Source organism: Petaurus breviceps, unplaced genomic scaffold, assembly GCF_028583685.1.
Source record: "Petaurus breviceps papuanus isolate PSGF00001 unplaced genomic scaffold, PetGlider_PUasm1.0 90994, whole genome shotgun sequence".
NCBI classification, from domain to species: Eukaryota; Metazoa; Chordata; class Mammalia; order Diprotodontia; family Petauridae; genus Petaurus; species Petaurus breviceps.
Window position 1 is genome coordinate 3,990,342 of NW_027187393.1, and position 71,525 is coordinate 4,061,866.

Here is a 71,525-nt window from a genome sequence, read left to right on the forward strand (position 1 = left end):
ACTGCTCCCTAGGCCTCTTCTCTCTCTAAGATCTTTCCTTTGACAATTTTTTTTTTTCAGAATTTATTTATTTATTTTTAGTTTACAACATTCATTTCCATGAGATTTTGAGTTCCAAATTTTCTCCCCATCTCGGCCCTACCCCCCACCTCAAGATGGCAAGCATACTGATTACCCCTTCCCCTAGTGTGCCCTCTCATATACAGCCCCCCATCTCTCCCCTTACCCCCTTATCCCTTACTTTCTTGTAGGACAAGATGGATTTCTATACCCCATTGCCTATATATTTATTTCCCAGTTGCAAATAACAACAATATTTTAACATTCGTTTTTAAAACTTGACAATTTCTTTTACTCTCAAAGCTTCAACTAAGCACTGTGGCCCCTAGGCTAGTTATGACAGAGTTTACGGACCAAAAACTAGCAGAGGAAATCTGGACATATGAAGGGACAGGGAGTCAGTTAGTTCCTCATGATCAAGCTACCAATATGAGGGACAGTCATTAAGGGACTTCATTCAGTACTGATATGGAAGAGGGTAAGCTATCCAAACAGTACTAAGGGTTGAAATAGCTTTAAAAAATAATCCTGCGTGGGAGGTAAAGGCACCAAGTGTACTCACTCTTGTTCCCTCATTTTCTGTCTTTCATCTCATTCTATCCCTACCCCCTAAGCATTGGAAATTATTTACTTCAAAGCTTCAGGCAAGGTCAAGCAGCTCTGACTTCCAGGGCAAAGCATGACCACAGGAAAGGAATCATAGGATTCAGTTACCTCATGGTTGATGAAGGCATATACCTGTTGATCAATCATCAAACATCTAGTAATCATTTACTATGTGCTAGGTAGATGATAGGAATACAAAAACAAAAATAAAACAATCCCTGCCCTAAAGGACCTTACTTTCTATAGTGGGGTGGGGAGAAGATATGTACATATAAATATATACAAAGAAATTCAGGGACCACCAGCAGCTGGGAGGAGAAGCAGCAGGAAACACCTAATGTAGGAGATGGTACCATTAACCCCAGGGAGTATCTGGGTCCCCACCCTGTTCTGACCAGCAGTTTCTAACAACCCCAGCTCCTGGATAGAGATAATCTAAAGGTCACTTCTGCAGATTTGTTTCTTTTTTTTTTAGTGACTTGCCCAAGGTCACATGGCTAGTTTTGTGTTAAGTGTCTGAGGTCACATTTGGACTTGGGTCCTCCTGACTCCAGGGCCAGTGCTCTATCCACTGCACCACCTAGCCGCCCCACTCTTTTTTTTCTCTCTCTTTTTTCAACACTCCCTGAAGTTTGGCTATTCTATGTATCCCAACTATATGCCCCCTTTCTGTTTCCCACAACTATACCTTATAGGAATTCCTTTTTTCTCCTTAGGGGGGAGGGGGGAAGAGAAGCATCCCAGTATAAATATGACAGAGTTTTGCCCCAAATTGTAATTCCTTGACCCTGAATAAATGCATCTCTTTCTTTAATGATCACCTAGTTGGTCTGAATTTTCCTAGGGCCCCTACCCTCTTTTTGAGAGCAGTTAGAAAAATGTCTGGTCAGGGGCAGATAGGTGGTACAATGAAATAGAGCACCAGCCCTGGAGTCAGGAGGACCTGAGTTCAAATTTGACCTCAGACACTTAACACACTTACTAGCTGTGTGACCTTCGGCAAGTCACTTAACCCTAATTGCCTTGCCTTCTCCCCTCCAAAAAGAAAAACAAAACAAAACAAAATGTCTGGTCAGAACAGGATAGGGACCCATGGATTCCCAGGAGCCAGCAAAACTTAAGATAAAGCCCTGAGCTAAGGATTCTGGGAGGTGAGGAGAGTTCATACTCCAGGCACGGGAGCCAGTTTATACAAATTTGTGGAGACAGGAAATGAAATATTAAACAAGGAACAATAAGAAGGCCTCAAGTGCAAGAAGTGGAATGATATATAACAACCCTGGAAAGCTAGGCTACTTTTATGCACTCCTAGAACATGCCCTCTCCTTACAAGCTCTTTAATTCAAGAATTAATTAATCACCTATTATATGCAAGGTAAGACTGAAATCCTCTTTCTTCAAGGCCCAACTCAGTTCAATTTCTTCAAAGAAATCCTTCCAGCTGTGATTTCCCATTTCAGCTTCCCTATTGCACGTTGTCTGATCTCTCTTTTCCCCTATCACATACATTTGTCTATACAACAGATGCTTGGGAAGTGCTGTTTTTCATCCCAGTATTCCCAAATAAAACATGGCACCCTGCACACAGCAGGTACTTGATAAATGTTTGTTGAATCCAGTGGAATGTCATTGCGGACGGTGAAGCTCAGAGCCAGGGAATGGCCCGAGATCTCACCACCCTCAGAGGCATGTATCTGCACTCACGGCTCCCTGACCTGGTGGAGAAAGGTGGGGAAGAGCGAGGAAAGGGAGGGAGGGGAACAGGAGACAGGGAAGGAGCTGGAGAAAGACAGAATGTGGAAAGAAGGAAATAGAGGGAAGAGGGGGGCAAGGGGAGAGAAGAGAGGGAGAGGGGAAGCGGAGGGAGGGGAAAGAGGAGGGAGGGGGACAGGGAAAGGGAAAAAGAAGATGCAAGAGGGAATGGAGGGAGAAGGAGGGGAGGAAAAGCGGGGGCGGGGGGACAGAGAGCCGGGAGGGACGAGCTGGGAAAGGCGGAGGCTGGGGGGCTCAGTGCGTCCGGGGCGCCTCGGGAAGCCACCAGGGGGCGCAGTGCGGGCACTGGGCCCCGGGCACCGGCGGCCCTCCCCTCCGGCCTCCGCTCTGCGGCGCTCGCCCTCGCTCGCTCTCCGTCGCGCTCGCTCCCGCGCTCTTTCCTGTGCTCCCGCCCGCTTCGCTTCCGCTTTCTCGGGGAGCTGGGCCCAGCCCGAGCCCCACCGCTCCTGCTGCTTCGGGGAGCCTGGGGGGCTCCGGGCTGGCAGGATGTGGCTGAGCCCGGAGGAGGTGCTGGTGGCGAACGCGCTGTGGGTGACAGAGCGCGCCAACCCCTTCTTCCTGCTGCAGCGGCGCCGCGGCCACGGCAAGGGCGGCGGCCTCACGGGTGAGGGCCGGGGCAGCCGGACAGCGGAAGGGGAAGCCCCGGGCCGGGACGGGAGGGGGGTGGGGTCAGAGGGGCCTCCGGGGATGGGGGGAGGGGCGAGGACCTGAGGCCTAAAGGGGAGCTGGGAGGGGGCGGGGCCCGGGAACATCTGGCGACCCGCTGGGGCAGCTGGAAGGGAGAGGCTGGTGCTGGGTCCCTGGATCCTTCGGGAAAGGGGGCTGCCCCCTCTGTCCCCCGGCCCCAACAGAGTCGAGAGCTGCAAGCTTGCTTAGAGAGCGTGCTGTGCATCCTGCTGGTTATACTGATGGGGAAACTGAGCTCCGGAGAGGGAAGGCCACTTGCCCACGATCGCAAACAGGTCCTGGCAGCAGATAACCCCAAACCCAGGCCTCCAGACTCCTCACCCCGAGCTCTGTCTTGGCCACTGAGCCTTTAGTAAGGCCCAGGATTTCCTCTCCCCTCCTGGTCCTGGGATACATACAACTAGAGCCCCCCAGTCAGCAGGCTTGTTTTGTTTCCAGTTTGGTGACTGGGTTCCCCCCAGGACTTAGAGAGGAGTGGAGGTCACCGGGCTATCTGGGGTCCCAGGTACTTTCCCAAAGGAAATTTTTTGTAGTTGTCTGTCTCTTCCTCTCAGTCAGCTGTCACTTCTGTCTGAGGTCAAGGGTGTCCGCCAGTAACATCTGCCCCCTTGTGAATGCCTTAGCCTGGTAATGAGAATCAGGGGAGGAACTTGAACTTTCTTTGTGAAAATTCGGTGCTAGTCCCTGGAAATATTGAAGTGTTAGCTCCAGAATCTAGGCAAATTTCAAACCAGCTAATTGCATTCCACTACTTGAAATTCTCTCTACCGATTTGATCGACTTTAGCTCCTGCTGAACTTTTGGTACAAAATCATTTGATTGGGATGTTAGGCTGTGAATTTCCAGCTCCAGGGTAAAGGGATTGAGTTTTGTTGAACAGATTTCCAATGCCCTGTACTTTGGGGTACAGTGGGAAAGAAAGTTCGCCAGGCATCTCTACTCATCCTATTGTTGGTAATGACCTTGGACCTCACTTAGCTCTTTGCTTCTATCTCTCTTGAACAGTTTTTACTAATTTGTGTCTTTCTCATACAACTATATCTTATCCAAATTTTCCCCATACATAAGTGCCTAAGAAATTATTTGTTAAAGAATTAAACAGTGAAGTGACTGCTAATAGATATCTTAAAAGTACTTTGGGATCCTTTAGAAGTTAAGGTAATACAGCTAGGTCCCAGTCTCTGTGAATAATAAATCCAACGAAGTGATCACATTCAAATTCCATTGTATATTTTCACTGGACTGGAGCCAGTGGCCGTATTTTGCATATAATTATAGCTTTGAACATTCAAATTCAAGTGATATGAACACTTCACAGGATTCATCATTCATCCTGTGCCAATATTACAGAAAAAGGAAAGACTAGTCAATTGTAGATATAATGAATGAAGACTAGAGAGAAGAGATTGTGATTCTATAAAGTAGTTATATAGTGAGAAACAGTACATTTTTAACAATCCCACTTTTCCAGAGGTCAGACATCTAGAATTCTCAAACATGGAATATACACCCAACCAGAAATAAACAAAGACCTTCAGATCAACATCATATACTTTGTGCTTCTGAGGAACCATCTGGACCTTCCTCCTCCAATATCTTTATCCTGGATGCTTCCTGTCTATCTGTCATTATCACATTCCTGCATGACCTTTGTTGAAAGCCCAATTCAAATGGTACCTCCTTCCAGAAGTCTTCCTTCCTTAGTCATAATGACCTTTTAACATCTCATGGTATTTTGTTTTTCAACTCTTTGATGAATTTAGATTATATTACATATTTTAGATACATAATTTAGATCCTAGTACATAGGATCTAAAGGCACAGTTACCTGTGCCTTTTCCCCCATAATAAACTATGAAGGCAGAGATCATATTTTATCTAAACAATATCCCATACCCAGCAAAGTGCTCCTAGTGCTACAGGTTCTTTCTTCAAAGTATTGAACTAGTGATTAGATGATGTGAGAATAGCAGCTAGTGGGAGCACAAAGACTGGTAAAATGTAACAGTGAGAAGAGATAGCCAATAGCCAGGAAGAGACAAAAAGAGACAGCTCAACCCAGTCCAAAGCCATTTGGCATAGCAAAGGGCTCCATATACTTAAGTAGTCCTTGGAGGAATGATTTCATTACAGTTAGAGCATAGTCATTGGCATTCATAATGATAACCCTTAGTCATTGAGAAAAAAATTTATGCAAAATTATACATAAATTATTGCATACTCTTAACAGGTTGTGCTTAGTATTCTCTGTTTAAGAAGGCAAGGATATATTTCCTGCATTTTAGAACATTTCTATCCATAATGTTTAAAGTAAGGCAAGTTTGAACAATTAAAAGAATAAGATTTGGTAATCTAGGAAATGTATTTCTGTGGAAACCTAACCTTGGGTCCTAGGTAAATGCTAGAATAATAAATTATCACTACACTAATTTATGTTAGTCATGGTCAAGGAAAATGACTACTACCTTTATGAAGTAACTAGATTTTAAATAGATACTTACAGGAATATAACAAAAAGAAAAACTGGTCTCCTGACAGGGAAGCATGTTTCCTTTTTCTCAGCAGAAAAAAGGACTATAACTGGGAAATGAAATATTTGTCATCAGGTATCATCAATATGTTGACTTGTTTTGTTTGAATTGTACTTCTTCATTACAAGGAAAAGGTCTATAGTGATAGGAGGGGTAAAGAGGGTATACAGAACACAGAATAATTGGGAAATGATTTTGATGTCAGAAGGGGGAGAAGCATCAATAAAAATATGTGGTTGCTTTGGGAATTTTTTTTTGTATTTGGAAAAAAGTTTAAAGGAATAGGAGTCATTTAGGAAGATCTAGAAGGTGCCTTGTGTCTCCAAATAACTGAGAGTTGTACAGAATGAGAAACAGTGGGTGTCAGTCATTTGAGCTGTCCCCAAGTCAAATAAGTACTTATATGTGCCAGGCACTGTGCTAAACAGTAAGGATACAAAAAAAGGGGCAAAAACACAGTCCCTGCCCTCAGATAGTTCGCATTCTATTAGGGAGACAACATGCAAGTAACTATATACATACCAGATATAGATAGTATAAATGGAAGGGAGTCTCAGAGGGAAGGAACGAGTAACAGGAGCAACCAGGAAAGGCCTCCTGCGGAAGGTGGGATGTGAACTGAGTCTTGAGGGAAACCAGGAGACAGAGGTGAGGAGCAGGGCATTTCAGGCCTGGGGGACAGCTAGAGAAGAGATGGAGTTGGGAGATGAGGCATTATATGTGCAGAAGAGCAAGGAGGCCAGTATAGCTGGATCATAGTGGGTGTGGAGGGGGAGTAAAGTGTGAAACGACTGAAAAGGTTGAAAGGGTCCAGGAGGACCTTATCATTTTCTACAAAAGGAAGTTTTCCTGGCTCCAGGGGTTCAGTTACACTGAAATGAAACCTGAAAGAAGCTAAAGAATGGCCCTCTTTTGAGACTTTTAAACAGAAAATGACAGCTATTTGTCCTGATTTCCTGGGCCACGGGACAGGTAGTAATTAATGTCTATTTGTACAGCAGTTTGTAGTTCACAAAGTGCCTTAGTACACATGATCTCATTTGATCCTTCCTGTTCTTTCAGCCCATGAAATCAGGCCATCTGTAACAGCAGTTGATGTCGCTGAAGCAGGGACATATGCCAATTAAATCCCCAGCCACATTTCTCTCCTCCTAATTTCCCAGGTCTTCTTGTGGGAACGCTGGATGTTGTCTTGGATTCCAGTGCCAGAGTCGCCCCTTATCGGATTCTTCACCAGACTCAGGACTCTCAGGTCTATTGGGCAGTCGCCTGTGGTAGGTTCTTGTGCTTCTCCTTTTCTTGCCTCATCAGAACTTGCCTTGGGTGTAGCTCAGAGAAGGATCTGAACATTGACATGCCAAGTGTCTGAGTCTAGGGGCCAAAAAAATGGAGGGACAGTGACATTCTTTATCAGGGAAGTTGAACCCAGAGCTGCTCTCAACAAGAATTTCAGACATTTTGAGCTTCTGCTAGCAAGAATGTACCCTGGAACATGTGACTGTCTTGCTGTCTCAGCAAATGCAGGCACCCAGAGCCATCAGCTTCAGTAACCTCCTTGAGACTGTGATGCTGTCCAAGAGAAGTGGGCTTTGGTGTTTTTAAAGTTCTTGTTCTAACCACTTCCTTTCTTCGCTGCTGTTCCTTATGTTTTACTTTTGCCCTCCCATAGGGAATAACCCCAAGCCTTTCATGGAAAATGAGGTAGAGAACCTGTGGTTTAGGTATAGCATGTCTGGGCTTAGGTCTGATAGAGTCATGTATAACTGTGAAGCATTATGACTTCTTTCTCCAAAGGTAGTAACAGTCCAATAAGCTTGAAAACTCAAGGTATGGAATCAGGGCTCTGGCCCTTTTGACAGGGAAGGGTCCAAAAAAGAGACTAGGACTAGACGTTCCCCAAGGTCTAGAAAGGTGGTCTTGGTACAGTGTTCCTTAGGAACTAAATATCCTGGAAGCCAAGCTCATCTGCAGTCAGACATTTGGATCAGAAACCTCCACAGTATCCCAGAAGTCTGTCCATCAGTTGGGTGTTTGTAACTCAAGGAGTTTTTTTTCACCTGTAGAAACAGATGTAATGTGGTGGTTAGGTTTCCAGTTCAGTCCACAAAAGCCTCTTTACCCAGAAAGTCCACTGTGTTAATTGTCCTCTAGAACACACAGTGTATAAGAGTTCCTTTGGGAAAAAGACTTTGAGTTCTGACCTGATATGCCAGGGATATATCTTTCCCAGTCAGTGACAGAACTAACTCCCAACACACACAGACACTCTCACTCACTCTCTCTCTCTTTCCCTCTCTCCCCCTCTCCCCCCTCCCCCCCTTTTCCTCTTCTCTCTCCCTTTCTCTCTCCTCCCCCTCTCACTTCCACTGACCCAAATCTCTCTGGGACTTGCTCAGTCTGGCAGAGAATAAGGGATGGGACAGAACTCCCAAGGCAAGGCAAGAAGGAAGGTGTTAAAATAAGGCTTGTGTGTTAGCACTGACAGTGTTCCTTTGGAGCTTAGGTGAAAACTGGGGAGTGGAAATAGAAACTAAATATCTTGGAAGCAGTGCCAGCCAAACTCATCTGCATTAAGGCAGATGAAAGTTATATTGAAACCCTCTGATCCAGAGGAGATGGTAGGGACTGGGCCAAACCAGGCCCAATCTGTTCTCAAGCTGGCGGTTCCAGGTGAAATGTCTAGAAATCAAAAATTCAAGTAGTAATTCTAGGAGAGTGTAATTCAGATATAATCTAGATCCTCTTTCTGCTGAAGACTGTCTTATCATAAATGGTTTTTCTTAAACTCAAATAAACCTTCTTACTTTGGATGCCCTCTCCACTATGCAAATCACAGTCTGTATGTGCCTGCCCATCCTGTTTTCCCCTGTGTTCTCTACCCAGTATGCTGGAGGCCTTGCACATTGTCTCCTGAGTAATCTCAGGACATCATTCCCCTGTCATTCCTTGTGCTAGCTCATCTTCTCTTCCTATCAAACATATCTTTTGACATCTTTTACTCTATTCTGACCAGTTCAGCTGTCATTTCATCCTCTATTCTCCTAAGTCATCACTGCTACTTTGATTTTACTTTCTTCTCTTCAGAGTCTTGATCTTAAAGTTGACCAGTTAAACCATGAACCATCCTCTGTCCTTGAATCTGTTGCACACTTTTCTCACCATCATTCATACCAGCTAGTTGTCAACCCTGGGACCTCCACCTTCCCTGCTTCCACTCCCATGCTGCTAAAGGCTGCTGGAAAACAGCACCCAATAGCCATTTGAGTCCCCTATAAATTCTTACTATCAGGTCTCCACTGAGCTCTCACAGCTGTAAGGCAGATCTTCTATTCTTCCATAATTGACTTTCACTGTCCTTGCAGCAGCTGTTCCAAATCTTTTCATCTCTTTTCAAATCCCCTATGGTACTTCTTTCCCCCAGCTTCTACAGATGACTTCACTTTATGGAGAAAATTTGACCATTCCTTCATAACTTCCCTCTTCTCCCTTACCCTATACATCAAAAGCCTTCTACATCTTCATCCTCTCCTTTTTTCCCGCTCTCAGTTTTCCAGGTTATTTCCTCTACTTGTACCCTTGATCTCATCCCCTTCCACCTCTTTTGGGAGCTCCCTTCATTAATTGTTCCCCTTCTCTCTTCTTCAGTTTTTCCCTTTCCCACTGGATCCTTTCCTGTTGTCTTCAGATATACTAAGGTGTCCTACATGGTTTAAGAAGGTTGGGGGGATTCACCTTTAGCAATTCATTGTTCAGAGCCCATCCCTTAAATGTGTATTTCCTGGTCCGTGTCCTTGATGACAGGAACAATTTTGGTTTTGTCCTCAGAGTCTAGCATAGTATCTTGTACATAATGGGTGCTTAATAAATGTTCTTCTAATTGAATAGAATTTGATATACACTGTAGTCTGGCAGTTTCCCAGTCATCTGACAAATGGATTTCTTTTTTCCTATTATGATTAATGCTATGGATATTTATGTACAGAAGCCTTTTTTTTTCCTCCTGTCAATGGCATCTTTCGGATATAGCGCTTATAATAGAATCACTAAATCAGAGAACTTGGTAGTTCTTATTGTATAATGCCATTTTGTTTTCCAAAAAGATTGTATCATTTCATAATTTCACTAACAGAGTAAGAGTGTTCTCATTTTTCCACAGTCCTATAAGCATTACATTTTCTCTTTTAACCATCCTCAGTTTAATGGGTATTTCCTAAGGCTTCTTATCACTTTTATGTACAGAGTTCTGCCTTAACCTTTATGATGGGAAATGGTTCCTAATTTTCCTCCTCAAATGAACTTGAAAGATTAATGTGTTGATGTTTTGTTTTTACTTCCCCAAAACACCTAGGTTCTTCCCGTAAGGAGATCACAAAACATTGGGAATGGCTGGAAAATAACTTGCTACAGACATTGTCCATCTTTGAGAATGAAGAAGACATCACTACCTTTGTCAAGGGCAAGATACACGTAAGGAGCCCTTCGTGTGCTTGGGGACCTTACTGGTCCTAACTCCCACCTACTCTGCCACATCAGTAACAACAAGTCATATAGCTTCAGTGGCAAACCTCAGTCCTGGGGAGCTTGCCGTCTCTCAAGACAACCATTTCATTGTTGGGCAGCTTGATCGTTAGAAAGTTCAGTTGAAATCTGACTCTATGTGACATCTTTCTTATCTCTGCTTTTCTGATCTCCTTTATTTTTAACTTTCTCAGGATACTAGATGTGGAGTATGGATGCTTTTGACTGTGTTTTTTTTGAACAAATGATGAACTTTTGGTTATTAAGAAAACCTAGTAAAACTTTGCCATCCCTCTCATTTCTAGTTTTCCGTTGAATCATTGCATGTTTTATTCACTTCAGCCATATTTAGGAAGAAAAAAAGATGACTGAAATCTGCATTAGTCTACCTAATTATAACAAATGAGTATTCATTTAAACACAATATTTCTTTTTATTTTTTTTGTTATTATTATTATTTTTTGCCTTTCAGAGGGCAATTGGGGTTAAGTAACTTGCCCAAGGTTACAAGGCTAGTTTTTTTGTGTGGCTATTAAGTGTCTGAGGCCGGAAGCGAACTCGGGTCCTCCTGACTCTGGGACTGGTGATCACTGTGCCACCTAGCCGCCCTTAAACACAATATTTCTTTAAACTGTTATACATTGAGTAAGTTCAGACAACAGCTACAGCAGGACCAGGTAGGTGGGGAAACCCTGAAGCCAGAGAGGCTCAGTACAGCAGATTGACCTGGTGGTATCACTCAAGATTGGGGAGAGCCATCATATTCTATTCATCTAGACTTCATTCTTTATTCCCCAACCTTTGAAGCTCAAGGTGTGTAAAAAAGTGTTCTGATTCAAGTTGCTCAAGACTCTTCATTAGCTACCCTAGTATGCTAGCAGGCTCCCAGTTTTCATATTTTAGAACCAGCTTCTTAAAGTAGCAAGTAGCACTTTTGCTTGACAGGATTTTTACTTTTTCATGGTCCAGTTTTGTTGGATAAATGTGAATTGAAACCACTAGCCCATAATTCTTAGTGAGGCACAGTATTTTTCTTAGCTTTCTTCCCCTAGAAAAATCAGATTATATCCAACTGTCTTCCTTGTGACTAAGTACCTAGAGAAGGCCCCAAGGCAGCAGGGCATGCCTTGATCAGTTCACCCACAAAATCAGTAAACATTTAAGTTCTTCCTGTCTACAGAAAACTATTCAGGGAGCTATGAGGAGATTTAGAGTTTAAATATAAGCTAGCTTTCTGCTCTCATGGAACTTAAGCCTGGTGAGAGATATGAAATACATAGATAATTGCAATACAAAATAGTGCATAAGCTCATTAGAAAGGTACAAAAATGCTTTGTGGCAGCCAGGAGGAAATTTTCATTGCTGATCACTGAGGGAAGTTTTACTGGTAGAATGTGGCATTTGATTTGGGCTTTAAATGATAGCCAGGAATTTAATCAGTAACAAAAACGAGGACATTTCAGGCATAGGAAACAGCATGAGCAAAGGCTCTAAGGTGGGTAAATACAAAGCTGTTCAAGGGACGTAAAATAGTTTAATTTGGCTTGAAAATAGAGCATACAGCAGGAAATAGGAGAGGTTAGGCATTGCCAAACTGTACAGCGCCTTGAATTTAATGCAAAGGAATTTGAGCTTTATTTGGTGGATGCTAGAGACACAGAAGATTTTTGAGCAGTGACCTGGCCACTCTGTGCATGAGGAAGGTAGTTTTAGTAGTAGAATGAAGAAGGGGGAGAGTGGAGGAAAGAAGACCAACCAGGAGAACATTGTGATAATCCAGGCAGGTAATGATGAAGCTCAGTACCAGTGACAGTGGGAACAGAGAAGGAGAGAGGGAAATTTTCTAGAGATGAAGTCAACAGGATTTGATAACTAAGTAGATTGTGACAAGAGGGAAGAGTCAAAGATAGCACCCCAAAGTTTTGAAAACATGGTAATTTGGATGAATGATGTTACCACAGTTAGAAATAGTGAAGTCACAAGAGAAAGCCAGCTTAAAAGAAAAGATTACCCACTTGGTTTTAAACATGTGTTTTGAGCTGCTGGTGGGACATCCAGATGGATAGGCCCTCTAGACAGTCAAAGTATGGGTCTAGAGCTCAGGACTGGAGAGAAAGATTTTGGAATTATCTGCATAATTAATAGCCATGAAATTGATAATATCACTAAGGGAGGGATTGTAGAAAGAGGGCCAAAGATAGCATTTTGTAGAACACTCACTCACCTTAAGGGATGGAAGATCAGAAGACAAAGAAAATCTTTCTAATAGGTTGTCCCTTCTGCCTTTCCTTCTTAAAAATGGAAAATAGGAAGCAGTGGAGGAGACAGCAGGGTGATCCTGGTATTATTAGTAACAGTAAAAAGTATGTGTGTTCTGGGCTTCCAAGCAACCTGGAGACTATTAGCTCTTGATTGACTTTAGCTTGAATTATTAGTGTTATTTTGGTTTTGCTAACATCCTCTGTCTAATTCTTTCATTTGGTCAGTAAGCATCCTTCCTGCAGGCAGATCATTGCACTTAACTTTTCTTAATCGTAAATTCTAAATTTTTTAAATACCATTATTGTTTTAGGAACCTAAATGGTTCCTTTTGCCCTTTTCCTTATTTATTTTACATAGGAGTCCCCATCTCCATTCTCTGTTCTTCACTCCAGGGCATCATTGCTGAAGAAAACAAGAACCTACAGCCTCAGGGAGATGAGGATCCAGGAAAGTTCAAAGAGGCAGAGCTAAAGATGCGAAAACAGTTTGGAATGCCTGAAGTGGAGAAACTGGTTAATTACTATTCCTGCAGCTACTGGAAAGGACGGGTGCCCAGGCAGGGATGGTTGTACCTGACTGTCAACCACCTTTGTTTCTACTCCTTCCTTTTGGGCAAAGAAGGTAAGCTGTTGTGATCCAGAAGCCTGTTCTAGCCCAAACAAACCATACACCAGAGAGTAGGGATTCTGAGTTCTTCCCTTTCCAGGGTTTCAGTGACTCCATATTGTGAGCCATTCCTGAATCACACTGTCCCTTATTTCTTCTGTTGATTTTTTTTACTTTGTCTCTCAAAGCTGTTTGAATTGGTGTTTCTTTGTTTGCTGGTTCTCAGTAACCTTGGTGGTCCAGTGGGTGGATGTAACTGAGTTGGAGAAGAATGCCACCCTGCTATTCCCTGAGTGCATCAAAGTTAACACCAGGGACAAGGAGCTGTACTTCTCCATGTTCCTCAACATCAATGAGACCTTCAAGCTCATGGAGCAATTGGCCAATATTGCCATGCGGCAGCTGCTGGACAATGAAAGCTTCCTGGAGGACAGGTCTCTCCCCAAGCCTGTTAGGCCTCTAAAAAACATCTCAGCCTTAAAAAGGTATGTCTCTTTTCACTTAAGAGAAACAGAGAAATGATGCAAGGCAATTGGAGACATTGAGGTTCAGAGTAGTCACCATCCTAATCCAACTTATAGTTGTATATGGGACTCTTCCTATATTGGTCTGGATGAATGAATGAAAAAGCACCTTTGTGCCACATACTTTAGTAGGCACTGGGGGATATAAATACAAAAGCGAAACAGTCCCTACCTTCAAGGACTTTATATTCCAGTGAGGAATATAATGCATCTTAGGGAATAGAACTTTGGTCTAGGGAATTACAGGGATAACAACAGATCCATAAAACAGTCTGTTGTTACGCGCTTTGTAGAAGCAGTAGTAAAATTGATTTAATTACTGTTCCAGAGCAAGAAGTGGAAAGGTAGAGGATGAAGGAGCAGTATGTGTGGATATCAGGCAAATGGGACAAGATATACAAGGGTTGGCTGGATGGCATGGGATGCATGGTTTGAGGTCAGCAAGATATAGTAGGTTAGGTGAGTTTGCATTTACTAATTCACCAGTCAGGACCACTCAGCCCTGAAGCAGAGCTCCACAGAAACTCAGATTTTGCCACCCTCTCTAGTCCTTTTCCCACACTGAGCTACAGCTCTAAGGGAATAGGTGCCCCTGTTGCAGTTTGGAATGTGATGATATATGTAGATCTAAACCATGGACCTATGGGTTACAACTCATTGAAGATCTCTGGTTTTAGACTCCATGACTATAATAGGGCTTGTCAAAGTTTGAATCTTCCAAATTCTAGGAAAAAGCTAGCCTTTGGGATGCAGGACTATCTATCCATATTGATCTGCCAGGATAAATGTCCAAAATTCAGACGCTGTAAGAAAGGCAAGAGACACATTATCTTATTTAGGACTTTTTATTATCTTAATTAGGACTAGGGTCACCCTTCCTTTCATCCTTCATTCCCAAGGACAATGGGTCTCCTAAAAGAATAATTTTTAAAAATTACTTTTTAACCTCAAATAAGAGATTAAAGTTCCAATATTCTCACTTATACATATGAATTGTGTTTGTCCTGGTCAGGCAAATGGCAGTTTATCTTGCCCTCAGCTGCAGATGGATACAATATAGCTTTTACTAGATAATAGTATTTAAACTAAATGCACCATCATTGCTAACACTTTGCCTAATGTACTTTGGTTTCTCTCTTCTGCGTTCAGAGATCTGGATGCAAGGGCCAAAAATGAATGCTACCGGGCAACTTTCCGGTTGCCAAAGGATGAACGGCTGGATGGACACACTGACTGTACCTTATGGACCCCATTCAATAAGATGCATATCCCTGGCCAGATGTTCATCTCCAACAATTATATTTGCTTTGCCAGTAAAGAGGAAGAGGCTTGTTATCTCATAATACCGCTGAGAGAGGTAAAGAATTATTTCAGTTTGAGTCTTAATTTTCAGGGTCAAGAGTCACATTATTCTGGTGGCATCCAAGATGATGGAAAGAGCACCTTTTTAGGAATTGGGATACTTGAGTTCTCTCTCTGACTAACTACTTTGGCCATTACTTCACATCTTTGTGTTTCATCTATCAAATGCAGTTAAATATATCTATCCTTTATACTTCTAGGTGGCATTTGGATGTTCATGTAGGACAGTGGAAGAAAACATGTTGGGGGATGGGGAGAGCCTATAAAAAAAATCTTTCTTTGGAAATGGCAGGAGATAGTCTATTAATTGCTGTATGATGTTTGCTGTTAGCCATACTGTGTAGGAGGGAGCATCACTTGAGTCAGTGGATTAGATTATTTTTATGAGTTTCAGCAGTTCACAGTGTATTAAGGACTTTCTTTTCCATTTGGGTGAATACTCCACGACTTTCAGGAGGACCCATTGTGAAGGACAAGAACAGCTATTCTGTGTCTGAGAGGAGATTAGACCACAAAAAAGAGACACACCAATTAATCCTGGGGTCCTGAACTCTGTTTCAAGACATCACAGTGATTGAGAGTTTCAGAGCAAGATTTGGGATAATAACTCACATTGTAGGGCCCAAGACTTGCAAGCAGTTAATGTGTAGGAAATGCTTGGAGAGCCTTGACTGCAAGTTACTGTTTAAGTGCAAAATATTGTGACTCTTCATTTGTTGTTTAGTTGTTTCAGTCACGTCTGACTTTGTGACCTCTTTTGGGGGTTTTCTTGGCAAAGATACTGGAGGGGTTTGTCATTTCCTTCTCTACCCCCTCCTCCAGATGAGGAAGCTGAGGGAAACGGGGTTAAGTGACTTGCCCGAGGTCACACAGCTAATGTCTGTAGCCAAATTTGAACTCAGGTCTTCCTGTCTCCAGGCCTGGCACTCTTATCTACTGTGCCACTTAGCTGCCCCAGGAACTATTCATAAATAATGGCAGTAAGACTTAGCTATCATTTTATTCCAGTTTGTAGCCAAAAAAAAAAAGATAAATTCTGTTTAAAACATGTGTTAGACATGGGAATCCTTTGATTCTTTTGCAAATATAAATAAATGAGATTGGTTTCCACAAGCCTCAACATCAGTCAAAAGCATTTATTTATTTATTAGTTTGTTTGTCTATTTGTGTGCCAAGCATTACACTAAGTGCTAAAAATACAAAAGAAAAAAGATAAAAGAAGTTCTTACCCTCAAGGAACTTGTCTTCTGTTGAGAAAAACAACATATGCATAGAGATATCCAAAATAAACACTGAATATATAGAAAATTAGCTTAAAGGGAAAGGAATCAGCTACTGAGGGAACAGGGCAAGGCCTTCTATAGAAGGTAGCACTTGGGGGCAGCCGTGTGACCAAAAGAAGAAGAAGGTAGCACTTGAGCTTAGTCTTTTTTTAAAGGAACCAGGGATTCTAAGAGACAGAAATAAGGATGGAGAATATTTCAGGCATGAGGACCCATCTAGTTTCCTGTCTTAAGGTGTGGAAATATCACTGTGGCCACACCTTCATTGCCTCTGATACATAGTCTTCAATATGGTCTTCAAGGGGGAAATTCCATTGCAAGAAGACAGCTTCCAAATTCAGTCTGTTTTGAGAAGAGGAGAGACTCTGAAACTCCTAATTATGTGCATGTGCCCTTTAATAGTTACTTCTTGGGTGTGTTTGGCTTCTGTTGTAGCTCAAGGGAGAATAATGAAGCAAATGTCTCTTCTTTTGCAGGTGACAGTGGTTGAAAAAGCCGACAGCTCCAGTGTGTTGCCGAGCCCTCTGTCTATTAGTACCAAAAGTAAAATGACCTTTTTGTTTGCCAATCTAAAGGACCGAGATTTTTTGGTCCAGAGAATCTCTGATTTCCTTCAGAAAACATCAGCTAAGAAGCCATGTGCTTCAGAGAGCAGAGAGAAGACTGGAGTCACAGACCCACCACCAGGGGAGGTGAGATGAAAGCAAAATTTGACATGTATTAAATTTTTTTAGTTACAGAATAAAGTTTTTCTTTTCACTGTTCCTAATTGAAGAAGTGGGTAAGTTGAACTTTTCACTTTTTTCTCTCCTTAAAAATCATGCCTTAGTCAAGTTGCTTTTTAAACTGTATGTGGCCTTCATTTTTTTCTGAAGATGGCTGGCCCTTAGTCAAAAAAAAGGTTCTCCAGTCCTCACCTGTTGGTCAAATTCAGAATCATTGAAAGCCCTCCATCAAGGGGCCTCATTCTGAATCTATCTTTTATAATCTTCAACATATACTTTTTTTTTTCTTTTTGGAGGGGGAGGGCAGGGCAATTGGGGCTAAGTGACTTGCCCAAGGTCACATGGCTAGTTTCATGTAAAAAGTAAGAAGTGTAGAAGTTAAAGTGTCTGAGGCCGGATTTGAACTCAGGTTCTCCTGACTCCAGGGCTGGTGCTCTATTCCTGTGCCACCTAGCCGCCCCCAACATATACTTTCTGCTCTCAGTCCAGGATACTCTCCTGACTCTATTGTTTCTCTTTTGTTCGTGATAGTTTCTACACGTGAAGTTCTTTTCCTCTTTCTGCTATCAGTTGAATTGTGATGTAACTAGGAATTTTCAGTCCCCCCCCCGACAGGGAAAGCCCGTCGCTTCATGTTGATATGTGCATAGTGGCAAGATTTCCATGTTAACTACTTCTTGTCTAGACCCCTTAACAATGACTCTAATGCACGATCAGGTATAAACCTGTCATGCCTACTTTCTGAGGTTTTGCCTTTTACCTCAGAACATTACATTTTTTAAACACTATCTAAACAGAAAACATGACAAGACATTTTAAACAAAGATTTAAAGTACCTTTACCCAAATATTTATTTTAAAAAGGCCATCCTAGGGAGCAGAAGTAGCCTGAGCAAAGGAAAAAAGGCAGTCTGCTTGGTGTGTTCAGGGAAGAGTGAGGGGACCAGCCTAAATCTATCAGGAGGTTCTTCTGAGGGATAACAGAAGTTATTTTTAGACTTGATCCAACAAGAAGCCTTTGTAGGCTCTTGAGTTGAATCATAGACTCTCAGAGTTGGAAGGTACATCAATTATCATCTTATTCAACATGTACTGGAATAGAAATCCTCTCTATCGTATCTCTGACATGTAGTCATTCAGCCTCCACTTAAAAACTTCATCTAGGGATGAAGTCACCACATTCCAAGGTAGCCCATTCTATTTCAGTACAGCTCTAATCATGTTGCCTACAAGGTTCTATGATAGGAGGCATCAAGAACAGAACCCTGAGAAAGCCCCAGGGTGGGGACCTTGGAAGCCCTGGGCAGCAGGAATAGCAACCAGCAGGACAGCATAGACCTAGAGACACTGAAGTCCTTAAGGCTACCCTGAGATGTCAGAGAGGTCTTGAATATCCAACTCTAAACCTTGAAGAGGTGGTGGAGGTCATCAGTAAAACCCAGAGCACTCAGGGCAACACTTAGCAGGACGGGGCCAGAACCCCCAATTCAGGAACTTAAAGCTGGAGAGATGAGTAAATCCAAGAAATACCAACCAGTATAAAAATTATTGCAATCTGTATAACATCTGCAAATATTGAATTAAAGAAAAAGTGGATTTTCCACAAGGACTACATGAAGGCCTAGAAGAGATGAAACGAGACTTTTTTAAAAAAGACATTAAAAACTCTAGAAGGAAGAATTGGAAGGACAATAAGTAGTTTGGAAGAGAAAATGGAAAAACTTACCCAGGAAATCATGAAATTCCTGAAAAATAAAAAAGGTCAAACAAATCAGTGACTCCATGCAGTAGCAAAAAATATTAGAACAAAATCAAAATATTGAAAAAATAAAAGAATCCATAAGATAGCTAATATCTAAAAGAACAGACCTGTAAATAGGTTAAGGAGAGATACTCAGTAATCATTGGACTTTTTAAAAGCCATGATCAAAGTAAAAAAATTCTGGATACTATATTTCAAGAAATCATAAATGAAAACTCAGAAATATTAGAACCCTCATGGCAACATGAAGACAGAAAGAATCCATCAGATTGCTGCGGAATACAGTATTATAAAAGGCAGTTTACAACCAAGAATAATACACCCTACAAAGCCATGATCCCATGGGGCCGGGGGTGGAGGTGGGGGATAGAATAGAAGACTTTCAGGCACTTAGAATGAAAAGACCTAAAAGTAAATGTATTTGAGCCATTGTACAGGGTTGTATGATGGTGTAATGCTAACGTCATAATAAGGGGAACAGAAGCAAGTATCCTTTCAGAACCTTAATGTCTTCATAGGGTACTAGGGAGTTAAATAAGAAAGGAAGGAGTCAGAGTTCCTGTTCTGAGCGTTTGAAGAAGGGGAAGAGAAAGAAAGGTAGAAGGAAGAATACACTAGTGTAAGAAGGAGAAAGGAGATGGAATTTGTTATTTTTCATAGTTGTGCTTAACAAGAATATGCAAATGTGGAGGAAGGGGTGGGACAGTGGGCATAGTAAATCTCACTTTTATCTGAAACAGGAAAAGGAGGGTTGAACACACGTTATAGACACACAAAGAGTTTGGTGTAGAAATATATCAAACTTAAAGGGATATGGGGGACAGGAAGGAGATGTTAAGGGGTAGGATAATATCAAGGAGGAGGTAGCTGAAAGCAGAATGAACTTCAAGATCTTGAAGGAGAGATTACAAGGGGGTAAAAGAAAAGAAACTAGAATCTATGGGAACATGTTAGATTGCCTGTTAAACAATAGGCATTTAGAGAATGGCTGAACAATATATGAATGGAATGGAATACTATTGCACTGTAAGAAATGATAAAAGAGACAACTTCAGAATATCGTGGCTATTGTGAAGTGAGCAGAAACAGAACAATTTATATAAAAATGACAGTGTTGGGGCAGCGCCGGAGTCAGGAGGACCTGAGTTTAGTTCCGGCCTCAGACATTTAACACACACACAAAAACTAGCCATGTGACCTTGGGCGAGTTACTTAACCCCAATTGCCCTCCAAAAGGCAAAAAAAAAAAAAATGACAATGTTGTGAAGAAAAACAATTTTAAAAGAATTTAGATCTCTGATCAAAGCAGTGACCAGCCTATGCTCCAGGATAACATGTGTCGAAATGTTATCCATCTCCTACCAGGTGATGGACACATGACTCAGAAAGACTTAGATTTTTGAAATATGGCCCCTATAAACATGACTACCCTAATGTGTTGTAAAATTTTTTTTTCTTTATTTCTTTCAGTTGGGTGGAGTTGAGGAATGGAATGTTAACAAAAGTGATATTCCCCCAAAAAGAGGGCTATTAAAATATTATTAAGGTTGCTTTCAGAGAAACCTGGGGAGACTTGTATGACCTGATGCAAAGTGAAGTGAGCAGAACCAGGAGAACAAGTTATGCAATAGCAATAGTATAAAGACAAGACAACCTGGAAAAATTTAAGAACTCTAATAAACACAATGACCAACCACAAAACCAGAGGACTCAAGATGAAACATGCTGCTCACCTCCCTATAGAGAACCAGTGGGCTATAAATTGAGACAATATGTCATAGGGTCGAGGATGATCAAAGCAGGAATGTGTTTTGCTTAACAAATACATTTTGTAAAAGGTTATGTTTTTCTGGCTTTCTCAAATGGAGGCAAGGGAGAGGAGAAAATGAGGATTTTAAAATAAAATTTAAGTTTTAGAAAAATATTAATAAAGTACAAAGAAAAGGATATTCATAAGAACGTAATATGTAGAATTTATTATATGCTTTTTAAAAAAACAATAAGCAGTATGAAATAGATTAGTAGTTGCAGAGAGAACCTTCTTTTTTGATTCTGTGTATAGAGAAATGCCCTTTTTATTGAAGTTTGATTTCAGAATAAAAGAATAAGATTTTTAAAATGAAGAGTACATTGTCAGTGTCTGGCCCTTGGAGAATGAAGTCTTTGACTAGCCAGTATAATCAGGCTAACAGATAAATCGGATAACCTTTCTAACCTGCTTTTTCTTTTCCTCAGGAGGGCAGTGATCTACCTGCCAGCCCATCCGCCACCCTCAGCGGTCAGCTGACCTCTTTCTTGGAGGAGGCCCCAACTGCTTCTCACGGACTTCTCAAACTTTTTCAGAAAAACTCATCCACAGAGTTTCTTGGACCCAAGGGGGTAAGACTTTCTCTGTTGTGATTAAGAGATCCAGAATTTGAATGAGTGTTGGGTTCTCAAGAGAGGAAGAAGCTGATGATATCACTGGGCACAGGCACATGTATGGGCTCCTTCTTCCTTGTGCCATTAGCGTTTCTCTACCAAAACCCACAAGGCCCTGATGTACCCACCCCAAACCAGAGACTGCAGATGAGGCAGAACTGGCGTGTCCTCTGGCTGGAGATGGGAAGAGTCTCTGGGAAACCAATGGAAGCCAGTTTATTTCAGTCGACATAATGTAACATTGGACTTAAACTATTCAGAAAGAGACAGTCTTAGGGCATTATACTCATTAATTGCTGTAAATCATAAGGAATTGAGGTCAGTGTCTCCTTTCAGCTTGCTAAGCACTTACATTTTTTGACTCAGGATTTTGCAATTTGAGAGGTGGTCAGTGTTTTATGGGTGATTGATTTGGCAGTGAAAGACATTTTCTGTGTATATTGCTTTGGCCTGGCATGTTTGCATAAGGCCTGTGGAATCCACAAGTATAAACAACTCTTCTTTCTAAGGCAAAGGAGAAAATGAAAGAAGAATCTTGGAATATTCACTTCTTTGAGTATGGACGTGGCATGTGCATGTATCGTACAGCAAAGACCCGGGAGCTGGTCTTGAAGGGTATCCCTGAGAGCCTCCGTGGAGAGCTCTGGCTCCTGTTCTCAGGTGAGCTGCTATCTCACCACTGTCACACAGCTGGAATTCCCTTCTCAGGGAGTCCTTTAAGGCAGAACATCTGCTTCCTGCTACAAGGTAACTCCACTGGAGTGGAGTATAGATTAGGGAGGGGGGGAGAAGTTTGCCTCACATTCCAGTTTCATGTAGTGGGCCTGCATTCCCCACTGCTCCTTATTGCTTGAGTCTTGGTAGCTATTGGAGTTCTAGAATCTAATAAAGCAGATGCTACAGAGTGGACCGAAACTTTGCCTTTGCTTGGAATTGATCCCCCAATCTCTTATTTTCTGTAAACTCTCCAGCCTGGAAATTTATTGAACCCCTAGGTATAAACTCTTCTGAGAACGTCAGAGTGCTGTGTGTATTTCCACTGCAGGAGCCTGGAATGAGATGGTGACGCACCCTGGATACTATGCTGAGCTAGTGGAGAAATCCATGGGCAAGCAAAGTCTTGCTGCCGAGGAAATTGAGAGAGATCTGCACCGATCCATGCCTGAGCATCCAGCCTTCCAGAATGCAATGGGAATCGCTGCCCTCCGGCGAGTGCTAACTGCGTATGCTTTCCGAAACCCAACGATTGGATACTGCCAGGTTAGACACCTGCCAGTTTGATGGTCCTTTTTGCAGGGATGGCTAGAGCTAGAAAGTCCCCTGTGGCCTCTAAGACTCCAAGGCCTTTCTGCAGTTGGTGCCAAAGACCATGGAAGCAGATGCCCCCTGACAAGATTTAGACAGAATTGGGTGTGTCCCAGCACAGAGAAGGAATAGAAAAACAAATTCTGGTGACTGGCTCTTGTCCCTCCTGTTAAAGTATTATCTTTCACCCATTTCTGGTTTGGACTGCATGGGGGCTTCCTTCTCAGAGTAAATTGTCTTTAATAACAGTGAATAGAAGTTTCCCCGTTCACTTCCACAAACATGAAGTGCCCATTGTATTCAATCTTGGGCCAGGTCCTGGGGCAGAGTGGCCTTGCTTTCCCTGCTGAGGATGGACTAATACATGCAATGGCTTAAAATAGGAGCTCCCTGTTTCCAATACTGTTTGTTCTCTATGCCTTCTTGTGTCTGTCTGGCTGGACGGTTGACAGGCTATGAACATCGTGACGTCAGTGCTGCTTCTGTACGGCAATGAGGAAGAGGCTTTCTGGCTGCTGGTGGCGCTCTGTGAGAGGATGCTGCCCGACTACTACAACACCAGGGTGGTGGGTGAGTTGGCCCCAAGCCCTGGGGCTCTGGGAGTCAGTCTGTCTTGTTATTGAGCAAGAAGAAAAGCACAAGTATTTTAAAAGGAAGGGATTTACTTTGAGAGACGTGATATGAGCAGTAAAAGCCAAAGGAGTTAGAAGATCTGAATTCTAGTCCTGCTTCTGAAACTTTCTGGCTGGCTGTTCCACCAACAAATTATTCACCTCTTTGAGCCTCAATATCTTTATCCATCAAATGGAGATATTAATCTCTGCCCTGCTTTTCTCATGGGCTTATTGTGAGGATCAGGTAAGATCCTAGAAGAAAAAAAATGTTGAAAACCACAGAAACCTCTTGCAAATGTCAGAGGTGCTTATTATAGTAATCCCTCCATCCATATGGTCATAGTTAAAGAGCTGTGATTTCACTGACTTTGCAGTTCCCTTTTTTATAGATCACACTCCTCCAGGGCTTAGCCTTTAGGAGTTTCTGTGGTGGAACAATTCATCATCCTATGACCAGTCTCTCTGAACTTAATTCAGCGGGTCCTTGGATGATAGTTTGCTGTTAAAACCATCCTCAAAACCTTTCCCACATAGTGGATCCTGCCCAAGCTTAAGTCCGCTAGCCTAGCCCTTGAAAATCCATGGTTTCCTCTATACTACTGTGAGGCATCAAAGGAAGACACTAGTGATAGAATTGACCTCTATAGTATCTAACATAGTACCCTTACTTAGCAGCTGTTGATGAAAATTATTAGATACAAACTCCATTTTTTAGAACTAAAGACTATTCAGATCTAAGTTTCCACCAGCCTAAAAACTGAATTCTTACATTGGACATTCTGAAAATGTGAAATATGCATATTTTCTCATTTGGTCATCACAATAACCCTGGAAGATAGGTGTTCTTGTTATTCCCATTTTACAGATGAGGAAACTGAGGCAAACAGAAGTGAAGTGACTTGCTCAGGGTCACATAGGTAGTGTCTGAGGCCAGGTTTGACCTTCTTGACTCCAGGCCTACTCGGGGTCCTATCCACTGTACCATCCAGGTACCACTAGGGACTGAATTGTTATATTCTTTTCTTCTTTTAGAGTTTTAGGAGAAAATAAGTGTTTGTAGCAAAGTAAGAAAAGAATATGGGCAAGGAAGGAAGCCATTTTTCTGTTACTATGAATCAGAGATTGTAGTAGAGGGGCCCCAAACTAGTGGACTTTTATCCTATTATAATAAGTTATAAATGATTTGACTAGAAATCTGTACCAGGATAAGAATATCCATAACCCAGGTTCAGAGAGAAGATGAAGGATACCCTGGCTTACCATAAGCTTTCTTTTCTTCCCCTTCAGGTGCGCTTGTGGACCAAGGTATCTTTGAAGAGCTCACAAGGGAATTCTTGCCTCAGCTCTCAGAGAAGATGCAGGAACTGGGGGTTATTTCCACCATCTCCCTCTCCTGGTTTCTAACTCTCTTCCTCAGTGTCATGCCTTTTGAAAGCGCTGTGGTCATCGTTGACTGTTTCTTCTACGAAGGAATCAAGCTTATTTTGCAGGTCTCCTTGGCCATCCTGGATGCCAACATGGGGCAGCTGTTGAATTGCAATGATGAAGGTGAAGCCATGACAGTTCTGGGCAGGTGATTCATGGTTCCCCTATCTTTTGATTAGCCCATTGGTCTTATGAAGCATACTGCCCTCCTCTTAGGTATGCAGAGAGTATACATTTTCACACATGGCCAGTGGGTTGATATGTTCTGTTCACTGATCCTTCTAAAAATTTATACTATGATAACTGCTTGATGGCAGGACAAAATTAAGGGGGCTGGTCTAGATGATATCTAACAGCTCTTTCATCTCTTAATATTTTGTGGTTCTTTAAGTTGTTTTCTAATACTCCTTAGGCCACACACTTGCCCAAGTGGGCTGCTGTTATGAGAACAAACCATTGAGCAAGAAAAAATTATTTTAGGGGAACATAGAACCTTGTCCAGCCTCAGTCATTCTTTCAGCAAACATTGATTAAGTATCTACTGTACAGAACACAAACCAGCAGTAAGAAGGATGCAGGGTTTAGGCAAAGCACAGCCCCTGCTTTTGTGGAGCTGACAGTCTAGTGGAGGGGCAAAGACCCAAAAGTAAATAACAAGTACTTAGCATTACATAGCAACGGAAGTGTAGATAAAATGAGGTCAGAAGGGGAAAGTCATTACTAATGGGAGAACCAGGGAAGGTTTCCTAGAGAAAGTAGAGTTTAGGTTTAAAGGATGGATAGGGACTTAATAGTTCCAAAGGAAGTTTGCTTCCAAGCATGAGGAATAGCAAGAGCGAAGGTCAAAAATAGGAGGAGGGGGGCTAGGTGGCACAGTGAATAGAGCACTGGCCCTGGAGTCAGGAGGACCTGAGTTCAAACCCAGCCTCAGACATTTAACACAAAACTAGCTGTGTGATCTTGGGCAAGTCATTTAACCCCAATTGCCCTACCTTCCCCCCTCCAAAAAAAAAAAGCAAAAAATAATAGGAAAAGGTAAGGCCTGTTGGGGGACATACAGGCAGAGAACAAGCTTGTTTGGACAGCATTTATCATGTACGGGGGGGATATTAGGACATGAGAGTAGAAAAATAGGATAGCATCAGATTGTGGAGAACCTTGACTACTTAGTGTATTAGGTAGTAGCAGTAGAAAATAGAGAGGAAGGGCAGAGAGCACCAGCCACCCATCTTCATCTAGATGCTATTTCAGCTTGACTCTCCAGCTCCTAAATGAAGCAGCACCAGGGTGAGGGGGGATATATGGAGTAAGGGAGAGTGAAGAGTTGAATATGACAATGAGGTTGTTACCCTGGGTGAAGGGAAGGATGGTAGTGGCCTTGACAATAATGGGATATTTTGAAAAAGGGATGAGTTTAGAGGAACGATAACAAGCCATGTTTTAGACATGATGAGTTTGAGATGCCTTTGAGAATCCAGTTGAAATATCTATTAGGGCTGAGGAGAGAAATTAGCAAAGACTAAAAGCCATTCAGTCCTTGGAGTAAAAAGGAGTATTGTATGTGAAACCTTGAATTTCATTGGATATATAGATCTGTATATAGATATATAGAAATGGTATTAAATCCATGAGAGCTGGTGAGGTAACCAAGAGTATATAGAGAAAGAAGAAAAGTTCTGAGATAAATCCTTGGGCTACAACCATAGTTAGGCAGGATGTGAATGATGATCTCATTCAGCAAAGGAACCTGAAAATAAGCAGGCAGGTCAGGCAGTCAACAAGCATTTGATACGTGCCATTCATTGCACTATGCAATGGGATACAAATAAAGGCAAAAATGCAGTTCCTGCCCTCAAGGATCTCATGTTCTAGTGGGAGAGACAACATGCACAAAAATTATATGTGCAAGATATATGCAGTGTGAGTGGAAAGTGAACTCCAAAGAAAGACACTAACGTTGGAATGGTAAGAGTGAAACTATTAAAGGTCTCTTACTGAAGGTGAGATTTGAGTTAAGGCTTGAAGGAAGACAGGAGGTGGAAGTGAGGAGGGAGAACATTCCAGGCATGAGGCATGGCTAAAAAAAAGGCATCAAATCGGGATGGAATGTGTGTGAGGAACAGTGGGAAGGCCCATGCTGCCGAATCATAGGGGAGGAAAGTGTACAAGGGCTGGAAAAATGGAAAGAAGCTAGGTTACAAAGAACTTCAAAAGCCACAAGAGGATTTTATATTTGATCCTAGAATTTATAGAGGGTGAAAAGGTGACCTGGTTAGACCTGTGCTTTTGGAAGATCACCTTGGCAGCAGAGAGGAGAGGAGGGAACCAAAAGAGCAGTATCATGACAAGCCAGAAAGAGATACTTTCCAGAAGGAGAAGATAGCCAGCAGTGTCAGATGCCACAAAGAGGTCAGATAGGATGAGAACTGAGAAGATCGCATTAGATTTCACAATTAAGAAATCCTTGGTAACTCTGGAGAGAGTGGTGTCAGTTGAGCAATGATGTTGTTGAAAGCCAGACTGCGATGAGTTAAAAAGTGGGTGGGAGGAAAGGAAGCAGAAAAAAGGAGTTTTGATAGCTTTTTCCAACTCTTTGGCAGTGAACGGAGCCTAAGAGGATGGAAGGGTGAAGTGAGTTGTTTTGGGTTTTTTAAAAGAAGGGACTTGGGCATGTTTGTAAATAACAGAAAAGAAATCAGTAGACAGGGAAAGGTTGAAGAGTGAGGCAAAGGAAGATTGTGGGGGCAGTCGGCTGGCAAAGGAAGGAAAAGAGGAGATTAAGAATATGTGTAAAGGTATTGATTTTGGCAAAAAAAACGGGCCTCCTCTTTATTAGGAGTTGGAACAAGGAGAAAAGAGAGTAGAAGATTGTATCAAGGGGATAGAGTCAGTGAAAGAAAAGGGTACAAATGGCAAATGGCCTCTTTCTTGATAAAAGTATAAGGCCAAGCCTCAAGTATGAGGTTTGAGAGGAGAAGAGAGGGTTTGGGACAGCTACTTTTGAGAATAGAGTAAACACTCAGTTTGGGATGAAGAAAAGGAGGGCTTTGCTGCAGGGAAGGCAGAGTTAAGATTAAATAACATAAGTTTGTAATGGACTCAGCACAGTTGCATGACTTCCTCCAGCTTTATTCAGCAGTATGTGTCACTGTCTCCCAGCAGCCAAGTCTTGAATCTTGCTGAGGCCTTGCTGGCCTTGACAGAAATGTCAGTTCACTTCTGGATTGCTGTTTGCTTCCAAGTTGAGTGGAGACAGGTGGCCTCTGTCCAAGTTGTGTATCTTATCCTACCTTTGTCATCATAGAGACAAAGCAGCCAGGGTTTCTTGAACCAAAAGCCTGAACGAAGAAATCAGACTAAGGGATTTCTTCTTAGGGCAAATGGAGCCAAAATAGAGTTACAGACTATTTGTTGCATCTTAAATTTCTAAGAGTGTCATGAAGCATTGGAATTCTCTGACTCAGAAGGAAGATGTCTCCAACCCAGTGAAGGGCTCCCAGTAGACTACTTGAACGTGTACATTTCATGAGCATATATGAAAAATAAGTGAGTAGCCAAAGACAGGCCCCCAAAGGAGCTTTTTCCATTTGATTTGCCTATTTATTATTCTCACTCACTGTTTTCTAAACTGATACGTGTTTTCCACCTTCTTAATCACAGATACCTGGATAATGTGGTGAATAAGCAAAGTGTTTCTCCCCCTATTCCACACCTGCACGCCTTACTCACCAGTGGGGATGAACCTCCTCCTAAAATCGATATTTTTGAACTCTTGAAAACATCATATGAGGTCAGGAATCACACTAGGTTTGACTTTACTTAACAATTGTACATACAGGGTGATTAACTGACTTGGATGTTGGCATACAAGTGTTGACGTGCTTTTATCTAGAGATATTTAATTGACTTATTTCCTTTTCTAGAAATTTAGCAGTTTAAGAGGAGATGACATTGAACAAATGCGGTTTAAGCAAAGATTAAAAGTCATCCAGAACTTGGAGGACACAGCGAAAAGGAGTGTGGTATGTGAAACCTCAGATTTCATCAGGGAATCATCTGTAGGTTTTTTTTTCCCAGAATATTCTCTATCAGCTAGAGGGGAACTGCTGATCACTGGAATCATCACTGATGATTTAGTTCTGATTAGCTCTCAGCCTGATGGCTAATATGCCAGGTCAATTATTGGCATTTCCAAATGACCTTGGTTGATGGACTCAGGCCAGAAATGACTATGACTGTTCACAATGTAGTAAACTTGAGTTTTGTTTCTACCATTCTGTTGGGGTGGGCAGGTACAGATCTCTCTTCCTTCTGAAGAAACTGATGAATACTTATAGTCTTTGATACTGCTGTTATGCTTCTTTGTGCTTGAGAGCAGTAGAGACCACTACCTGTTCTCTATGTGCTGTGGTGAGGGGTTACTCTGTGAGTAATCAATCATTCATGTCTTCCCAGTTTATATCATTACTTCAACATTTTTTCATTCTTGGAGGTAACGTGGGAAGAATTAGGAAATTCCAATTTAAAAGTTTGGTGAGCCTATTGATCTGTTAGCCTTGGGGACCTACCTCATCTTTTTGAAGAGGGATATAAGAAACTTGTAACCATTTTCATGTAATTTACCATACTTTGGCGTGAAAATCCATTGGAGCTGTTTGTTTTGTGTGGTACTGCCATATACTTAGATTTCCTCCTCAGGTATTAGCACAGGCACACACATACACATACACACACACACACACACATCCCTTTTACATTATACCCCCATCTGGAAATGAAAATGTTTTGTTTTCTAAAAGATTTTCATTTTTACCATTTTAGAACTGTATGATTCTGCCTACTTTAGGTTCCGTAAATTCATTCTCTTCTTTACCTCAAGGTCCGAGCTATATCTAGTGATATTGGCTTTTCCATGGAAGATTTAGAAGAGCTTTACATGGTGTTTAAGGTAGGATTCTAGAATGGACGTTGCATATTCCATCCTGCTTTCCTTCATCAAATCTACTTCCACAAAGCAGAGCAGCAGAGAGGCCTTCTGCTAAAGGAGAGGTTCTCTTACAGGATTCCTGCTGGTCATCAGGTGTCCCGTCCAGCTGTCCATTTACTGCACATCTTTCTATTTTAGTTCATTTCATGTTATACGTTAGCCTAAACATGATGAACTTTAGTAATTCCCGAGCTCTGTTCTCCTACCTCCCTATTCCCATTACTTTCTTTTAACTATCTGCTTACAGCCAGACAAAAGTGACTATACTAAGACAACATAGGGTTAAACAAGGATGACAGCTTAGATATTTGTTTTTGTCCCTAGATTCCCCAGGAGTTCTAGGGTCCATGAACTTGGAGTTTTTTTAATATAGATTTTGATAACTGTATTTCAGCATAATTGGTTTTCTTTGTAATCCTATGTATTTTTTTATGCATTTAAAAATTTTTCAAGAATGGGTCCATAGGTTTCACCAGACTGCCACAAGGGTCCATGATACAAAAAAGGTTAAGAATCTGTGCTCTAGAAGCATATGAAGAATCCAGTGCAGTAAACCACTCCTTCTACTTGTAGGCCAAATACCTGATGAGCTGTTACTGGGGAAACAACCGCATGGCAGCCATTCGGAGGGACCAGAGCCTCCCCTATCTGGAGCAGTACAGAATCGATGGGAACCAGTTCAGGGAACTCTTTGTCAGCTTGACTCCCTGGGCCTGTGGCTCTCACACTCCAGTGCTGGCTGGACGGATGTTCAGACTTCTGGATGAAAACAAGGACTCTCTCATCAACTTCAAGGAGTTTGTGACTGGGATGAGTAAGTGTCTTTAGGGCTTATTTGTTCCCCCACATCTATTAATACTACATGATAAATCACAGAGCTAGCAAGAACTCATATTTTGTCCAAATTTCTCATTATATGGTTGAAAATGAAGCCTAGAAAAGGGAGAGGTGGGTTTAAGAGAAAGATTACAAGTTCTGTTTTGACTGTGTTCTGTTTGAGATGTCAGTAAGACATCCAGGGAGAGGTATCAAGCAGAGAGTAATTCCTGGTCCTCCACATTCCACCAAGGATTCTTCATTCAGGCCTGGTGAGAGAGTGTGGAAATAATGCTAATGAGGCTACCACTTCATAATTAAATAGTTACTAATCTCTCAAGAAGTCCAAAGTTTTAGATATAGAAGCCAGGTAAATCTCACAGGAGCTGGTAGAGGACAAGGCAGTATTGTCCCACGTCAGTTCCTGAATAATTCACAGGATAGAGAATCGTGCCACTAGACACACTTCTTTTAAAGTGATGGCTGCACCCTATTGTGTTTTTCTGAATTCTGCCTGATGGTGTCTCTGAATTAAATCTGAATAGTTACATTCCTTTTCTAAATAGGTGGGATGTATCATGGAGACCTAACAGAGAAGCTTAAAGTTCTTTACAAGCTACATCTTCCTCCAGGTAGGAGAACTCTGTGCTTACTTTTATCCCAGTGGAGGTCCCTGCTGTGAGATCCCTTGCTAAGTGTTTTCTAAATGCCTTGTAGCTCACTGCCTGAGGCCCTACTGAATGTTTCCAGAGCCTGCGATGCAAGGTATCTAGAGCATTCCTTAATAAAGAAAAGGTCCTTCAGATCTCTGTTTCACATTGGTGCAAGAAGAGAAAGCACAAAACCACTTTCTTCCTAGACAAGAATTCACTTAGCTCGATTCAGCAGCCTCACAAGATCCCAGCCAAGGAAGAAAGTCTCCATGGCCTGAAGGGCCAAAGGCATCCCCCTGCTTTTGAGGTAGTGAAATGTGAAATGACAGTAAAGACAGACTGGCTTTGAGGGAGAAGTGAGTTTTGTGTGGAAGTACTTTGTCTGTCCTGTAGGCGAGGTGGGGTCTGTGAAATGTTATGCTGTTTGCTGTCCTAAGGCTTGTCCATCTGGATAAGACTGATCCCGTGCTGGGGAGTCAGTCTGCACCCCCTGGTGCTTACTGTTCAGCCAAGAAAAGGTTACAGCCACCACAAAACTTTTCAGCTGGCTTAGACTAGCTTCAGGTTGTTCTTAAGTGAGTTACTATGCACAATCCCCAGTTTATTTAAACAAATTTAAAAGGGAGGGGACAGCATAGCTGTTTGTCACCGCTTAGAATGTTGATGACATCAGTCTTAAATCCCTTCCTGTCCACTGTGACTTTAACAACCTTCTTGTAATGTCATGTAATATGATGTAATATCATAAGGCAATATAGTATACTGAAAAGAGCCTGGATTTGTAGTAAGACTTGTCATTTGTTAGCTGTGACCCTGAGTGAGTCACTTCTCCTCGTTGAGCCTCAGATACCTGAACTGTAAAATTCGGGTGATAATACTTGCATTTACTACCTTCCAAAATTGTGGTTAACTTCAATTTAATGATACAGTTTAGCAGACATTTATTGTGAGTCTAGAAAGTTGAATAGGTGAGAAATAATAAGTCTACAAAGGTAGCCTAGAGCTAGAAGGAAAAGGCCTGTCAATGTGAAGCCAGTCAGTTTGGGTTTTATTCTAGAGTCACTAAGGAGCTGCTGGAGGATCTTGAGGAGGGCAATGGTGTGGTCAGCCTTGTCATTGACACAGGGGAGGCACTGGAGGCAGGGAGGTTCATTAGGAGCCTGTGGCAGGAGTGCAGGTTTGACATGATGAGGGCCTGAACGAAGGTGCTGAGGAAGTGGAGGAGAGGAGCCTTGTGCCAGGCTTTTGTGGAGGGAGAATTGGTCAGACGTGGCAGCTGATTGGTTCTGTGAGGGAGGAGAGTCAAGGAAGACCCCAAGGTTGGGATCCTAGGCAAGTGGAAGAGCGGCGTTATCTGCCCAAGAATCAGAGTAGCTAGGAGAGGTGGGTTTAAGAGAAAGATTATGAGTTCTGTTTTGACTGTGTTGTGTTTGAGATGTCAGGAGGGATCCAGGGAGAGGTATCAAGCAGACAGTAATTCAAGATTGGAGCTCAGGAGAGGTGCAAGGATTAGATGTGTACACCTGGAAGTTATCTGAATAGCCATAATAATTGAATGCCTGAAAGTTGATGAGATCACCCAGACTGGAGTCCCCAGGGCAGAGCCTCAGGAAGCACTCACTCTTAGGGTGTGGAATATGGGTATGATCCTGCAAAAGAGACTGAGAAGATGTGGTCAGACAGGAGAATCAAGGGAGAACAGTGTCATGAAAGCAAAGGGGGTAGAGTCATAATTAGGCTGCAGGGGAGCATTGCAGGAGAGGGTAGTCAGCAGGGTAATAAGGTACAAAGAAGTCTAGAAGGATGAAGACAGTAAAAAGACCACTGGGTTTGGCAGTTGAGACCTCAGAGAGATTGATGACCTCAGAGAGAGAATAGGTGCGGTCTAGTGTCACACTTAGAAGCAAATGGGAAACATTTGAGAAGGGGAAAATGAGGAATTGGAGGCAACAAATATAGCTAGCTTCTTTCTAGGGATTTGGCTCCAAGAGAAGGATACACATACATAGTCCACAGGGAAAGGAAGCAGTGGATAAGGAAAAATTGAATATTATGCTAGGAAGTTGGAAAATGAATAGGACAAGCTTCCACAGGAGAAAGGAGGGGATGGGATCAAAGGCACAAATAAGTTAAGGACTTCCCTGGAGAGGAGAAAAAACACCTCTTTGTTCATTGGTTCTTTTGTTTTGAGATGTTTCAAGACCAACCACAGTAGCCTTCTCCTTGTCATGAGAAAGAAAAGGAAGGGGCTCAGCCTTTCCTCTTCTCTCCTTATAAGCTGCTAGAAGAGCATGCCAGGATGTGTTTTCTCAGTTCACTTTCTTAACTGATGGTGTTGAAAATGACCATGGCAATCATAGGAACATAGCGCTGGAATGACCACTTCACTCTCCCCTCTCTCCTTACTCCCCTCCCCTCTTTGTCTTGCTCTTTCTGCCCAGCCCTGAGCGCAGAGGAAGCAGAGTCAGCTCTTGAGGCAGCACACTACTTCCCAGAAGACCTCTCAGCAGAAGGTAAGGCAAGCAAGAAAAGGTCCGACCCAGGGGCCTCAGTTGGGCTCTGAGTGGCATGTGAGATGTTTTCATCAGTAGTTCAGGGCCTTCTGTCCCTCAGAGGGAGGCACCCCCCCCCCCATCAGCCCATAGGGCTTGGGCACTGCTGCTGCCTATATTTCCCCCCTCCCTGGGGAGTAAGGAACTTTCCTGTGAAAACAAGTGTCCCCACCAGGAGGAGCTGCTTGCCAGGGCACATGCCCACATGTTGTTGGGAGGCCCCAGAAAGATGCTCTTGCGGCAAAACCCACCTTTCCTGCTTCAGCAATTTGCATAAGAAGCTCATTGGCATTTCTGTTCCTATTTTCTTAACTTCGGATTCTTCAGTGTCTCTGTGTATTCCCTGAATTTTTCTTCTTCCTTCCATCCCCTCTCCTCCCTCCTGGATGCTTCAGTATCTCCTTTTGTCTCAGACCTGGATCTCTTCCTGCACTGTGAGACTCCAGGTCAGTCCCAGGCAGAGTGCTGCCTTCTTGCACTAAGAACACATATCCCTAAAGAAGCATTATCATTGTCAGTCTTTTCTGTAGGTTTATCATATCAGAGTTTTTCATGGCATATCTATCTAGCTTGTAATATTCTTGGTGCTTGAGCCTTTCTGACCCATGATGAGAGAGGGAATGTGGCCTAGAGAGATTAAGCAGGATTCAGAATTGAGGAGCTATGAACTCTAATACACACTTTATTGCTAAAGGCAATAGAAAATAACCTTTAACACCCAAGTCGTTCCATCTACAAAGTGAACATAATGATATTGTCTCATAGGGAAATGGGGTGGAATAATTGGAAATGGTAAAACACTCTTTACTTAAAATTTACTTAAAATCGATTCAGCAAGCATTTATTAGCACCTACTATATTCTGCTGTGCTAGGTGCTAGTGATGCTTCATGTTGTTATTTATGGCAACGAGCAGCTGCACAGATTGGCTGGTAAAATTACAAGGCAGCTTGCATGACATTGGGACACACCTGATTTGAATGATTTGTTTAAAATATGAATATTGAGTTTGAAAGGCCATACTCCCAAGCAGAAAGACTAAAGCAGGCTTTTTCATAGCGTTTTCAACTGGTAAAGGGGAAAGAGAAGCTTAATACTTGTTCTCCTTTCCTATAGCACTGTCTTAGCCAAGTCAGCAGGGGCAGAATATTTGGTGCCTGCAGTTATCCACTTTAGTAGCAGTTCTCAGAGCTGCAGTCTGCTCCTAGCAGGGACTCAAGGAAATAAATTGCCTGAGAAACCTGGAACTTTAATACCAGACATGTGTGCTAGGCCAGTAGAAGGAGACTAAAGCTGGAAGGGCCCTTAGACATCATCTTGTCTACCCCCACATTTAGTAAAGAAGTCAAATGATTTGCCAGTGGTCACATAGCTAGTAAGTAGAAGAGCTGAGATGGACCCCCAGGTGCACAGACTCTTGAGTACAGGATTTTTGCTGCACTGCCAGCCAGTCACCAAGACTTTATTATCATGTTGCTTTGTCAGTCAGAATATTGATGCAGGTTGAATTGGTGATTGAAATTTCCTTGAGTTTCAGCTTTCCCAACAGAGCACTGGTTTTTATAGGGAGCCTATTTTCCCCTGCAATCGTGTCATCCCATGGCCTCTTTGGCCCTGAATGAAGAGCAAGTATAGCATGATTCATTCTTATGAGGACTATAATAACATCTTAGTAATATTTTCCCTGAGCTTATGGGAGTTCTTTCTAAGGTTGGACATAGGGACAGAAGAAGAAAGATGATGGGAAGGAGAGCTAGGGGTATAACAGAAATTAAATGGTGCAGTTGGGGAAATAATGGCTAAGGGGAAATAGTGAACAAAATGGGTCCAGTTTTCCAGGAATAATTTTCTAAAATAAATTTCAGAATTTTCATTTTGTGTCTTATAACTGAAACATATATGTGATTTTCTTCTTTCTGGTTACTTAGAAGCTGCATCTCCTGAAGAAAAAGAAGGAAGTGGAAGTGGAGATCTCAAAGAAAAAAGAGGTAACGTAAAATATTGTCAGATATGACTGATTAATACCAGTGTGATATGTACATTTCACATACACACACACACACACACACACTCTCTCTCACCCCTTTCCCTATATCCTATTGTCCTCCCAGTAATAACAGTGAAAAAAGACACAACTGAAAGACATGTGAAAAGTGCTACAGACCTTTCTGAGTCCTGACGTATAGCCCTCTCCCTGTTAAATGGACCTTGTTTGGTATTAGCACCCTTAGCTTCCAGCCTATGATCATTTTTAGATTTCCTTCAGTTCACCACAGAAGTAATTTTTGTATCCTATGGACCTTCTGCCTTGTCTGTTTTTTCCTTTCTTTGCAGAAGAGAAGGGGGCCAACTCCCCAGACTACAGGTACTACCTTCAAATGTGGGCCAGCGAAAAAGAGTCCAAGAAGGAAACTATTAAGGATCTTCCCAAAATGAGCCAGGTATGAAAGTCAACGAAGAACTAGAAAAAACACGTGCTTAAGACATGCTTCTTGATTAAGGAGGATGATAGTTGTCTGTTATACAACTGAGATTACCATGGTCTTCATGGGCTCAGTTCCTAGCTCAATGAAATGAGGGGCTTGAACAAGCTGGCCTAGTCAGACTAAATAGCCTTATCTAACCCTGGCATTCTGTGGTAAAAGCTCTTGGAAAAATGACAAATGAGATTATATGTCCTAGCATTTGGTAACTCACCATGCCCAGCCCAAGCCATGTGATTTTCCTTCCATACCTTTTCCCAGCTGAGGTCTTCTCCCTTCCCTGCCATTAGATGAGTGTTCCAGACAGCTCTGACCTTATATGTCATATTCCTTTCTAATACTAATTACTCCAAGGTATACTTTTCACTTACTCCTTAGGAATACATATGTTATGGTATAGTTTTAAATGTAGAACATTTGAGTACAATAGTGTGTGCCCACTCTTCTCCTTCCTTCCCTCTCCCCCCCCAACCTAAACAAAATATTACTGCCTTTTCTAAGAGGGTACCTCTTGGGGCAGCAGAAGGCAGGCTGTCACTTTCTTCTGTTTACAGCTTTTAAGGCTCTTCTGGTGCCAATTAAATAATAGCCCTGCTTGCCTGGGGTCTTCCCAAGGGGCTATTGCATTCCTGTGACTTTATCATGACATTTACACTCTGGTATGGATTTCTCTTGGCTAGCAGCTATTGAAAATGGAAGGAATGTAAGTGAAAGGTTTCTCTGAGGGCATGGGAATGTTTCTTGTTTTTCCCCTGCCTTTTAAGACCCTCCTAAGGTGCCATTCTACCCTCTGTTCCAACCTGGCCATTACAGGATGGTTTGTCTTGGCATAGAACCAGGCTAGACAGCTTGAAATGCCTGCCAAGAGGGCATCATTTTCACCCTCTTGGGCCAGACCAACAACAATCACATGTTTTCTAATGTGGAGTCATGAATCTTATTGCTCAAATCAACTCTAAGACACAAAAACACCCACAAGCATTAGCCCTCCAGCACTACAGAAAAGTTTGAAGGTTTCTTCCTTAAGTAACAGAGATCCAGGATCTGAAATACCAGTATTCATACAGTGTGCTAATGATATCACAGCAGGCGTCTCTTTTATCCTAACCTCTCTCTAATGGCTCTGCTGAGCTCCCAAGACTGAGTGATGTTGGCAGCCAGGACCAGCTAAGTGGGTTTTTTCCAACAGTGTGGCTGCCTTGGTTGCCTGCTTTCACAGACAGGGCACATATACTGTGGTGTCCGTCTCTTTAAAGGGCAATATTCTCTCTTTTTATGTGTGTTTGATGCTCTCTAATTTTTAGATCACTGTCATTTTCCAGGAACTCCACATTCCCAGTCCCCATGACATTTCCCCCACATGACCTCCCATGTAACAAAAAAATAAATCAGCACTTTGACCACATCTGACAGTGACAACATGAGCCTCATTCCACTCCTGTAATCTGCCCATGTCTCGAGAGGCTTCCTCCTCCTCATCAGTCCTCTGAAGTCACAGATGGTCATTGCATTGATCAGAGTTCTGAAGACTTTCAGTATCTTTTATATTATTGTGGTCATCCTATGATTGAGAATAGCATTTTCCACAGAGAGATAATGTGGTATAATAGACAGAGAGGTGACCTCAGAAGGAGGAAGACCTAGGTTCCTGTAAACCCAAGCAAGTCGCTTAATCTCTCTGTGGTCCCAGATAATTCACTTAAGGCCATAATTTGCAGAGCAGACAACAGTCTGCATTGATATAAGAAATTTACTCACTGGGAGTTCCCTATACTAATTAGATAACAAGTCCAATCAAAAAAAAAAATGTCCATCTGGACTCAGCATTTACTAAGTTCCCTGTCCTTACTTAACTTGGGAAGGCTCTGTAACTCTAATACTAATGACAGCTCACGCCTTTCTGATGTTTGCGCTTTGCCAAAGTGACAGTATTGAGCTTGCTGCTGTTTCATTCTGACCCATGGTCTCTTCTTTTATATTCCCCTGCATAAAAGGAACAATTTATTGAATTGTGCAAGACCCTTTATAATATGTTCAGTGAGGATCCGGTAGAACAGGAGCTGTATCATGCCATCGCCACTGTGGCCAGCCTCCTTCTCCGAATTGGAGAAGTTGGCAAGAAATTCTCCAGCCGGCCCCACAGAAAGCCAGAGGGCAACTCAGCCAGCAATGAGCAGGACTTGACAAGCGAGGAAGAGTCTCTCCCGTCAGAACACAGGCAGAGCTCAGCTGGGGAGCAGCATTCCCCTGTGGATCCAGAACAGAAAGCTGGGGGAGACACGCAGTCCGGAAAGACACTGCGGGAGAATCAGCTTGTAAGTGAGGAAGGGCGAGGAGAAGGGCAAGGATCCCCCTCCCAGCTGCTGTCAGATGATGAAACCAAAGACGACATGTCTATGTCTTCCTATTCCATGGTGAGCACCAGCTCCCTACAGTGTGAAGATATTGCTGATGATACTGTGCTGGTGGGGTGTGAAGCAGGCAGCCCTGCATCCAGGTATGGCAGCACCATTGATACTGATTGGTCCATATCCTTTGAGCAGATCTTGGCTTCCATACTTACAGAGACTGCACTGGTGAACTTCTTTGAAAAAAAGGTGGATATTGGCCTGAAGATCAAGGATCAGAAGAAGATGGAAAGGCAGTTTAGCTCATCTAGTGACTATGAACTCTCCTCCATTTCAGGCTGACCCTCACGTGAGCAAACAGTAAGGTTTTAGAAGGTAAATGAGTGAGAATTGGACCACTGTGGCACAAGATGGGAGGATTTTTTCTTATTTTAACAAACAAGCCCAGAATTTTCCACCACATCAGTGACAGGCATAATTGAAAAGGGAGGGCTTTTCCCAAGTGGCTAACGAATATAAACACCTTACTTCTCTGGCCAAAATTGTTTGGGGCATGGAAGAGCAAAACTGTTGTAATCTTACTGCTATCAGAAACTCCTGGTGCCCAAGGCTCAGAGAACCACACAGTAAATTATGCATGTCTGCCTCTGCTTGTATAATTTTCAGGAGTTATTAAAGCAGTGTTTGTTTGGGGTGCAGCTGCCCTCTCCATACCCTGCCTTCACGGATTCCTGGGTGATTTTGCACAGAGGCCGTAGCTTAGCAGGGAATCATCCCTTTCTTTGGCCACCTGCCTCCATGCCACACACTGTGGAAATGTCACAGGCCACTGGCCTCTGAAAGCAGACTCCCAGTGTAATGCAGCGAGCCTGTTCTATTTCATGTGTCCCCATGCCCAGGTTACTGGCTCAGTCTGCAGTTCCTGGTTTCAGTGACCTGTGGGTCCAGCTCTGGTTGTGCTGTCACTTAGCCTTTTGCCAGGAGATAGGTTTTGGTTTTAACCCTTCATACGTGAGTTAGGTGCTAAAATCATCCATCCCTTCAGGTTGCTCTGTAGGGAGAACAGAGCTCACTGAGGTTGAAGCCTGGAGGGAAGATAGAGAGATTTCTTAAAGCAGGCCTCCGAACTAGGGGGATGGGAGGACATAATTACTGCTGCTTTCATTATTATCCATTTCATTTCTTTCACTATTAACATTTAAAAACAGCACCAGGTGTTTCTTGGTATATCTTATTTTAGTCATTTAAGTTTGCTTAAAAGTGAATCACTTTTTCAGTGCCTACCTAATAACATGCCCTGAAAGGAGAGTTCCTCCCAGTACAAGGTATGGAAACCCAGAGAAAACATGCTTCAGCAGCTTCCAGAACGACATCCAAAGAGGTGGCTTCTCAGGGGCTGCTAGGAACAAAGCCTACCACAGAAGGGACCCCTGCCCTGTAGACCCCTCTAGGGGAGAGGGAAGTTTTGCAGATAACGAAATGGGTTCTGAGGAAGGGCCTCGTTGTTCCAGCTTACACAGGCTCCTCCTAAGCTCTTCACTGACTGGCTAAGACTTGGTGCTCTCCGTCAACTGGAAGGAAAGGGACGGACCAGGAAACTTCTGTTCCCCTTCCTCCAGAGCCAGGCATGGAGACGGAGGGAGGGAGGAGGCTGTGCTCTGGTTTACCCCACTACAGAAGGTACCCATGTGAGGAAGTTTTGGAAGGCAGGAAAAAAGTCTTCAGTGTAGGGCCCTCCATGGCCTTTCACCCCTCCCCCAGAGGGATGGCCTGCCCTTCCCCGAAGGGCTTACTTCTGCCTCTTCAGCTATGGCCAGAAACCCTCCTGCTTTTTACTAAATGTTGTAACTTATTGTAATTGATTTTAAAATAAAAATACTCTACATGGTCTTACTCTTTCCAGCCTGATCTGTCATGTCATCAGTGAAAGAAATGAAAACAAGAGGTTGGGGCCTTGTCTCAAATAACATAAATCCGGAAACCAAATAATCCTTCCTTCTGTCAGGTCCCAATCTTGGGTCCTGTCTCCTGCATCCTGCTTTCTCCTCTCCATCCCTCATCCTTTTCCACATCATTCTTCATCCCCTAGCACCCTCTTTTTCTATGTGTCCATAGGCCAGGGGAGCCCTGGCCTTAATTGAATTGTTGTATCTAGCCCTTGTCCAGATAGACAGGAGCTTTATATGAAGCCAGGATCTGTGCCACCACCACCAACCAGCAGCTTGACTGCCATCAGTTGAAGCCTCCTTCCCTTCAGCCCCTTCCTAGCTGTCAGAAGCCTTCCACAATCAGCTGAGAGGGTTCCAGCTAGAAAACAGCAACAGCAAAGGTTCCTTCACACCAACAATGTAATCCGATCCAATGTGGCAACAAGCCTCTACAGACCTTATGTTTCTTCTGGCCAACAAAATCTTACCTCCTGATCCTCTAATCCCCATGATTCAAAGCTGTCATTGCCTAATCAAAAACTGCTGTCTCTTGCTATCTCTGCCTTCTCACTCATTCATATCCAGAACAGTCTTACATCTTACCATTCCCTTCTGTCCTTCCCTTCCCTGGAATTTCTGGAACCCCTATTCTGCTTAGAAATTCTCCACTCAAGATCTCTTCCATTTTCTGGCCTGGACAAAAATAGGACTTTCTGGGGAAGACATCAACAGTTAATTAATCAACAGTTTTCATACCCACCCATCACATAGAACTAAGAAAACTGCACACTCCTTGCTTTTCAGCACCTTAGTCTAAGGTACATGCCTTCCCTTTGCCCTCATCACTCAGTGCCCTCTAGTTTGTGGTTCTTTAATTACCCTATTTTATCTCTGTTTGTGTATTCTAACAATCTTCAAGTCTCTTCTTCCTCTCTCCATGAGGACAGTACCTGATTCACAGTTATCTTCTCCACCTCAACTACTCCTTCAGCCTTGGTGACTTCACATTCATGTTGGCAGCCCTAAAACACTGGTATCTCAGCTCATCAACTTCTCCAACTCCTACAGTCTCCCTCCCATCTCCACTTTCAACTACCTTAGAGCTCGCTATCCACCAAGACTGTTGCACCAAGATTTTGAACTCTGAAATGCTCTTCTCTGATCAGTCTCCTGTCCTTAACACTTCTTTCACTGCCTCACTTATCCACTCTATGGAAACTGTTCTTTCTAAGATCACTTCTTAATTAATAAATTCAGTAGCCTTTTTCTCAAGCCTTCTCTTCGTCTGCCTTTTTGTAGCATCAGCACTGTTAATCACCTCCTCCTCTTAGATATTTTCTCCCCTAGTTTCCATGATGCTGCTTGCTTTTGAGAAGGAAAGTATCCTACTTCCTAAGAGTAGTTGTCCTACAAGCCTCTGTCCTCGGCCTTAATTTTCTGTACCAGGTGTTCTTAACTTGGGGTCCATGAACATTTTTAAAAAAACATTTTGATAACTATTTCAATATTATTTATTTTCCTTTTTAATTCTATATATTCTAAATGCGTTTGGAAACATTATTCTGAGAAGGGGGTCCATAGGCTTCACCAGACTGCCAAAGAGGTCCATCTCACACACACACACACACACACACACACACAAATTTTTTTCTATATATACTCTCCATATGTGAATTAATACTTTCCCATGGGTTCAAGTATCACCTCCACCAAACTGACTCCCATATTTGTATGTTCATCCTTAATCTCTTCTGAAAACTAGCCCTGCATTTCCAACTACATTTCTGTCATATGTCCTACTGACATCTAAAACTCAACTTGTCCCAAATTCACCATCTTCTCCAAAAAAGCTACCCTCTTCCAACTTCCTTATTTCTATTTATGGAAGTGCCATCCTTCCAGCTCCCATTCATCCAAACACAAGACTACTCCCAGGTTCAAGGTACTCTGTGAACCCACACTCTCTAAACTATAGCTCACAAGCCCCCATTGCTATGCTTACCTTTAATAGTCAGTCAGTAGACATAATTAGTTTAAAGCAAAAGCATTTGCTGAGAGACATGGGTGATGATGGTTACAAAACATTGCTTTCTATAAACCTGTTATATAGCCTCTCACAACTACACACCACATTATAGGGAAGGATGTGGACACACTGTAATGTAATGCCAAGCAAAAGCAACTTCCCAAGGTTCAAAATACCAGCATAGGTGCTCTCCATTTTATTCAGTGACAAATTAAAAACAGAGAAGATCAAAATATGACATCATTCAAAATACAGCATTTACTAAGTGTGATTAATCTCCAAGTACTACCCCACCCCAGGACCTTCCATTCATTCAATCAATTACAAAATACCAGTTCTAAATACTACTCCACCCCTAGGCTGTACCTTCATTTAGTCCATCACAAAGCCCCTCTTCTCAAATGGAGATTAGTTTCCAATCATAAGTAAAGTACATTCATTTGTTCAATCATAGAACACAAAAAGGTCAAAAGTTCCCCACCCCTGGATCACAATTGAATCTACCCCAGTTACAACAAGTTTAAGCACAGCACTTAATACCCAAATGGAGGTCTTTTCTTCATCTTGACAGGAGGCAAGTTCTCAGCAATCTTTGTTCCTGGGGAGACAAAGCTTAGCAAGGCCACAAGATTAATTCATCCTCGTCCTTACTAGTAGGGCTATCTCTCCTCTTGATACATAAAGTCATGTAAGTCCTCAAAGCTGTCTCTTGCCTCAACTAAACTGCTTTCTAGAGTCTGTGACCTATTTTTTAAAGGCCTATCTTTGGTTATTTAATGACTGACTGGAATTTTTTATCTGAGAACATCACATAAAGTGTCACCTTATCTTTCCACTTTATTATATTTTAACACCTCAGTGTCTATGTTCCTTCCCCTTATCTAATGTCATTTCATGAATTTCCAGGGGCAGGAAGTGAGTGGGTCAGGTTTCCCAATGAACTGCACTACCACTATATGTAAAATGAAACTAATCTATGTTTCCCCTAGGGGATAATCTGTAGTAGAAAGAAAACTGTGCCTAAGTCAAGAACCTGATTTTGCATCCATATTCAGGCACAGACTCACTTCTGTGACCAGGGCACGCCCATGTCACCTTACCTCAGCCTCAGTTTCCTCATCTTTAAAATGAAGTAGTTGGACAATGACTAACCTCCAGAGGACAAGCGATAAAGCATGCTACTCACCTGAAAGAAATATAAGGGACTTAGGATGCCGAAGAAGACGTTTTTTGGACGTGGGCAATTGATGTAATAATTTGTTTTGCATATTTATTTTTCTTTTGTTTTGTTCTAATGGGGAGGGGATAGGAAATAAAATAGATTTCTGTCCATTGAAAAAATAAAATTTTAACTTTTTTTTTTAATTTGGGGGCCGAACTAGATGGCCTCTAGGTCCATTCCAGCTCTAAATCTCCCGAACTCCGTGGACAGCTGGAAACAACACCTATCTCCAGCTCAGTCGGAGAGCTCGGAGGGCACGGAGATAGCATTGGCTCTGCACTCTACAAAGCACCCAGACCTGGGTGGGCAGCCCCGTGCAGCCGCAGCTCCGAGCCGGGGTGGGTTCAGCAGCTGAGAACTGACACCGCTGATCATAGAGATAAACGCCAGGGCCTCCCGACCTGGCTAGAGAGGATTTAGAGCTCTGCGCAGGCGCCAAGATTCTCTATCAGCATTTCTGGGAATTCTGGTTATTCTGCTCGACCCGGAGGGACATGTGCGTGATACAGGCTGACCTGGACCTATATCCTCTGACCTGTCACCTCTGACCCTCCCACTTAGGCTCACTTCCTAAACACCTACCCTCTCCCATATTCCATATTCCCAGCGCCTTTGAAATACGGACCTAGCCCGTTATCTGGAGGAAGGGGGCCTCCCCGGTGGCGTAATTGTAATGATTATAATAACTGGAGTTCGCACGTGGAGCTTTGGAGTTTTACCAAGTGCTCTCCCCGAGTGTCTAGTGTGAGCCTCGTCTTGGGCGGCAGGGGCTGTTTACATTCGCAGCTTGCCGAGGAAGATGAAGCGTGGTTAGGTTGCTTGCCCGGGACACACAGCCTCCTCAGATCAGGGTCCAACCCCAGTTTTCCTCTACCCCAAGTACAGCAGTTCTGGTCACTACCATGCTGCTGCTTCTCTTGCCTACCCAAAGACTACTGAGTAAACTGAATTCCGGGGCAAAACTACCCAAGAGCCCAAAGGGGATTTTTTGTTTGTTTGTTTGTTTTTTAACTAGACCCAACAACACATGTGAGACGTCAGTTTGTTGTTCCTAGATCAGAACCTGGCAGAACCCATCCGAACAATGTACCTACAGGGTGTCCTTCTCTACCTTCCACAGCAAAGCTCTTCCCCTTTAAGAAGCCGATCTGTTCCCTGAAGCTCTCCTTCATTCTGGGAACTTGCTGGTAGGGAAAAAAATGAAGGCAAACATGCTTGCAACATTAAGCCGGGCAGAGCAGAAAAGTATTCCAATACAGTTTGTTCATAGGAATGCAAGGGATGCAAATGATGTTTGAGAACATAAATTATATGTGTGTGTGTGAGGGAGAGACTGGAGCTCTTTGAGTTTGTTTTCTTTTGTTTTTGGAGGAAGCACTACTAGGCATGAGGCTCAGATTAGGAGATCTTTTATCTTTCAATTCTACAAAGATTTATTCTGACTGGACTTTGAACACACTTTGACAAGCATAATCCAGTGTCTATTGGGATTCTGCTCTATTCCATCTCCTCAGAGATACTTTCCTGAAAAATTACAACCACTATTTCTGTCACCAGTATGCCATGTGCATATGGATCTCCCTCTCTTGAGCCTGACTCCAGATCTCTTTCCCATGTCTTGTCTGCCTAACTGGTATGGGTAAGTTACTTTTTTTGGGGGGGGAGCCAATTGGGGTTTAGTGACTTGCCCAAAGTCACATGGCTCATAAGTGTATCAAGTGTCGGAGACCAAATTTGAACTCAGATCCTCCTGACTCCAGGGCCGGTGCTCTATTCACTGCACCACCTAGCCGCCCCGGCAAGTTACTTCTTAAAATTAAATTCCTCATGCAAAGTAATTACCTGATTGAAGTAAATTCCCATTTTTAGAAGTGTATTTGTATATTTGTCTTAAAGTTTAAATTTTCCTTAATTTAATTAGTATTTCAAGGATCTGTAAATTCATCAGGGAAGGTTGTATATTACACATCACAATCCCTTTCTGACCAAACAAACCCTCATCTTTAGTTGTTCTGGCCAAAATTATCTTTATCCAATAGCCAACCTGTGGTGAGCCTCACCAAAATTTTCTAGGCTTATCCTTGAATTAACAAGTATACAATCCATTGCCAAGCCCATCCTTGAAAGTTTGATATGACCTACTAAAAACTGTCTCCCAGGGTGGTGAAGTGAATGTAGCACTGACCCTGGAGCCAGGAGGACCTGAGTTCAAAGATCAAACACTTGATATACTTACTAGCTGTGTGACCTTGGGCAAGTCACTTAACCCCAATTGCCTTGCCTTCTCCCCTCCAAAAAAAACCTGCCTCCCACTAGCATATCATTTGATCTGAGTAGAAGTTGAATAGAAGATTAATGTATGAGTTAATTCTGTATCCTTAATAAATTTACATACCTTTCAAAGAAAAGTCTGTGAGGTTTGAGTTGTTGAGGACAACCTGCCAAAATGCATTATTACCAAAAATAAAAGATCCCAAGGTCAGAAGACTCTTGGAACAAGTATAAAACAGCATTATTAAGTGAAGAAAAGAATTTCAGTGCAGCAGTGCGAATCCAATTGAATTTAGATAACATAAATTTCTAACAGATTCAACCATTCAGGTGTTGTATTTGGTTGTTTGTTAATCTGATAACTAACCTAGAATGCTAACAGTTCCCCGATCCTCCCTAAATTCCTGTGGCTTCTGGAAAGATTTCTCTGATACTCCCTAATTTCTCATATCTCCCTGAACCTCCCCAGCTTCTCCCTGACCTGTTAAACCCTGAGCATTCAATAAGCCCCCTTAAGTAATGAGTGTTCACTGAGTCTTCCTGAACCCTCCAAAATCACCCTGAGCCCCCCCAGTCAGTGTTTCCTGATCCCTCTATTTTTTTCTATTCAGCTCCTAACTATACCTTGAGTATTTACTCCCTGACCTTCCTTGATCCTTTCTTCATGTTCCCTGAAGCTTCATAAGCACCACACACACACAGTTCCTCCTAAGCCCTCCTGGTGCCTCCCAGAACTTTCCCTGAGCATTCCAGAAACCCACTGAAACTCTTTGAGCAAATATTGAGCTCTCTTACCCTCCCTTGAGCAGTGCCTGACCCATCAATTTTCCCTCAGTAAGCCTTGCATCAACCTCCTCCCCCAATATCACCTACTGTCCTTAACCTTTCCTGAAAATTCCTCGGAAAATTCTTGATAGGACATGATTATTGCTGTCTGCAGTGCAGCATACAAAAGCCAGCTAACAACTGCTGTTAGAATTCATCTACAGAGTGTAAAAAGCAAGGTTTATCATACAATGCTAATGACTGAAGACAGAATGCTGGTTGAGGCAGTGTAAGTGGATGAAAGAGAAAGTCCCTGTAATTGTTACAGCTATCAGTTTTCAGATTAGGGTGGTCCAGGCAAACAGATTTGTTGCCCACTGGAATAATGCCAAGTCAGTGGTTCAGTATGCCCAAGGTCATAACTGGGTTGACAGGGAGGGACAGCCCTCGGTACTGCCTCTGTTACTTGGGGAATTGCTGACATAAAGTTAGCTTTCTGATCAAGAAGATCTCAAAGCTTGAGGAAAAGAGAAGGGATGCTTTTTCACTCGTCCAGCCATCGTGGTGGAATCTCAGCTCTCATCTCTTCATTATAATCCTCCCGTGAGACTTTCAGAATTAAGGGGATCCTTACCAAGAAGCAGAAGCAGAATCATCCCCTTCCTCTATTGATTCTAATGAAAACTGCAAGACCTGATACAACTCAAAAGAGGAGACAATGGAGAAGGACAAAGCTGGTTTTATAAAAGACAGCCAGCAAAATGGCATGTATATTTATTCTATACCAAATCTTCCATCACCCTGAATAAAAAGTAAATGCCGCTGCCCTCCCATTTTGAAAACTATATGTAAAGGTGCAGACATTTTTTTAAATTACTGTTTAAGAGTTTATTCTTGCCCTTATATTTTCATAGATTGAATTCATAGATGAATCACTGTCATCTGTGTAGTAACCTTTTATTTGTGGTTATACTATAAGAGACAACATCCATAAAGAAACAAATTACTTAAGTCAAGAAATTGTTGTGGTGGTTGTCCAGTCATGCCCAACTCTTCATATTCCCATTTGGGGTTTTCTTGGCCAACATACTGGAGTGGTTTGCAGTTTCCTTTTCCAGCTTATTTTACAGATGAGGAACTGAGGCAAACAGGGTTAATGGACTTGCCCAGGGTCACACAGCTAGTAAATGTCTGAGGCAAATTTGAACTCATGAAGATGAATCTTTCTCATTCCAATCCCAGTGCTCTATACATTGTACCACCTAACTGCCTAAGTCAAGAAGACCTGTTTTCAAATCCTGCCTCAAACAACTTTCTCTGTGACCCTAAGAAGCAAAACCATTTAACCTCTCTCAATTTATTTTCTTCAGTGTTAAATAAAGTTAAAGGAAGTACATACCTCACAGAATTAATTGTTGTGAGGATCAAATGAGATAATGGCATTTTTCAGGCCTTCACTTCTACATAATCAGGAGCTGTTTCAGCCAAATTATGCATGGCTGATACAGCTAATCAAAGGCACAGCTATTTGACCCACTGCTTATTTTACAACAAGTACTTATGCCAAGGTCAAAGATGGAGGGCAGAACACAGCAGCATGGCAGAGAGGTGGCCAGAGTGGTGGTTCTGAAGGCACCCAGATATGGTAAACCCTCACCACCATAAGGTATCTGCATAGTCCTGATGCTCAACAAGCCTCAAAAGGAAGGGCACCCTGAGCTCAGCTGTAGAACTTCAGTAGTTTTAGATGGTTTTCCTCTCCTGGTCTCAATAGTAACTATGTTCAGTTTGCAGAATGTTTGCCATGTCTGTGTCTGCACCTTGTTTACAGGGTGTTGCCCATCACTCATCTGCTCTACAAAAGATGCTTTCATTGGTAACCTATGGCTAGCAATAGCTCAACGTTTCTGAATTTTTAAGGAAAAATTCACATTTGTTTAGCTGTTAGACTTGGACTGCTCTAAGACCTTGATTGAAAGTCTTTCTTCTCAGAATGCACTTTTCTTTCTATATCCCAGAGTCTACAGGGAATGTTTAGCTTCTGCATTACTAAAAATACCCACACAGGAAAGTTATTCTTTATACTAAAGCATAGAGCTAATTACACACTTTTCTACAAAAGAAAATGCATTACCTCTGCTCTTGGTGTTTATTTTTGCCCCTTTCTCATCCCAAAAGACAGGACCTGGCTTAGTTGCCATTCCTGGCCCTGACTCAGCACCCTTTGGTGCATTTATCACTTGAGTCATCCCATCACCCTTGTCATTCTTAACATTTATTACTATTCTGGCTGCGCTGGCTGCCTGAATCAGAAGCAGACGCTTAGCTCCTGCATTTCTGTTCCAACAAAAACCTGAAGTTCACACCAGACCCAATATTGATCAAGAAATCTAGGGAGAAACTGAAGCATAAACTTCTTCCACTATAGAAATATAAAAGAAGTTTAGCCAGAAGACCAAGAGTAATAGGGAGGCGGCCAGTACAGTCAGAGTAGCCTTTTAGCATGACCAAAGATAGTCAAGGAAATGGATAGCGTGCAAGAGTCGATGTCCCAAGGTTCCAAAAAGGCAGCAAACATTTATTAAGCATCTACTGTGTGCCAGGCACTGTGCTAAGTATTAAAGAATGGTTAAGGGTTGCCTTTAATTTGTCTTTTTTAGTTGCCATATTTTCCAGAAACACTAGACCCAGAGTATCCAGGAGACCCTGAATGTGTCAAGGACAATATCAACCCCCCCAAAGCTGACAAAATGTGTTGTTTGTATCCCAAACTGGACTCCTTATGTGTCCTTGGGAGTCAAGACAGGTACCAGTCAGTCTGCACTAGACTGGGAAACTGCCTGTGTAGCTGGGACCCTTGTAGATAAGCAGACCCCCCTGTCTTCATGGTCTAGCAGTTTCCAAGAGCGATGTTTTTGCCATCACCTTGCTCTTCCCCTTCTAGAGGGGTTTTGTCCTTTTCCCACCTTTACTGAACTTTCCCCCTCCCATGCCACACCCCTCTAGGTGGAGATTTCTGGTACCTCGATTTCCCTTTGTCCAACAGTTGTACTGTTGAGGTTTGGGGTTTAGGGGTGCCCAAGACCCCAAAATACCAATACGCCGCATCCTGCCAAATGAATTCAACTTGAGTCTTCTCTCAGCCAAATTAAAACAAAGTTTGTTAAAGATCTGACATAATGGGTAGACTTTTAAGGAGCCTAAGTATTTGTGCTGCTCATATTGACAAGCACAATCTGACACAGACTAAGTCTGAGCTATATTGAATCTCAGCACCTTCATGGAGGCAAGATGGGTTTTATATACAGAAAGACTGTGGGGAGAGATCTAGGGGTGGTCCAGAGAGGGGTTTGGGGAGGGTCTTAAGGAATATAAGGAGGATCTTGAGGAACTGAGATCAGACTCCAGCAATGGGATTAAGGGTGGGAAGTAGCTGAAGGCTACCTGGAGATGACAGATGGTGGAGGGCTAGGCTAATTTAAGGGTAACAGATTTGGGTATATTTTGATGGGTATAGATCTTTGATAGGATCAAGGGTGGGAAGTAGCTAGACAATAGAGGGCTAGGCTAAATTAAGAGTAACAGAGATTTAGACCTAGCCATAATGAAAGGTTTATGGCCTCAGGCAAATATCTCATCAAGGGGTAAGATTCAAGGGGGTTCCTGGAACTTGAACCGCATCAGTACAATGGCAAGTTTCTGTATGGATTGTGAACTCTTTGGGTTCCACATGCATGTTCATTTCTCTTGTAATAAACCTAGGTTTCACATAAGGTTTTTTTTTTGTTTGTTTGTTTTTTTGTTTTTTGGAGGGCAATTGGGGTTGTAACATAAGTTTTATGAAGTTGTGATGACCTGTTGACACAGGCATTAGGGATGCAAAGAACTGCAAAAATCAGACCCTGTTTTCAAGATGCTCACAGTCCTATGGGGTAGAAAACTGGCAAACAGCTACGTACAAATAAGAGACATATAGGATGAATTGGAAATAATCAACACAACCAAGGCACTACTAGAACTAATGGGGATAATAAAAAGCTTCTTCTAGAAAGTGGGATTTTAATTGGGACTTGATGGAAGCTAGGGAAGCCAAATGGTAGAGATGGGAAGGGAGAGATTTCCAGGCACAGGAGAGAGCCAGAGAACAGGCAGAGTCAAAAGATGCAATGTCTTGCTCAAGGAGGTCAGTGTCACTGGATCACAGTGTATGTGGAGGGGCTGGGGGGGGTAGGGGTTAAAAAAGTAAGAGAGGGTCAGGTTCTTAAGGGCTTTGAATGCCAAAGGATCTTATATTTGATTTGAGAGAAATGATTATTAAATAACAAATTGTTGGGGAAATCCCTGACCTTTCCCCAAAATTTACCCCACCCAGACTATCTTACCTAGGTGGAGTTTTACCCCACCAACCAGAAAAGCTTACAAAGAATTTAATTTAATTAAGAACTTAATTCTAAGCCCATTTTGTTCTACTTCAGCAAGTGGGGAGGGAGGTGGGGTTGGAATAGATCCTTTGTCTAGGGATGATTTGGAAGTAAAGCATGACTAGATCAAAGTCACATTCCCCCAAGCACTCATTAGAATAGCTCCACTTCTCACTGTAATATTGATTCCTTCATTACTTCTTAACCAATCAGTCAGTTACCATCCTCAGGAATATTCTTCCAAGAGCGTGGAAGTGTTGAGGGAGATCCTTAAGGTGTGAGATGTCTGGCATTTGAGAGTGTCACTGGCCCCTTTTATTAATTACATGCTAGCATAATTAATAAAATGATTAAGTACCCAGAAGCTATGTCTTTCAAACTTTTTATACATCACTCCTGGGAGGTTGTTGTTTCTCTTGTGTTCTCCAAGAGGACCAAGGTATCAAGAAGTTGATGTGGATTGGATTTAAGTGAGGCAGGGCTGTGCAAGGTCACCAGCCTCACTTTTTCCTTTGGCGTCATCTGGGTCCAGTGGCAAGACATAGATCAGAACAACTGGAGATGGCCCCCACTCAAGAGGCAGAAATACAGGAACCCTAGGGGACCCAGTACCTGACCAAGCTCAGCTAATCACCCTCCCCAGAAGTTCAGCAGAGTAGACATTGTGTGGGGTACAGGGACCCCATAAATCCCCAAACCAGAAAAATTAAAAGTCAAAGGTATCTTAAGGAAGAAACAGGAAGTTTATTTAGTTCTGGGGAGAAAAGGGAATCCCTTCCACCAGTATGAACCAGCAGAATGAGGCATGTTACAAAAGACAGAACAAGAATTTATACCCTAAGGAAGTCAAGCCTCCCCCACCCTTGCTGTCCCTTCTCCCATTGGCTGGGAGGCAGGCTTACAATCTGAGCTCAAAATCTTGCCCAATGGTGAATAACAAAGAAGCCCTCCACTACCCCTATTGGCTGGGAGGTGGGACAGGGAACCAGGGTATTGTTCATGTCTTTAACATTCTTTTTTTGGGGAGGGCAATTGGGGTTAAGTGACTTGCCCAAGGTCACATGGCTAGTTTTGTTTGTGTGTGTGTGTGTAAAGTGTCTGAGGCTGAATTTGAACTCAGGTCCTCCTGACTCCTGGGCTGGTGCTCCATTCACTGCGCCACCTAGCCACCCCTTGTTCATGTCTTTATTTGGCAAATGATAAAGCAGGGGAGGGAAAAAGGGTCACAAGCAAGGATGGAAGCTGAAAGCCCCTGAAAAGGCCTAATATTGATGTGGCAGTAGTAAATAAGGGGGAAGGGAGAAGCCGAAACTCTGGCTTGCTCCCACAAGAAAATTTATGGGCTGAGAAGTTTCACTTTTCCCATTCAACATTGACCCTAGCCTAAAAACCCAATACGGGAACTAAAGCTGGAGAGATGAGTAAATCAAAGAAAAGACTGACAAGTATCCAAAATAATTTTGTGAGGGATAACTTGCAGTGAAGTTTCCCCATTCTGAACATCATATATACATTCTTATTACTTCCTTATATTTTGTAACTAAGTTCAGTATTGTTTCCCCATATATATATATATATATATATATATATATATATATATACATATATATATGTAAGTCATTGTGTATTTCAAGGTAATGTAAGAGCTATTGAGTATTAATACAATTGATTGGATTAACTATTGAGACCATATGTGATAGTAATGGAATATAAAGATTCCCCTGTATTGGCTTGGTTTTCAAATTGATTGTGTAAAACCCAGAGTTTGTTAATCCCACCTGTGGGATGGACTTGTTGATGTGAAAAGAAAGTCCTGAACTGGGAGGAGCTGGTGACATAGATTTGGAGAGACAAGAGAGAGGCAGAAGAACTTTTTGGAAGCAGCACCTCCTGGAGGCAGAGAGAGACTGAGAGAATTGCTGGGGGCCACTTTGAATTGCCCTGGACTTTTGAGACCTGCCCCCTGAGCTGCCAAGGACTGAGGAGACATGGCTGTTTTGCTGGTACTTTGTCTGTCTGTTTTGATGTTGTTTTGCCAGATTTGTCCACTGGTGAAAGACAGTCCTGTTGAAGAAGTCCTGGAACCTGGCTGTTGGCTAAGAGCTCCTGAGACTATCCTGCAGACAGAGAGTGAATACTGTCCACTGGTGAAGGACAGTGCTGTTGTTGCAGGGGTCTGGGAACCTTTCTGTTGGTTCAGAAGCCCTGAAGAGGGATTTTCTTGTTGTATGTTTACAGAAATCCTGGGACAGGAGAGGGTTTTGTTAATGTTTTCAGGGGTTCTAGGACTGTTCTACAGACAGAGGATGAATTAATGAAGAGACTGGCAATGTATCTTGTGGCCTTGCTAAGCCTTGTCTCCCCAGGAACTAAGATTGCTGAGAACTTGCCTCCTGTCAAGATGAAGAAAAGACCTCCATTTGGGTATTAAGTGCTGTGCTTAAACTTGATGTAACTTTGGGGTGGATTCAATTGTGATCCAGGGGTGGGGAACTTTTGACCTTTTTGTGTTCTATGGTTGAACAAATGAATGTACTTTACTTATGTTTGGAAACTAATCTCCATTTGAGAAGAGGGGTTTTGTGATGGACTAAATGAAGGTGCAGCCTAGGGGTGGAGTAGTATTTAGAACAGGGACTTTGTAATTGATTGAATGAATGGAAGGTCCTGGGGTGGGGTAGTACTTGGAGATTATTTAATCACACTTAGTAAATTCTGTATTTTGAATGATGTCATATTTTATATTTTGACCTTCTCTGTTCTTAATTTGTCACTGAATAAAATGGAGAGCACCTATGCTGGTATTCTGAACCTTGGGAAGTTGCCTTTCCTTGGCATTACATTACACCATATTAGAGGTGTTTTTAGTTTGGGGAAAGGAATGGTAGTGTGAGAGGTAGCAAAGGGTTAAGTTTCTATAGAACTGCAAGAATTGCTGAAATAAGACTACTGATAAAAAGTACCAGACAGTAGCCTTGGGAAGAGTTGAGGCAAGTAGCATTGGGAAGAAGTTGAGTTCCCAGAGAACTCCTAGATAAAACTAAAAATGAAATAATGTAGAATAAAAGGAGCTGGCAGCAGCAGGTGGATTTGACCAATCAGAAAGCAGACAGCAGCCTTGGGACACTCAGGACCAGGTAATGACTGAAGGGGGTTCAGTATTCTGAGGTTGTTACTGCACTTGTTTATGTGTGTTATCTAACAAAATTAGAGACTCAGTAATAATTAGGTTAATGAATGGAGAGGGCTTTGCACTGATTGGTTGGCATTAATAAGAAGACTGTGAGCTTGCCTTACCAACCAATGTAAGGTGGGACAGTGGAGAGGGTGTTGAATTCCCACGTTAGGGCTTTATAATCTTGCTTTTGCCTTCTGTAGTGCTCTCCTCCCTTCTGACTTTCTTGTTGGATTTGGGGGCACCCTTTCTCGAGAAAGATAGTAATAAAAATTTTTGCTTCTACTTTGAGAAGTCTCTGAGTTATTTTGGGTGAGTGGTCTTCTGACCCATACAGTTTCAAATCTCCAAAAAGGAGAAAGTAACACTGTCAACTAGAAGCAGAGTCACAAATGAAAAAAAGTGGATTACAAAAATACCTAAAAGAAATGAAGAAAGAAATTTCAAATGAAAGAAAAATTCTCCAGGAAAGAACTGGAAAGATGGTGAAGCTTAGAAGAGAAAATAGTAGACCTAACCCAAGTAACAGACTTTGTAATACTGTATGCCTACCATAGATATACCCGGGGCTACTGGGGGCAGAGGTGTGGGCTACAAATTCAAATTCAAGTAACAAGAAGTCCTTAGTTCTTTAGGCTTCTGCTCTGCTAGAAGCTCTGAGCTCTACCTGAACAAGAGCCAGAAGAGCCTGATGTTGTATGAGCAGTCCGTGCCTATGGTTTTTGAAGCCCTCATCACCTAGGGCCAAAAGCAGGAAGAATCAGATCCCCTGAAATAGCCAAGATTCAGAAAGCAGCAAAGTCAGGATTTGTCACTATCTAGAAAAGTCCCTTGAGAGGCACTGGCTCAGACTGTTCTCTGTCTCCCATATGCACCATCACAGAGTTTAACAGACAGGATGAAGAGACACTGTCACTTTATTTTTTTGTTTCAAAATCGTATTTTTTCAGCCTATCAATTCTCTTAACAATCAACCTAATACAAAACCAGAATGGTTGAATAATAAATTCATGCTATCTAAATTCAACTGGGTCCTCACTGTTGCACCACAATCCTTTTTCTTCATCTCAGATTGAATCACTAGTAAAAGACAAGATCATGGAGTAGCAGAAGATAGAAACAGCCCAGCTCCCCCACCACAGCTCCTCAGCAAAGATCTAGAAAATGCACCAGACCTGAGTCCTGAATGTGAAATCCAAGAAAAAAATCACAGGAAATCATTTTCCAGCACAGAGAAGAAAGGTAGGCAAACAGTGAGGTCTTCAAACCATGAAGATGGGGCTTAGCAGGGAATGGGCCATATAGAGCCTTCCAGTACAGGAACTGAATTAAAGCTTTCCAGAAGCTTGCCTCAGGGCCAGAAAACGTAGGGAGCAAGAATAGATACTGACTGGCAGCTCTGTTCTCCAGTACCCAGTTCTGGGAGACATACCTAGTACAGACTAGCAATCCTGGACAGGGAGCAGTCATAGGCTTTAGGCTGTTTACTTAGGGGAGATGTGAGAGGATCATGGGTGAGGAGATACTAAAAAGGAATATGGATACTTAGAGGATCATAAGTCAAGCAGTTTGGGTGGCTAGGTGGCACAGTGAATAGAGCACCAGCCCTGGAGTCAGGAGGACCTGAGTTCAAGTCTGGCCTCAGACACTTAACACAAAAACTAGCTGTGTGACCTTGGGCAAGTCAACCCCAAATGCCCTCCAAAAAGCAAAAAAAAAATAATAATAAGTCAAGCAGTTTATTGCTCACAAGCCTTCAAGAGTGTGGCTTCCTTACCCTGCATGCCTTCAGGCATATGAGAATGGTGGCTTGGGCATATGGCAGGATAGATACCTAGATCAGGAGCCCAGATCTCCTGGGTTTCTGCCTTTAGATCTGATTGTTGTTGCTGAGCAGATTCACAAGACTTCAAGTCCTCCATTATCAACCACAAGGACACTGTGATCAGTGAAGTTTGCTAACCTTACATACAAGGAAGTTTGCAAAGCTGAGAGTTTGTTCATGTTGCATTCCTAATCCTAAATCTAGCTGACAAGTCAATTGCTGGGTACATAGGAACTTCCTGTTATACAGGCAGTTCACTTAGTGGTCAAACATAGAGTCACTTCTGTCAACTAGGACTTAGAAATAGGACAATGCTCTTAAGAAGAAAGGTGCAGCTGGGTGGCTCTGACCCAGGAATGGAGAGTCCAGTCCATAGCCCAGTCTGAAGCAGAATAACTAAAAGGCAAGAAGGGGAGAAAAGGGGAGCCTGAATTTCTTTCACTCTGAACCTGCAGAGCAGCACAGCTGGCTGACCCTGTCTGAGTTCAGCAGCAATCTAAGGGGTTCACCCAGGGGCAAGCCAACAGCTGTTTTGATCAAACCCAAACTCAGGTCAGGAACTTGCAGAGCTCAGACCAGAAGAGCAGCATTCAGATTTTTTTCCTCCATCAGACTAATTTGCATGCATTAAAAGCTTACAGACACCTGAGCCATGATTTAAAAAAAAAAAAAAGGCCCGGACATAATATTGTATTCTAAGCTCTGTGCTCCTTTGTGACTTTGTGCTGGTGACTGCTAAAACATATATGACTTAATTTTGGCTCTTTGGTATTTTAATTCATTCTTTCAAGATCCTTGAAGTATCTTTGCTTTGACTTAAAAACTCTGGGATTTGACTATTCTGCAGGAGGTGACTAGTGAATTCTTTCTATTTTTATTTTGAGTACATAGGAACACCATATGCAGAGGATTTTCCCTCTGATCCTAAGAAATCTGGGCAGTTTTATTTTGTGATTCCTTGAAATATGTGGGTCTTTTTTTTTTTATCATGGCTTTTAGGTAATTCAGTGATTCTTAAATAATGTCTCCTCCATCTGTTTTCCAAGTCAGTTGCTTTTGACATAAGATACCTTACAGTTTATTTTCTCAGTCTTTTGATCCCCAAATAGGGGCATGAAGAGCAAAACCTGACTGAACAACAAGAAGAAAAAAAAGTAAAGAATAAGTAACATCAATGAAATTAAACTCTGTCTTAGGGGCAGCTAGGTGGAACAGTGAATAGAGCACTGGCCCTAGAGTCAGGAGGATGTGAGTTCAAATTCAACCTCAGACATTTGATACACTTACTAGCTGTGTGGCCTTGGGCAAGTCACTTAACCCCAATTGCATTGCCTTCCCCCCTCCAAAAAAAAAAAATTAAACTATCTCTATTTGCAGACAACATGATTATATGTCTATCTAAATAATCTCAGATATAGACTAAGTTGTTTAATTCATTAAAGTTAAATAATAAAATAAGTTAGCTTTAAATTAAATAACTTTAATAAAGTAGCAGTATATAGGAACAAGTCTAAAATTTTTTGCATATCTATATAAAACAAACAAAAACCAAGAAAAACTGATAGAGATATACCCTTTATAACAATGTAGCTCAGTGCTTGAACTCATCTTTTTGTCTTTACTGATAGTATATAGAAATGGCCCAGGAAATGATTTACAGAAAGAAATAGAGCAGAAATTACGAGCCTTTCCATGGGAAAAATAATTGCCTCTACCTTCTCCATCAGAGAAAAGATAATGAAAGCAGGCCTACTTTTAAGTTCATCCTGGGGCAAGGACTCATACAATAAGATAAAAAAGATGCTGTTTGTACTTTGTGTTATCTCTCTCTCTCTCTTTTTTAAAATTCTTCCCATTTTCTGATCTTTTAACTGAAATTTCTGGGGAGAGATAGCTACACTGATGGTTGAGAGAAAGGAACAGATGATAAAGCCAGAGAGGAACTGCAAAGAGAGGAAAGATCCAGAACTGCTGAGAATTGCCACTTATTTTGAATTATGTTTGGCTGTTCAGTGTAAGTGGAAGCCACGTGACATTTTTTGCTTACTTCTGCTTCCCTTAAGCATTCAGGAAGACAGCCTGTCCCTGAATCAGTTATCCAGCAAGGAACTTAAATAAAAGCTATTTCTGAGTCAGGTACTGAAGTGGTGGTTTACCTTGCTGGGGGATGGGAAAAACTTAAACATTTCCAGCCTAAGTGCTCTGTAGTGGCTAGTGGATAAACTGAAGCTTATTAGAGAGTAATTATCCCTTGATCATGCACCAGAATGAAAGAAAGGGTATAGGACAGTAGCTCTAGTAGAAAAAGAGACCCTTGGAGGCTAATTCAGATATTGAATCAGCTGATTAAAATCCCTTGAATTCATAATTAGCCCAGAGACATGCTTTCTCCCTTGGATGGGTAAAGAGAGTAATAGTGAGCTCCCCAAGTGTCACAATGGCAAATAGCAATGACAGAACACAGCAAATATTTGCAAGACATACAAGAGATCTATATGAAGACAACTGATTTTTGACAAATAACAAAAAAATAACCAAATGAATATATCTATCTCCTGCTCATGGTTTGGTTGAACAAATATTGTAAAAATTCTCAATTCTTCTTAAATTGAATCATAGATTTAATACAATTCCAATCAAAATACCAGTAGCTTATTTCAAAAAATTAAAGTCACAGCTAAATTCATATGCAGAAGCATATAGGCAAAAATATTTTTTAAAAAACCATAAAACAAAGAACAGCTAAAAGGAGAATCGCTCTACCATTGGTCCCCAGTCCTGAGATTTCATATCCTAAATATATCCCTAAAATTAAAAAGGATCTAGCTGTAGAAAGAGATTCATAGCTCTTCTATTTGTTTTGTCTGTTTGTTTTGTTTTGTTTTCTCTTGGCAAATAAAATTCATTTGGAGCCTTACTATAGGAGAGTACCAATTTACAGACAAGATATCTCAGACACAGAATGCAGTCTTTAAAAAATGTTTTTTTTTTTGTTCTGAACTTAAGAAATACTCAGTAAAATGAGCATTTCCATTTTACAGACTGAGAGGATGGGTAACTTCTGATCTCTATTATGGACAGCTTGCTTGTCTAATAAAGTCAGCATATAACTTTTAAAGTTGTTGGGGAGGGATTGCAGGGGGAGGTAGCAAGGTGGCACAGTGAATAGAGTATTAGCCCTGGAGTCAGGAGGACCAATTGAGTTCAAATTCAGCTTCAGACACTTGACACCCTCACTAGCTGTGTGACCTTGGGCAATTCACTTAACCCCAAATGCCTTGCCTTCCCCCCTCCAAAAAAATAAATTTGTCAAACTCATGTGTGATCCTTTTGGGCCTTCCTCCTGACCTCTTCTTTGAATTATTAAAAAATCTATATATTATTTTATTAATCTGTCTCTTCCATTCCTGTCCTCTTTTGAGGAATTTTTTTTTAAACCCTCAATACATACAGGCATAGTCTGGCAAAATAAATTTCCCCGTTGATCATGTCCAAAAATCTATATCTCTGCATTTTAGATTAGTGACTTCTCAGGCAGGAGGTGAGCAGCATACTTTATCTTTGTTCTTTTGGACTCATGGTTTATCTTGTATTAATCAGAGTCCTAAAGTCTTTAAAGTTGCTATTTCCTTTCTTTTTTTCTTTTTTGAAGGGAGAAGGCAGGGTAATTGGGGTTAAGTGACTTATCCAAGGTCACACAGCTAGTGCAGGTATCAAGTGTCTGAATCTGAATTTGAACTCAGGTTCTCCTGACTCCAAGCTTGTGCTCTATTCACTGCTCCACGTAGCTGTCCCCTAAAGTTGTTATTTTCTATAATGTTGCTATCATTATATAAATTATGCTCCTAGTTCTGTTCACTTAGCTCTGCATGGCTTTATAAAAACTATCCCAGTTTTTTCTGAAACTATTTCATTTTCATATGATGAAATAATATTCTGTTATGTTCATTACCACAATTTGTTTCCCATTAGGGGGACAACCCCTTATTTTTTGTTGTTCATTCATGTCCAAGTCTTCGTGACCCCATTTGGAGTTTTCTTGGCAGAGATACTGGAGTGGTTTTCCACTTCCTTCTCCAGATCATTTTACAGATGAGGAAACTGAGGCAAACAGGGTTAAGTGACTTGCTAGTGAATGTCTTAGGCCATGTTTGAATTCAGGAAGATGAGGCTTTCTGAGTCCAGGTCCAGCACTCTATCCATTGTGCCAACTAGCTGCCCTTGGTTTCCATGTCTTATTGCTATTGCCAAGATTTCTTAGAAATATAGTCCAGGTTTCTACCAGTTTTAGTGGAATTTCTCTTTGTTTCTTCATTGCCTATGAAACAAGCTAGCTTGTGGCTTCAATAGATAATCTATCAAAAGGTTCTTCTTTTCCTAGTATAATGGGTACCATCTCCTACCCTCTTACCTATTCCCCACCATTCTTGGTTCAGACAACTATATGAAAGTGTTGGAGATCCAGCGTGTGACTTGCCGCTGGAGGAAGGGCTTGCATTGTGAGATGATAAAGAGGCCCATTATTGGTTACAGAGGTAGAGAAGCTAATGACTCAGTGGGTGTATACAGCAGAGTGATCCATTCCCTCACCTCTCTCTTCCTCTCTGATTGCAGGTAATTCAGGACTGTTTTGAGGAGCATTCTGAGTTGAGGAGAAGCTTCATGAAAAACATGGAAAAGACCAAAGCTGAGTAGGAACTTTGAAATACTAACGCAAGAAATCGGAGAAACCTGGAAAGATAAATTCATTTGAGCAACTAGAAGAAACTATATGATGATGTACTCTAATAGAGGGAGAAGAACTGTGTCCCTTCAGAGTCTTAGTATTTTTTTTCTAAAATTTTGTTATTTTATTCAACTTAAATACATAATGAGGAAAGAAGAAACATGAAAAACAAATACAAAATAAGAAAAGATAAAAGGTCATGTGCACAGCAGAACATAGGAGAGGATTCAGAATATACAGCAATAACATTTCAAGAGAGCCTATTTATTAAATACTGGACTTAGACACTTGACACACTTACTAGTTGTATGACCTTGGGCAAGTCACTTAACCTCAATTGCCTTGCTTTCCCCCCTCCAAAAAAAAATACATCAAACTCAACAGAGAAACAAGCAGGGACAGGGAGCAGACCTTAAAAGGAAGGATAATACCAGAAAGGGAAAAGTTACAAACAAAACAAACTACCTGATGGGGAAAGGAAGGGAGGGAACCTAAGGGCTGCTTTAGATTTCTTCGTAGACAATTGCAGAATGACTAAATGGTGCTGTGGTATATAAACATAATGGAATATCATTGAGCTATGGTAAATGATGAAAAAAGAGATGACTTCAGAAAATGCCGGGTACCATGAACAAATGCAAAATGAGCAGAACCAGGAGAACAATTTGTAAAAAGACAAGCAAAATTGTAGAGAAAAAAAAAAACAACTGAAAGACTAGAGAACTCTGACCAGTGGATGCAGTGACCAACTATTTTTCTGGAGAACCTGTGATAAAACATATTAACCAGAGAGGTCATGGACACAAGGTGCAGAAATAGACACACTTGGGGCGGCTAGGTGGTGCAGTGAGTAAAGCGCCAGCCCCCAAGTTGGAAGGATCTGAGTTCGGTTCCAGCCTCAGACACTTAACACACAAAAACACTAGCCTTGTAACCTTGGGCAAGTTACTTAACCCCAATTGCCCCCCAAAAGGCAAATAAAAAGAAAAGAAAAAAAAAGAAATATACACACTTGTGGATTTGGCCCTGTGTGGAATCATTTTGCTTGATCGTGTTTATTTATTAACAAGACTTTTTTGTTTCTCTCCAACTATGCTTATTTGTTACAAAGGTTGATTTTTCCCCCTCTCTCTCTAAAAGTTTTTTTTCCCCTGATTTATTTATTTTTAGTTTCTAAAATTCAGTTCCACAAGCTTTTGAGTTCCAAATTTTCTCCCCTTCCCTCCCTTCTCTCCTTCCCAAGACTGCATGCAATCTAATATAGGCTCTACATATACATTTACATTAAACATATCATGTTGCAAAGAAGAATTATAACCAAAGGGAGGAACCACAAGAAAGAAGAAACGAAACAAAACAAAACAAAAAAGAGAGAGCAAGTAGTTTGCTTCAATCTGCATTCAGACTCCATAATTCTTTCCCTGGATGTGGATAGCCTTTTCCATCATGAACCTTTTGGAATTGTCCTAGCACCTTGCATTGCTGGGAAAAACCAAATCTATCAAAGTTAGTCATCACACACTGTGGCTGTAACTGTGTACAAGGTCCTCCTGGTTCTGCTCCTCTTACTCTGCATCAGTTCATATAAATCTTTCCAGGTTTTAGTATTGCATTTTATTCATATACCACAAATTGTTTAGCCATTCCCCAATTGATAGGCATTCCCTCAATTTCCAATTCTTTGCCACCACAAAAGAGCTGCTATAAATATTTTTGCATATGTGGGTCCTTTTCCCATTTGTATGATCTCTTTGGGATATAGCCCTAAAAGTAATATTGCTGGGTCAAAGGATATGCACATTTTTATAGCCCTTTGAGCATAGTTCCAAATTGTTCTCCAAAATGGTTGGATCAGTTCACAACTCCAACAACAATGAATTAGTTCCAATTTTCCCACATCTTCTCCAGAATTTATAATTTTCCTGCTTTGTCATGTTAGTCAATCTGAAAGGTGTGATGTGGTACCTAAGCATTATTTTTATTTGCATTTCTCTAGTCAATAGTGACTTAGAGCATTTTTTCATATGACTATAGATAGCTTTAATTTCTTCATCTGAAAGCTGTTCGTTCATATCCTTTGGCCATTAATCAACTGGGAAATGACTTGTATTCTTATAAATTTGACTCAGTTTTCTATATATTTTAGAAATGAGGCCTTTATCAGAGACACTGGTTGTAAAAATTCTTTTCCAATTTTCTGTTGGGAGAGGGCATAATCAGAAACAAACCCTTTTGAGGAGGAACAGGGTGAAAGGAGAAAATAGAATAAATGGGGGCAGGATAGGATGGAGGGAAATATAGTTAGTTTTTCACAACATGACTATTATGGAAGTGTTTTACATGACTACACATACATAATCTATACTGAATTACTTGCCTTCTCAATGGAAGTGAGGGGAGAGAGAGAGGAAGGGAGAGAATTTGGAGCTCAAAGTTTTAAAAACGAATGCTAAAATAATTTTTATATATAACTGGGGAAAAAATAAAATACCAAATATAAATTGGGGGAATAAAAGCTATGTGTTATTTCTTGATAAACATATTGAATGATTTTTAATCCAATCTCCAACCTTTTAATCCTTCTAAGGAGTTCAACCCATTTACATTTACCATTCTAGTTGTTACTTATCTTTCCTTCTGTCATTCTTTATTAAATTAGTGATAGAAATTTCTTTTACTCTAGATTTTCCTTTTATCAAAAGTAGCTGATCCCAAGATCTACTTGCCCTCCTCTTCTGGACTAGGTGGGGCGGGGGATAGTATGCAAGAAGATCTGAGTTCAAATGTGGCTTTAAGCACTTAACAGTTGTGGGACCCTGGGCAAATCACTGAAACTTTGCCTCAGTTTCCTCATCTGTAAAATAGGGATAATAACAGCACCTATCTCACAGGGTTGTTGTGAGGATTATATTTATAAAGTTCCTGGCACATAGCTTATTCCCTTTCTTGTCTCCACTCTCTCTTTTCCCTTTGAACCTCCTTGTATTTAGTTTAACAACTGTTTTGTCTTCATTTAAAAGTATGAATTGTTCTATGAGCTTATCTTTTTTAGGGAGGTCTCCTTTCCAAAAGCTGCTTTGAAATGTCTGCTTTTCCTGTGGATTAGTGAATGCCCAATTTTTGGCCTTCATATTGCATGCTTATTATTGCTGGAAAGCTGATTTGGAGTTCATGACCAATGCTTCTCAATTTTCTTGAATTACTAGAGCACAGTGTTCAGAGTCTTCCTTTTCTCTGAATGTTCTGTGATGTCAGTAATTCTGAGCTTGCTGTGTCTTGACCTCTCCTCCAAATCTGTCACAATGCAGCTGCATGATTTCCAGCCCTCTTTCCAGTCATTTCCTGAGCCTATTTTTCCACTTCCTCTCTGGGATGACTACAATTAATTTTGACAGTATTGTCTGTTAATTGCTTCTATTTATTTTTTAGATGATTTTCGTTATATTCTCTATTATGCATCACTTTTCTTAGGCTGTTCTTTTTACCTGTTATAAGCTCTTCTCCTTCATGATTTTCATGCTAGCTTTAATTCTCTCAAAGGGTCCTTTGGGAATTTTGTAGATTTCCCATTTCTTTCCTTAACTATGGAATATGAAAATACTTCATATCCACACATCTAGAATTATGGGGCAGCAACCCCCTTTATCTTACAGATGAGGAAACTGATCCCCAAGAAAGGCTAAGATTTACCCCATAGTCTGATAATCATTTAATATCATATTTTATCCAAAGTCTGATTTAATCAAACTGCTCTGATTGATCTAAAAATGCCTTTCCCTGTGTTAGCAACTTCAAAGACCAGAGGTGAGATTCCCCTTATCTTGGGACTTACTCCACATGAGAGCTAAATAGACATCCTGAAACTATAAAATGTAAATAGGCCCTGCTCGGGTCATTGTCAATTTGCATTTACAACCAAGGAACTCTGTTTTACTTATAGATGGTAACAAATAGAAGTCATAAAGTTTTGTGACATGGTCATCCTGAATTGGGTTGGCTCTAAAAATGTATAAAAAGTGTTATGATTCCTCTTATTATCAGTCAGGACTTTAGTCCTGCACTCCTTGGCAAGTACTGCTAGCCTTAAGCAAATAATGAATAAATAATGTAATTTTTATATTACTGTTTGTCTCCTTTAACCAAACTTTTTCTAAAGGTCAACAAGGCATATGAATAATAAATAACAAAGCCAGAATTTTAACCCAGGTTCTGGCCCTTTTCACTAATATAATCCCAAATGCCCCTAGTTAAAAAAGTAACTTTTTTTTCTTTTCCATGCTCTTTTTTGAGGTATATTTTAATTCTGTGTGAATTTTGACTCATTTTTACTCAGTTGTGTTGAAGGGGACATGCACCCAGTATTTCATTCTGAAGGACCAGCTCCTTTGCTGCCTAAATTTTCCCTTTAAGGTTCATCACTCTCCCTAGATTGCTGCTTTCCTGCACCTGGTATTTTGTTTACACCTGTCACCTGGAGGGCTGTGTCTTTCTTTTTTATACTACCCTCCTCTTTTCACAAAGCCTCCTGGGGCCCTGGAGAGTCTTCTGACCTAAGTCTGGCCACTGGACTCCTCTGACACAGGAGGAAACTTTGCAGTTGTCTCACTTAAATCCCGTTCATTAAGATATCTCTTTCCTGATATCATTGGTCCTCTTAGAGAACAGAGGACTAACACTAATCTGTAAGTAGTAGTACCGTGTTTCCCCATAATAAGACACTGTAAATGTGAACAAAAAAATGTACCAGCAAGCAAATCACTGGGGAAGAATAGGATGACGCTCACTGCTGCAGCTCTGATTGGATGCAGCTCGGAGCGCAGTGTGCGTTTCAGGGGGGGGGGGGAGGACGGTGCATACAGAGGGTACCCCGTAATGTAGCGTGTAGCGCAGGGGATCACCTTCACTACAGTAGCAATCTCAATAGGGCTTATTTTAGAGGAATCTTACACAGTAAGGGGAGGGCTTATTTTCGGGATAGGTCTTATTATTGGGGAAACACGGGTAGTTGCTCCTGGGGCCCCGCTGGCCAGCTCCAGCTGTGCAATGCTACTCCTTCCTCCTCCGTCTTGTCCACCTGGGGAGTCACATAAAAGTCCTCAGTCCAAAGGAATATAAATTTTAATCAGTTATATTTCTCAAGGAATCTTGAGTTCTAGATTATTTTTCCTCCCTACTTATTCTATCAGTTTTTTAAATTTAAACTGGAAGTTAACTCTTTTGTCTCATGTAATTTTCATGATTTCTTGAAATATAGATCTGAAAAACCTGGCCATTGAGATTCAAATAGAGCTACTAGACTGTGCCTTTAAACCCAAATCACTCTGGCTGTCACAATAGGCCAACAACAGGCTCTCTAGCTAGTGGTTTAGACTGATGGCTCAGAACATAGTAATCCTTTTTGTTCTGGCCCAAGGTTTTCCCCTCCCTGATTGTTTTGCAAAGGCAAAGCAGGCCATATTTTACCCCAGTTCCCCTAGCCTTTAACTACAGTATTGCCTCAAACAAAATGAGACCAGGTCTTTACCTTAGCTTAAAAAGGCCAGGGTCTCCCACTGCATCCTGGGCCATCACCAGTCATCCTGCCCTGTCTTGCCACTGGACTCAGTGGATTCTCTGGAGGATAGAGGCTGACGACTGCACAGCTCTGCCTCACTTAAATCCAATTCACTTGTAAGTCAAACATCACCCTCCTGATGTCATTGGTCCTCTACCATAGTAGGTGCCTGTGTAGTGGATTTAAAGCATGAATATAGTTGGGTGTCCACTAAGGGCATCTGGGAATCTTGAGGCTAATAAGCAAACTGCTTACTGTTTCTGCCTTGGACTCCAGTGGCTAACATAGTGACTAACCTGATTTTCCTGAACTGACCAGAATTTTCAATCTTATAGAATTATAGAATCTTATATGCCACTTTATAAGCACATTATATATTATATAAGCACGTTATAGAAGCTGGTATGTTTTTGTTCACCTTTTTTTTTAAAGAACCAGTGAAGTGAGGGATGTACTGATTTGCACATGAATTGAAGTGTCGCAGAGTTGCAGTCATCAGCCTCACTATCACTTTCAGGTGCAATGTAAACCCAGAAAGTCAGGCAATGGCCTGGGATTCCGTGCAATACCTTGGCGTTTTTTGACATCTAACCAAGTTTTAAGAGCTTCACAATGTGTTTCACCTGCCTTCATGCTGCTGAAATTGTTCTCATGTGCCCATTCCAGCAGGAGAAATCTTCAGATGCTTGGGGGGATGAAGGGTTTGAGGCCTGTCGGTTGTCCTCAAGCCTTGAGCAGAACAGTTTTATCGAGGTATGGCTTCTCAGAGCCTCAGGTGAGTAGGGTGAATCCAGTAGACACCTTCTGCCTTAGTACTCCACCTTTGCTCTATATTATATAAATTATGTATTTAAATATTCCATGCTATATGTGATTTGCAACAGACTGAGGTTTTAGAATTAACCAGATTAACTAGCATCTTTTTTTCTAAGTTCCACAGACCTGGTGAAGCCAAAAGAACAAATGTGAACAAAACCCACTTAAAAACTCACTGAAGAGAGCCCAAGTTCTTTTAGTGGGGAGGAAGATAGACAAGTAGGGTAGTTTTGCCCAGTTAATTTAACCTTAAGATCCATGGTGTCATAAATAATACTCTTTATTTCTTGTGGAAGTGTCCATAATAATTAAAAATTAAATTTAAAACAAGAGCTGTGTCCAATATCTGTGTGCCTATCACTAATCCACCAGCCCCATCCCCCCCCCCCAGCTTCTTCAAAACATTCTGGTGTTTTGGGGCATCATGGTTAATGGATGTGTGAGAGCAGGGACTGCTTTATCTAAATTTTATACCTCCAAGTGATAATGACTCAGTAATTGCTGAATAAATGTTTATTGAACGAATGGCACTGGATATGGCATTTTCCATCAAAAGAAAGCAACATTAGTTTTTCATTAGTTTAACTGCAGAAACGGTCACAAAGGTGAAAAGTTAACACCACTTAAAATTAGACAACTGACATGACCATGAGTTCTCTTACACCAGAGCTAAGGGAACGTGGAAAACAAAAGCACTAGGAAAGCCTGCCCTTAGCTTTGCTTTCCCGTCCTCCCTCTTCATTACAAACTGTTCCTTCAAAGTAGTGAAGGGATGCCTGAGATGAGCTGGTACCCCATGCTTTATTTCCTGCCTTCCCCCTTGAAACAATAGCATAATGGTCAAAGGTATGCTGGTGCTCACAATGGCCCAAGCAAAAAGTGAACTGATACGGTTTCCAACATGAACTGAACATAGAACTAAGAACTTTCACAAAGATGAGCTTAATTTCCAGAGAAGTTGAGATGAAAACAGGTCAGTGCCAGTACAGGACAGAAATGCCAGGTGAGAGGGAGTTCTCAGAGCAGGAATCCCTTATGGATGAGGCGGGTGCTTGGAATACTGGATGGCATCGAGAGCAGCCCCGATGTCGTAGTTCTTGGTCTGCAGGAGTCTGGTGAGCCAGCCACCCTCATCAGAGAAGCCCATGGACAGCATCTGGGAGAGGGATTCGATCAAACACGGATCTGCTTCTGCAAAAGTCATTTAGGTTAAGGCCCATGTGCAACAGATAGGTCACATTCTCCCCTAGGGGCCTTGGCTACCTGCTCCTGATATATGGACTACTTGTTGCATTTTATGATCTGGCTAGACTTCCCAGTTAAAGATTTCCAAATACCCTCTGGAGGGGAGTTTTACTTAGAAGGTCTCCAATCTATCTACCCACAGTTAACAATATAGCCCTGCCCTTTGTATTACTAAGGCCTTCAGTCACTTAGAGGAAACTGAGCACCCAAAAAGTACTCTCAGTTACTGAAAACCACTTGCCTGGTGGAAGATGTGGGTATAAGGCAGCTTCTCTGAGCCCTGTGGGCCCCTCTTGAGAATGGTCCATGGAATTTGAACCATCTGTTTCTGGCATTTGTAGGGACTGAAGTTCACCTGTGGAAGGATCCACTTCTTTTGAAGACAAGTGAGTCCAGTCATCATCTCCTCCTGAACCAGTCTCTGTCTGTTCCTGTGAATAGGAGAGAAACCATGCATGACTAAAGCTGGGGGCTAACACATCATCAAGCTGGCTAGAGATTCAAGCTGTCATGGCTTTTTGGTTGCCAACCTGGAGCCAATAATTTTCTTGTCTTCATTGAGTTTTATTCTAAGACATTACCTTTCACAGCTCGAATTGTTTTGGTCAGAAGTTTTGGTCAGTGGCCAAATTATCTTAAGTTGCTCACTAGGACTGAAATGCCTAAATTTATAGCACATGACAATTATTTAGGAGGATAAAAGCAAGCTTAGGGTGGTCTCAGCTTACTTGGGACATTGGGTTCTCATCCACCTGCATGGAAGACTCCACAATCACCTTCTCCATTTGCTCAGAGAGGGCCGCCATTTCCATTTCAGCACTCGGGGGGTTTTCTTGGCTCTGGCTGGATGAGGAGCTGCTTGGCTGAGGGCTACCACTGTTGGGCTGAGAGAAGGATGGAGTCACCTTGCTTCTTTTTCCACCATGCTCTACATCAATGTCAACATTAATACCTGAAAGACCAAGGAGCCACCACAAACATCAGGGAGAAGCTTAGAACTCTTGACTACAATAAGGTAAATGAAAACTATTCAAGGAAGCTCAACTCAGACTAACTGTAATGACCTATCTTAGTTCATGAGAACAGAGGATATTCTAGAGATGCAAAGAGTTCTTGTTCATTAATGAATTCATAAGCATTCATTATGCACCTGGTAATGGGCAGGGGGCAGCTAGGTGGCACAGTGGATAGAGTACCAGGACTGGAATCAAGATGACTCATTTTCCCGAGTTCAAATCTGTCCTCAGACACTAGCTGTATGACCCTGGGCAAGTCACTTTGTTTGCCTCACTTTCCTCATCTGTAAAATGATCTGGAAAAGGAAATGGTAAACCATTCCAGTATCTTTGCAAAGAAAACCCCAAATAGGGTCATGGAAGAGTCAAACACAATTGAAAAGACTCAACAACTGGGCTAGGCCTTAAGGAAAAAAATCCAAAGTCTTTCCTCAATGAGCTTAACAATCTTGGGGCTAAAAGAAAGGAAAATATACATCCCTCCACTCAGGAGGAAGAAGAGTAAGGGTGAGGAATGTTGCAAATACCAGAGCCTTGGTTGTTTGGCTTAACTACTTTTCTATTACAAAAGAGGGCTCAATGTTGGGATTGGGGAAATAGTATCAGGAAAAGGCATTATTAAAATTGGTAAGAGAAGACACATCAGGCATTACTCAAAGCACCACCAATGCAAACCTGCTACTTGTTACTTTGCATTTTTAAGGGAGGAAAGAAATACAAACCAGGTGATCATTAAACACCTCTCCAGGACAAGGCAAAAACACGGTGTAGGCTTTTAAAAAGCCTCAAATACCTTCTCCTGATCTATATAGCCTGCATATAGGCTCCACAGACTGTAGCAAGCATTCATACAAAAAAGGTAACCTACCTTCTCACCTTCAAATGAAATCCAAAACCTCCGCAAGACTTGTTATGAGTTAAAATCACTAAAGGAATGAATAATGAGACCTGCCGGTACCTGGTCCTCAGCTCTATTTCCAGCCTGTCCTGAACTTGCACTCTCTCTCTCCACCTCAAAATAGTTTCAAAGAAACTAAGCATCACTGTTAATGCCTAGTGACAGCTTCAATAGACCTTGGGGGAGGAGTGCAAATTTGGAGAAATAGCCTCCATAGGTATCTCACTCCTGCTAGAGGTGCAAAAGAGCTTACTGTTCTGTTTAAATGCATTTATTAGGTTCCAACTATGTGCTTTTTCCATCCAGGAATTCCGTACATTATCATAGGTCTAGTCCCTATCCCTACACTATGTGCTAGGACAGCTAGGTGGTGCCATAGCACACAGAGCTGGGCCTGGAGTCAGGAAGGCTCATCTTCCAGAGTCTGAATCTGGCCTCAGACACTAGCTGTGTGATGCTAGGCAAGTCAGTGAACTGTGTGCCTCAGCTTCCTCATCTGTCAAATGAACTGGAGAAGGCCTACCTAACAGGGGTGACTGAGGCTGGGATTATCTGTTCTCTTGGGAGCAGGTGTGAGGAGGTGAGATTTCTAGATGTTAAAAGGTCACAGAATCAAAGACTCAAGGATCTCAGATGCCACTGACCAGGCGCTTGGGTTGCAGCGCTATCTCTGGCAGCTTCCCCATTTCTCAGTAGGCCCCTGTCCTGTGAGAAAATTGTTTGAACACAACTCTCTTATCAGGACAGAGGGGTGCCTGGCCCAAGGCCTTGCCTTTCCCTCCCACCAGATCCCAAGGACCATGCCTCTGACCTCCCTCAAATGTCTGGTATACTCCCTACCTTTCCCACCCATAGCTCCCAAAGATACCTGGACCTCCCGAGATGACCTCATCAGTATCGCCGGCATTCCTTTCCCAGGCCCCTTTTCCAAATAAGCTCTAGCGCCATTCCCAGGCTCTTGCAGGTTCCTTGCCCACTTTTGCTAAAGTTACAACAAACTTCTTGCCACTTGACTAGAAGAACGCTTGATGATGTGAATTCATCCTAGGCAATTCTGCCTTGGCACTCTTGGGGTCCCAGCACCCCCAAACCATCATGTCCTATACCTCCATTTTTACAGATGAGGAACCTCAGTTTCCTCAACTATAAAATGAGAGTACTAATAGCACCCAGGGTTATTTTAAAGGTCAAATGGGATTAATATTTGTAAAGTACTTGCCCTAGTGCCTAGAACATAGTAGATACTTAATGTTTCTTTTCCTCCTTGTTAAATGATTTTCCTGACAACTAATTGTCTGATGGGGGATTAGAATCTACATCCAGCTCTCTATACCCA

General features: G+C 41.9%; 2 protein-coding genes across 15 annotated transcripts in view; one reads left to right on the plus strand and one right to left on the minus strand.

Moving 5' to 3' along the window:
• The first annotated feature begins 2,786 nt into the window (after window positions 1-2,786).
• TBC1D9B (TBC1 domain family member 9B) lies at window positions 2,787-40,191 on the plus strand. Of its 2 annotated transcripts, XM_069077646.1 has the most exons (22): window positions 2,787-3,043; window positions 6,821-6,931; window positions 10,006-10,124; window positions 12,830-13,058; window positions 13,270-13,528; window positions 14,717-14,924; window positions 16,689-16,904; window positions 20,934-21,077; window positions 21,629-21,779; window positions 22,165-22,379; window positions 22,877-22,994; window positions 24,326-24,611; window positions 28,124-28,253; window positions 28,387-28,485; window positions 29,343-29,411; window positions 30,024-30,264; window positions 30,833-30,898; window positions 33,361-33,432; window positions 33,867-33,917; window positions 35,399-35,458; window positions 35,805-35,911; window positions 37,948-40,191. In XM_069077646.1, exons 1-22 carry the CDS (start codon window positions 2,926-2,928, stop codon window positions 38,641-38,643), a joined length of 3,765 nt encoding a protein of 1,254 aa, XP_068933747.1. In that variant the 5' UTR covers window positions 2,787-2,925; the 3' UTR covers window positions 38,644-40,191. The 2 variants fall into 2 exon arrangements, with proteins under 2 accessions (XP_068933747.1, XP_068933748.1); XM_069077647.1 differs by lacking the exon at window positions 33,867-33,917.
• A 27,337-nt stretch (window positions 40,192-67,528) lies between these two features.
• Window positions 67,529-71,525, minus strand: part of SQSTM1 (sequestosome 1) — a 15,984-nt gene continuing 11,987 nt past the window's right edge. For 7 of the 13 annotated variants that reach the window (XM_069077739.1, XM_069077737.1, XM_069077732.1 and 4 more), the window contains 3 exons: window positions 69,004-69,227; window positions 68,517-68,706; window positions 67,529-68,221 (listed from right to left, as the gene is read on the minus strand). In XM_069077739.1, coding sequence (XP_068933840.1) covers window positions 68,064-68,221; window positions 68,517-68,706; window positions 69,004-69,227 — 572 coding nt within the window. In that variant the 3' untranslated portion in view covers window positions 67,529-68,063. The remainder of the gene's footprint in view (window positions 68,222-68,516; window positions 68,707-69,003; window positions 69,228-71,525) is intronic. The other 6 variants (XM_069077738.1, XM_069077744.1, XM_069077743.1 and 3 more) reach the window with 5 other exon arrangements.

Coding starts and splice junctions, on each gene's coding strand:
- TBC1D9B (XM_069077646.1), top strand. CDS start 2,926: ATGTGGCTGAGCCCGGAGGAGGTGCTGGTGGCGAACGCGCTGTGGGTG. Junction 22,995..24,325: donor CTACAACACCAGGGTGGTGG/GTGAGTTGGCCC, acceptor CTTCCCCTTCAG/GTGCGCTTGTGGACCAAGGT. Junction 33,433..33,866: donor AGAAGACCTCTCAGCAGAAG/GTAAGGCAAGCA, acceptor TGGATGCTTCAG/TATCTCCTTTTGTCTCAGAC.